We start from the raw sequence: 64,026 nt of genomic DNA on the forward strand, positions 1-64,026 counted from the left end.
CTTTTCAGACATTTAAGAATTCAGAAAATTGACCTCTCAAGTCTTCATTCCTAAAAAACAAAAACAGCCTCCAAGATAGAATGGAACTAACCTAAGAGTACAAGGACGGGAGACACCCCCCCCCCACCAGCCACTTGGGTAGCACGTCGTTTATATCTGAGCTGGGGGTCCGAGGGTAGATGTCTTTAAACAGAGAGAAGGTGGAGTTAGAAATCTGTTAGAAATATGATCAGGGTCGCTGGGGTGGGTCAGTCGGTTGAGCATCCGACTCTCAATTTCAGCTCAGGTCAATATCCCAGGGTTGTGGAATCGAGCCCCACTTTGGGCTCTGCACTGAGTGTGGAGCCTGCTTGGAATTCTCTCTTTCTCTCTCCCTCTGTTCCTCCCCCATTCATATTCTCTGTCTCTAAAAACAATTAAAAATTAAAATAAATTTTAAAAGTTAAAAGAAAGAAATACTGGCAATCTTAGGGAAATCACAAGGACATGCTTCTTGGGTTGGGGGGCAGAGGGGTGCTGGGGGAGGAAATTAGAAATTCTAGGACCAAAAAGAAAAAAGCCATATAAGAAAGTTAGGATCAAATATGAAGCCAACTACAACAGGAAGTGATTCTGCACAATTGATTCATGGATTCTAAGAACAGACTTCTCTACAAGTCCTATCATATCACTTGGCTCTGCAATGAAAAACATTTGTATCATCATAACACTGTTAGGTGGTGTTTATTCATTTTCAATTTCTGTGCTAAACCTATTAGCAAAATGTAAATGTTATCAACCTTGCAACGTACAGAAGGTTGGGGGGGCAGATGGAAGTAAAAAATTGTAAGAATACTAATATCCACAGTTTTGATAGTACCAAGAGATACTATCTAAAGATAACAGAACAAGAAATTAAATTTTAAAGATCATATTGACTTTATAGGAATGATTGCTAGGAGAACTACGAATAAAAAAGATAGCTAGCTAAATCTGGTGGTGGGATTTTAAAAAAGATCACTTCTTACCTTTCAAAGTTGAGCACCAGTAAATACTGCCTATGTAAGATAAATTAAAAAAGTAAAAGTATAAAAATATTATTTAAGTTAAGGAAGCAACAACCAGAATACTTAAAAAGGGAAGTGGTTAAAAAATAGATTATTTGCGGGGAGTAGCATGAGAGGCCGAAGATTGGAATTGAAAGACTTCCGTTTTTCATGGTATGCCTTTCCATATAGCTCTGCTTTTTGCTTTTTGCTTTTTTTTTTCGTATTTGTGCTCTAATTTTGTAATGATTTTTAATGTGTTAAAACATTAGAGCAACCACTGAAAAATAGAATAAGATCTATAATTTCCAAAACCCAATATGGAAAAAATGAGTCAAAGAAACTCAATCAATGCAACACTATGCAGGAGAATGGGGATCAGGGGTGGGGGGCAAAGAACAAGGAATTACAATAAACAGAAAATATAAAATATCATGGGAAGAAAAGGAAGCAAAACTCTTAAAAAGGCAAATTGATCAAAGGCTACAATCGACTGCGTTAAAGAAGAGAAATATATTAATGTAAGAAATACATTTACAAAAGGTTGGGATATATTATGTATGTCATGTTAATAGTAATCAAATTGAGTTGGGAATTCAGGAAGGCCCTTGGGAAAAGAGGGAACAGAAGGTTGTATATTCTTGGGGCTACAGGAGTGAGGTGAGCCAAAATCATAGCTGAGTCGAGCAGTGACTGAATGGGCCAGCCCATGTCTGACCATTCCGAGAGAGAGTGTCGTGGGCTGAATAGTGTGTCCTCCCAAACCAATGTTCAAGTTCTAACCCCTAGGACCTCAGAATGTGGCTGTATTTGGAGATGGAGTCTTTAAAGGGGTGAAGAAGTTAAAATGAGGCCACTAATCCAATGCTGACTGGTGTGTCCTTCTAAGAAAAGGGAAGATGGACCGTGTGAAGACACAGGGAGAAGATGGCCCTCCACAAGACAAGGAGACGGGCCCCAGAAGAAACCAACTCTGCCAGTACCTTGAAGTTTCTGTGGTTTAAGCCCCCCAACCTATGGTAGTTTGTTAGGACAGCCCGAGCAAACTGGCACAGAGGATCTCCTCTTCTTGATAATGATAGTACGATTAGAGATGTCACATGCACATGAAGTGGACAGAATAAACAGGGGTTGTAGGCAGAATTGCACACGGGTCTAGCAGGTTCCACTTTGGCAGGAGGTCTGGGGCATAGTTTGGAAGGTTTTTCGGCCGTTAGCAAAGGATAGGAGTGGCAAATGGACTCGGGGTGTACATTTAAGGGACTGGACGCTCGGGAAATTCTTGACCGCCGCAGCCCTATTTACCTACACTGACATGGGCATGACTTAGGCAGAGAATGTTGGGAAAGCCAGGTTGCCTAATTCTGCCACCTGAAAGCCACTGATCAGTGGCAGGCGACACCACCACAGGTAAAACTCAGGGCTCCGTCTCCTGATGGGTTTGTGAATTGGCTTCCTAGCTCTCTGACAGTTCTCTTGTTTGCTTTTCTTATCCCTTGCTTTTACCGAGAAAATCTGGGCCTGACTTAAAAATTCGGACAATAGAAGGGAGTCAACAAACTACATCAGTAATCTCCAATTAAAAGACAAAGACTCAGAGTAGGGATAGGCTAATCAATGGAACAGAATAGAGTCCAATAGAATCCAGGAAGACTTACATGTATTCAATCCACTCATTTCAACAAAGGTGCCAAGTCAATGCAAAAGAGAGGGCAGAAGTTTTTTTAAACAAATGATGCTGGAAGAACTGAATATCCATATAGGAAAAAAGTACAAAAGAACCTCCACCTCTACCTCACTGCATACACAAAAATGTGCTTGAAATGGACCATGCACTGAAATGCAAAAGACACAAAGCCCTACTTTTTTAATGGACGAAATACTTGAACAGAAACTTCAAGGGCCAATAAGCACATGAAAAAGTGCTCCCTGTCATTAGGGAAATCTAAAAGACAGAGACTCTTTGTTTTTAAGTCCTGTTACCCAGCCCTGGGCCATACACTCCTAAAACAAAAATACATACCTCCTTTAAAAATCTGTGGGAAATAAAAGAGATGTAAAGCAGGCGGTCTCCTTCATCATTAAGAATGCTAATTGGCACAGTTTTATGGAGAGCAATTAGGCAAAATTTAACATCATTTTACATGCAATGACCTGTGACAGAGCGCTTTCAATTGTAGGTATAACCTAAAGAAAACTTACTACCCCCCCACCCCATACCCCCCCACCTCTCCCACTCCCACCTCCCACCTCCTGCCCCCCATGCACAAAGACGCACGTGCAAAAGTGTCTACGGAAGATTTATTTGGAAGAGCGAAAATGTGGAAACTCTCTAAAATGCCCACTAGCATGGGGGCGCGGTTAAGTAACTTATGGTGCACCCAACTCTTCATATGATAGATGAAATCATTAAAATAACAAAGTAGACTTGTATCTACAGACATGGAGAGATCGTCCAAATAGACAGACCTATTTCTAAGTAAAAAAGGAACTCACCAAACAACGCAAATGGCTATTTACATCTTTTTTTTTCATGTTTATTTATTTTTGAGAGACAGGGAGAGAGAAACAGAGCATGAGCAGAGGAGGGGCAGACAGAGACAGAGACACAGAATCCAAACCAGGCTCCAGGCTCTGAGCGGTCAGCACAGACCCCGACGTGGGGCTCAGCCTCATGACCTGAGCTGAAACCAGGGGTGGGGCGCTTCACTGACTGAGCCACCCAGGCACCCCCAAAGTTCGTATTTTAACAACCAGCCCAGTAATGCCAGCATCTGCTTGTGCCAGACCGAGGTCTGAGTAGTTTTGTTGTGGTTGCTGTTACTGCGTGTTTTCTAAAGGTTGTTCTAAGACGGTCTGCCTGTCAGGCAACTGCTTCACTCCAACTATCTCAACCCGAAGACTGCTTCGTCGGTGTTGGGAGGAAAAGAAAGAGGCTGGCAAGCAGCCTGTGACCCACACCAGGCTGCCCCCACCAGCTGTTGTGGGCACGGCAGCCCCCCACGCCCAGCTCCGACGGGGTTTGTCGCGCTGCCGATTTCCGCCATGTTTCCCTCCCGAAGTGGCAGCTCCAGTTGTTTCCCCGGTAATTTCCAAGATGCTAATTGCCACCTGCTGATTTCCTGTAAACACTGTACTTTAGACATGTGATTAATCAGAAAGCTGTGGGCTGTTCTGAAGAAGCGTGTGTGCCTGTGTGTGTGTGCACGCACGCACGTTTCATTACTGTGGTGAATTTAAATCACAGGCAATGTTTGCTCACAAAGCCGCATTGGCGGAACGGCAGGGAAAACAAAATTACAAAATACCATAACTGCAAGTTCACAGACCGTATAAACGACAATTCGAGTCAGCCCGACAACTCACTGAGTCGACTCTGGAACGGAGCAAGCAGCGACAGGGCATCTCCAAAGGAGACTTTGAATCACAGGTGTTTGTGCTCCTCGGAGAAACCGAAACCGAAAACATTTTCCGAGGCTTTTGGTAAAGAACATTCTCGTAAGTTAGTTTCAAGATCAGCCTCGTACCAGTTCCTAGGTCTTCCACCGACTACCCACAAGGTCTGTACAAATTACCTGAACCTCCAAACTGCCATTTCCTCATCCGTCAAATGGAGATAATGGCCAAGTCACCCGAGAGAGCGCGTAAATTACTTATTTTGCATATTAGTCAGAATTGTTTGGGGTGTTAGTGACAGAAATTTAATCCCGAGTGGCTTAAGCAAAGCAAGAGATGTATCGGCTAAAAAAAATTAAGACTAGGGGCTCTGAATTCAGGTGCTAGTGGGTCTGGACGCTCAAATAATGACTTTGGAACTCTATGACACCCTCCCCTCTTCTTTCCTCTGTGCAGACCTCTTTGTCGAGCAGACTCTATTTATGGCAAGCTGGTAGACCAATCAAGAGCTCCACACACAGATCTTCTCTTCCCAGCGACTGCAGAGAACTGGCATGGATAGCATCTCACTTGAAAAACGGCCCGCTAGTCCGTTCCCAGATCACAGTTTGGGCGCGGTCAAGTGCGGACTCACATAGACCCTGCTCAAACTGCAAAGATATGCACAGCACCAGCCACATATATGAAGACACAGCTGGACATCTCGTCTCAAAACCCAAACAAGACAGTGTGAAGGACAGCCAGCCCCACTTGCCAGTGCTTGTAAGAGGAAACACTGGAGTTCTGATGTCAGGATCGGAGTTCCAGGATTGGTACTCAATCTTCCATATAAGCAGATGTACTGAGAAATGAGAGAGAGAAAGAGAAGTTTGCTCAACTCAGAGAGAGCAGTTGGTCAGCCCTTCCTACACATGCTCACATCTGTTGACTCCATTTCAGTACTTGGCCAACAGGGAAAAGTGGGCGGTTCATAGACCCAAACCCAGATACATCTGGCCGAGGTAACCATTCGCCATTTTCTGTTTCCAAGCCTCTCTGCAGGCTTACGGCATTTCCTACAAGAAATTCTTAATATCCCCACCAGTACTGCTGGTCTTGAAAGTATAGGGCCCATCAGTCTACCTAATCACTTAGCATTTTTATCCTGCTCTATCCACTACGGGGGCAAGATGGGATCCTCTGCCCCTTCATTTCCACTGGCCCTCCTCCTCAATTTCTCCCCTGCTCTGAAGAGAGTCCTTTAGTGTGATAATGCATCCATTACCCTAGCAGAGTTGATCAATATTAGCCATAAGGGTTTGAAGTTTTTAGGTACTTTGCTCTGAAACATGTGAGAATTCAGGGCAAATGGGTCTTATCAGGACAGATGAGAGAATCAAGTTCACGAGAAGGCTGGTGGCTCTTGTTGGAAAAGGATGGGGGGATGGAGATCAAGATCAAGGGGGCTTGCTGATGTCTGTGAAAGGACACATAAAACAGAAAGGAAATGTTGGTAGCAGCTTCTGGACTGTAAATCTCTTCCTGACTGGCTATGAGGAGCATCAAAGTCCTGTCTATAATGAACAGAGCTTAGTTGCCTTTCCGGTCCCTGTGGGCTAAAGGAACAGAGTTCGAGGCAGCACAAAGTGATGGTGAAGAGCACAGACTCTGGATTCAGATCCCCTGGATTTGAACCTAGGATCCTACACTCTGTAGATAGGACACCTTGGGCATGTTACTTAACTTCTCTGAGCCTCAGTTTCCTGATTGGTAAATAAGGATAAAATAATGGCATCTACCTCCCAGGATTGGCCTGAGAAGGCAATTAGGTAATATCCATAAACTATTTAAAACTGAACCTGGCTCATAATAAACACTGCATATATATTGGCTTTATACAAACAGCAAGCTGGACTCCCTTCCTTCAGGGAATCCCTTTGTTTACATGTACATGGTTGATTGGGTGATTACCCCAGGACAAGCGTTGTTGAGTCTCTCTACAGATTCACAGATGCAAAGTGGGGGTACCCAAGAGGGGTGCAGCTTGCACCCAAGGAGCTTTGATTTGTTCACAAATTGTTACTTGCTGTCGCTGCACTTGATTCCGATGCAAAGGGTTTTTTCTTCTGTTTGGCAGTGTTGGAATGAGCCTGCATTGGCTTACTCTGAAAATAAGGAAAGGTCTGCAGTGTACTTTTCTTGCCCTAGGCTGAAAAGACTTGGCACAGTCACTTACAAGGGTGAGCTGGGTTGATCACAGAAGGGCTTAAGTGGACATCAGCCTTTGCTAACAACTGGGAAGCAGCATCACAAGCAGGCACTGGGGTCAATAACAGGTGTTCCCGGAACTCCAAAGGCAAAGGCAAGTTAGAACCCAGATATGAGAGATGAGGGTAGAGATTGCACTATAGGCTGACTCAAGCACGGTCTGCCTAAAGCGTGGCTGCAGCTATGGTGCCCACGGTCATCTTGTCCAGGTCACCCTCACATTCTGGCATTCCCAACCTCCCTCTCTTTCACCAGTTACCCACTCAAGTCACTCTGGGCCACTATGTATACTCTATTCCCACTCACCTCTAGAATTCCTTTTCCTTATCAAGTCAATTCCTGCTCACTTCTCAAGCATAAATGAATTTCAGTCTCCTCCTTGAGGTTTGCTTTGACCCCTTCCAAAGCCTCTGAGCTGATACTCATTTCCTGATACAATCATGTGGAATTATCATTGCCTTATGACATCTCTTATACGGGGGCCTGCAGAACAACAAACATCCATTAGTTTTGCCTGGAGAGCATCCTTCATTCCTTCTGCTGGTAGTAACACTTACCCAATTTTTCTTTGGAGGAAAAAAAGCCCTTCCAAACTCTTGGTCCACATGGCTCAAAAGGCTCAGCTCCGGGAGTGCACATGTGACTAGGCCTGATGCATAGAGTATTCCATCCCCTGGTCACAACGATTGGTTCAGGGCTGGGCACATGACCCAAATCAATGCTATGAGTTTCAGCTCCAGGATTTTTGCTGAAACTACTGAGAAAGGGGGAGGGAGGAATCTCTCGTTCAAAAGACCAGCAACCACCATAGGATGGAGACAAACTTCCTAAAACTTAGGCCAATTCAGAAAAAAGAAGAGCCAAAAAAAAAAAAAAGGAGAGACTCAGACGCCTAAGGACACGATAGGATACAGCTACACCTAAACCTCAACATCACCTGGACATTTCAATTATGTGAGACAATAAATTCCCTTCATTCATTCATTCAACAAATATTTACAGAAGGCCTATTGTGTACCTGGCACTGCTCTAAACACTAGAATACAAGGGATACACTTTTTTTTTTTTTTTTACTTAATACAATGTAAGCTAGATTTCTAGCCCTGGTCAATGAAGTCTTCATGTTGCTTAATTCATGAATTGTTATTTAGCATCCTTCATGTGAATGCCTCTTTTTCCCAAGTACACTCATTGAGAATGGAGGCCACACATTATATGTCTCTATATCACCAACTGTGATATGTGCGCAGTAAATAATTAACAAATTATTTGTTAAGTCAATAAAGGCTACATTTATTGGGAACTACCACTCCTGGTATTGATTCAAAGAGCATAGCTCAGAAGAAATGTCTAAGGAGCTTTGCCAGTGAGCTCTGATTAGACCCTGGCAGCCAAAAGATATATGTGCTTCATGAGCACAAACATGGCATGATGATGGAATCAATATTAATCCACAACAAAAGGAATATATCAGAGCACTGACATGATGTCAGACCGTATGCCAGTGCCTATTTCTGCTCCTAGTCCAAATTCTTGGAAATGACCCAAGAAAAGATGCTGTTAAATAATAAATATTCAATATTGACGAAAATCAAGAAAAGGTACACAATGGATCTTCCGAACAGAAGGAGAAGAGCTTACTCCTACATGTGCAGGAGGGGATCGGCTATGAAGGGGAGTGGTTCTGGGAGAAGTCCAAACTCAGAATAGCAAGCAGTGGGTAGTGAATGGTAGAGTAAATGGAGAACTGAGTTTGGAGCAACTGGATGGTCAACTCAGCTACTGACACTCATGCCATGGGGGAGTAGGCAGCAAGCACCTTTTTCTGCAGAATAAAGCAGTGGCTATGGACGCAAAGAAGGAAGGCACAGGATACTGCCACGGCATCTTCCACCTCCTAGGAGAGACAGGAAACGTTCTAACCAGAGGAAAAGCTACCAGCTCACTCTTTCTGGTGGCATACCCACTGCCTTCTAGCAGCTGAATATAACCAAAATCATCATCAAGAGATAGATATGGAATATCTCAAGCACAAGAAATGGGAGGAGCAAGAATCCCCAAATATACTGCAAAATCTAATCCAATGGCCCTTTCTCTCTCCTTCTCTCATCTAATCTCTCAACAATAAAAACAATAAAACAAAAAAAACAATAAAACAATAAAATCTCTCAATAAAAATGGCCACTCCTTTCTTCCTGCAACACATGCTTTCCTTGGCCATCATGACACCACACTGTGGTGGTCTTCCTTTTATTTCTTGTCATTTTTAATTAGTCTTCTGTGTGTTTTCTAGGGCTGCCATCACAAAACACCACAAACTGAGTGGCTTAACAGAAGCTTCTCATTTCAGAGCTCTGGAGGCCAGAAGCCTGAAATCAAGCTGCCAGCAGGGCTGTGCTCCCTCTGAAGGCTCTAGAGAAGGCTCTCTCCTAGCTTCCAGTAATTCTTTGGCTTGTGGTAGTGAAGTACAGTCTTCACATGGACTTTCCTTTTTTTTATAAGGACACCAGTCATATTGAATTAGGTATCCTATTTCAGCATAGCCTCATCTTAACTTATCTGCAATGACCATAATTCCAAATAAGGTCACATTTTGAGGTACTGAGGGTTAAGATTTCAATATATGAATTGGGGGGCACAGAATTCAATTTACAATTCTCCTCCTTTGCTATCTACTTAACAATGAGCATGGACCTTCCTTCTCTTCCCTTTACATTTGTGTTCTCTCCCTATATGTTTTCATCAAATCTGACGGCTTTAAGTAAATGCTGATGACTTCCAGATTTATATTTCCACCTCTGACCTCTCCCTTGAGGCATACCCACTGTCCATTTGAACCTTACATATCTAATAAAGATCTCAAAATTACGGCATCCAAAACAGCATTAATAATATTCACCATTACTCCACTCCAACAAACTGGACTCTATGAGGTCTCCCCACGTCAAAAACTATAGTACCATCAAAGTTGCTCAAATAAAAAACTGAGGATCCCTCCCTTTCCCTTATGCCCCACAACAAGCAAGACAAGTCCTAACAGCTCTGTATTCAAAATATATAGAACACATCCATTTCTCTCCACCTCTATTGTCACAACAAAGCCCAAGCCATTACCAATCTTTTGCCAGAACTAAATCTGTAGGCCCGTATCTTACCATTCTTTACTCTACCTGCCTCCAGTCCACTCTTCAGCATCAGTGTGATTTTGAGAAAGTATACATCTGATCACAATACTCAGTAGCTTTAAATCCTTAAATGCCAACTTTTAGAATCAAGGACATACTGCTTACTATGGCCCACAATGCTCTTTCAACATGGTCTTGCCCCTGCCTGCCTTCATCTTTACTCTGGACCCATCTCTCCTCTTGCTCGTTATGCTGCAGACATGCTGTCTCCTTGGTTTGTAGAACACCTCACACAATTTATCACCTCAAGGCTTTTCTATACACTTGCTAATCCCCTTTTCAGGAAAGCTCTTCCATAGATTCTGCACATATGTGCTTCCTTCTCATCCTTGACACTCCAGCTCAAATATCAATCCTCAGAGAATCTTTTCCCTGATCAGACTTTCTAAAGTAACCCTTGCCCCAGTTACTGTCTGTTCTATCACCCTATTTATCTTCCTTCTAGTATTTACAATAACCGGAAATTATCCTGTTTATTTATATAGGTACTTGTATATTCTTTGCCTCCTTCTCCAAGCTCCGCTAGAATGTAAGGAACCAAGTGTGTCCTTCGCCACTATGTCTTCAGTGTTCAATACTTTACCTGAAACAGAATTAACTTCTATATATGTGTTTAATGGATGGGGAGATGAATAGAAAAATAGGCCTTAGAAACCCTCTTACTCAAATCCCTGTATGCTGAGTATTCTCTTAGCACACTATTTCCAGGAGTCTAGATGAGGAAGAATTCTTTTTCCTAGAGACAGAGAGATGCCCTCACTTTCTTGCAACAATGGGCACACTTTACATTGCCTTCATTGTAAAGTCCAAATTCCTTCCAACCTGTCTGTACAACTTTATCTTCCACCACTTTCTTCCCCTATAGTAAGTTCATGGTACACTTAGCTTCATACCATTACATGAAAATACCACTCATGTTTATGTTACCTCTCTTTGGAATGCCTTTCTTTCTCCTCCTGCCAAACATCCTTCCAGATTCCCTCTATGAAGCTTTTCCTGGTAGCCAGAGAGGCTATTAGCCTGTAGAGTCACAGGCCTTTATACATACCTCTACCATATTTATTCTAACAGGTGACAATCCTAGGACTAATTTTCCCCATTTTACTCTTAATACTTTGAGTAAAAGGATTATGCCTTATACTTATCCCACTAGTGCCTAGCACGGTGCCTCATAGAGATATATGCAGAGAAAAAAATTGTTGACTACTACTATATATGAATATATAGTTAAGAATTTTTCATTATGGTATTTCTCAGTGGAGTGAAAGGCACTGGAACATTTTAACAGTTGTTATTCTGTCAGCTATCTGCCCATCATTAATGAACCAGTGGGAGAGGTGATTTTTAATTTGTAAAAAGGAAAACTATTTCAACTAGTTATGGCTTGGTTAATAAACCATAGCTGAAAATTCTGTGTCCAAAATAGGCACACCAATAGATATACTCAACCTCTTCATGAACACTTTTTGATTTTTAAAGAAATGAATTAAATTTTCAGGGCATAAAAGAAATGAGAAGTAACTAGCATTATTAGGAGATTCTGTAGCTTGGATTTTTTTAACTTAGCATAGGCCATAGATAGCACTTCTTGGAACTATTTCATGTATAGTTAATGTTTACTTTTGTGGTAACACTACATTAATCCCATTGACCAAAAGCAAGGTATAGCAGCTGGTGTGGCTGCTGGCCAAAGGGCTGGTGGATCAGCACCACGGACAGAGGAATAGCACGTGAAAGGTCGCTCTAAGGCAGCTTGTAGGACAGCTGTGATCTCAGAAAGACTGGTGTGAATGTTTCTCTGGGGATCAGTCAAAGACAGTGGCTTATTGTTAAAACTGGAGGGGAGAACATGAGAATTAATTCTACTTTTTTATTTTTGAAAATTTCCATTAAAAATATACATGTGTGTTACTGAGAGGCCACCAAAAAAAAGAAAGAAAAAATTACTCCTAAAGACCTTAGGATCCTACATGTAAGAGATAATGAACAATAAGCCCCAGTACCCTCTGTTCCAAGTGGAGTTTTGAGAAGGCTAGGCTGTAACTTTCCCATGCACATGAGATTTGTCTTGCGGAAGTCGGCGTGATGGAATAGGAAGTTCAGACGTCTGTAGACGATCAGTTTCTTGAGGAGCAAGATGTCTCAGGAGAGCAGTTTCTAAGAAATGAAACCTCTCATGCACTGTCCCTGATAAGAAGCAGCTGGGGGCTGCGGCCTAGGGTTGCAGGGAATGAGGCTGAGTGTAGGAGGTGGTTGTGAGAGTGAGCCCAAGGTCCACACACTGAAGTTCTGGGTGGGCCCAAAGTCAATACACTAAAGTTCTAAGTCAAAACAAAAACAAAAACACTGTTTAAGTGTTCAATGGGCTAGATAAGTAGAGGGAACCGAGATATAACGCCAAGCACATTAGGATGGAAAGGAGCTAAAATATGAAGAGGGTGGAGAGGTACAAAAGGAAGATGCACCTAAATATTTTGTGTGTGGGGGGGGTGCCACTAGGGATTTTTTTTTTCAACTTTTTTTTTTTTATTTATTTTTGAGACAGAGAGAGACAGAGCATGAACGGGGGAGGGGCAGAGAGAGAGGGAGACACAGAATCGGAAACAGGCTCCAGGCTCCGAGCCATCAGCCCAGAGCCCGACGCGGGGCTCGAACTCACGGACCGCGAGATCGTGACCTGGCTGAAGTCGGACGCTTAACCGACTGTGCCACCCAGGCGCCCCCAACTAGGGATTTTTCATGCAGCAGCCATGTCAGAAGAAAATAAGAAGCCAAGAGAGAGGCTGGTGGATAAAATAAGAGAATGAATGTAAGCACACTCATGGTAAGAACCATTCAGAGACTATGGGTGGCAGATAACGTTGAGGGCCTACTATGTGTGAGGCACTGCTCTAAGTCCCCAGAGAACATGATTGAAAAAAAAAAAATCCAGCTTTACTGAGCTAACCTTCTGGTAAGGGAGACAAATAAATGTATTTGCCAGGCGTGTGAATTCCAACTGGCTGTTTCATTTAGGCAGAAAATGTGGCTTCCAGTTTGCTGTAGTCCCCACCATTCCCTATTGTCTTGCACTCTGCCGACTTCACTCTTTTATGTCATCTGCCTGAGCTCTGCAGGCTTGTGCGTTTGTGACCCCTGCTCTCCGACGCCCCTGGGCTGCTTGTGACGCTTGTCTCTCCTGAAACCACCAAATGGCCCAACAAGCATATTAAAGACCCTATTCTTAGCTGAATCCATATCCTGGGTTGCCACTAGTCTGAAGTAACGTTGGGTGGTTAGATCACCTCATGGAGATCTCAATGTTCTCAACTGTCAAGTGGAGGCAATGGTATCTGCTTTATGGGATTGCTGTGAGGACTAGCCATTGCCCCATCAGCTCTCACTCCGTCTTTGGATCTCCTTATCACTACGTCTTCAAAGAAACCTTCCCAGACGCCTGACTAGCGAGGTTAAATCCCTCTAATCTACACAGCACATTCCTCTTCGTGGTCCTGTTGCAGTCACAATCGTACTTTAGCTCGTGGATTACGGGATTAATGCCTGCCCCTCCCAGCAGGCTGAAAGTGCAACAGTGACGAGGGCTGTTTTCCCTCGCCACCTGTCATCACGTGTGGCCCAAAATAGATGCTCAAAAAGTACTAACGAGAAAGAAAGAAAGAAAAGTAAACTGTGCAAAGACAACCCCTTTGCACACATTGGTTGCCCGACAGATTCTCTCGGACCTTCCCTGTGACGTAGACGCTACTCCTAGCTTCTGGGCTGCTAGGATATGTAGGTCGAATTTTAACTAGATTTCCGCTGAAAAATAAGTCACTAAGCTTTCTTTTCTAATAGGCTACCGACCCCTAAACAGGGATTTTTGTTTTGCCCGCTGATGTATGCCAAGTGCCTAAAACACTGCCCGGCACCTCATCAATAAAGGAACAGATGGATGGGCAGGCAGGCAACGCTCCGAGTTTCACAGAAGTTGGGAGGCGTCAACAGCTCCTTCTAGCACCACAGTGGCGGGTGGGGAGGAGGAGCGGGGACTCTGGGCCAGGACGCCCCCCCCGCCCCGTTCACGGTCAGCCACAACAGATTTTCCCAGAGCGTGCGACAGTAGGACCCCCAGACGACAGGGTGTTCCCGCGCCACCCCTGGGGCCCTGATTGGAGCTGTTTAGACGGTCCCGCAGCGGGGCACAGACGGGGCGCCCCCGCAACACCCTTGGGGGACTTGAGAGGGTGCTCCCGTAGCGAGGGACAAAAGGGGCGCCCCCGCGACACGCTTGGGGGCCTGAAGGGGGCTGCCCAGGTGCTCCCGCAGCGGTGGAAAGGGCGCCCCCACGACACTCTTGGGGGCCTGGACAGGTTCGCCCAGACGCTCCTGCAGGAGGGGTTGGCGCCCAAGCCCCCCGGCGAAGGGTATCAGCAGAGCAACCCCAAACGCGTCCCATCCCTCTGCCACAGACCCCTCCGCCAGGCAAAGGAGTCCCCCGTCTCTCTCCCTTTTTCGCCGCAGAACGACCTTTGCACCCCCTCCCCAATAGTGTTCCTTCACCTCAGAGACGTCTCCCCGCCTCCCAGATCCACCGCTGAGGGACACCCCCCTTTTCCAGGCAGTTCCACCGTCTCCTGCAAAATGTCTGCTCGGCCCCCGACTGTGTCCCTCCGCCCCCGGGCAGTTTCTCCGCGCCCCCCTCATTCCTGAAGTCCCTCAGCGGCGAGTCGCTACGCTGCGCGCTCTCGCGAGAGTCCACCACGCAGCCCTCTCCCCCAGCCCCTCGCCCGCGAGGTAGCCTCCCCGGACCCCGCGGCGCGCGGTCGCGGGCGGCGCATGCGTGGCCGCGGCTCCCAGCGCCCCCCGCGCAGTCCGCGGGCGGAGCGGAGCAGGCCGTGCGCGCCGGGCCGACAGCCGCCCCCCGCGAAGCTTCGCTGGGTCCCCGCGGCTTCTCTCCCCTCAGGGGCGGAACCACCTCGCGGCCTTTCCTCGGCGTGCGGAGGTTTCCTGAGGACGGCCGGGACCGATTTGGGCTGGGAAGAGCCCGGCGCTGGCGTCGAACGCCGCCGGCCTCACCGGCTCCCGCAGCGGCCTGGGAGCGCCGCGGGGCTGAGCCTCGAACCCCGATCCCCGGGCCGGGCGGGGCCTGCACATCCGGCCCCACCCACCCGGGGTCTCGCCTCCGCAGAGCCCAGCCCCCTCCCGGCCCGGGCGGCCGCCCCCGCCCACCCTTGCTTCAGTTCCCCAGATTTTCTCCCAATCCCCTGCCCTGGGTCTTGGACACTGCACTAAAGAGATGCACCCCGGAAAACCCCATCTTCTTTGGAGGAGAGGCCGGGTTTGGGACCTTAGGGTACACATTCACCATTTCAAGCGCCTAGGATAGATTTGATTAATGAGCCTGGGGTACCCTGTTCCTGCTGACACTGCCGTTTTTCACGTCCCTACCCTCCCACACTTCCAAAATCATTAAGCAGGGAGCGTTCCGAGGATTGGGTTATTTGCGTCTACTTTGAGCTAGACGTGAGGTTGACCCCGGGGTTAGAGCATGGATGCATCCCTGGACCCTCAGATGGACGCACCCCTGGAGGTTGAGGGATGCTTAATAATGAAGGTAGAAAAGGACCCCGAGTGGGCATCGGAGCCCACTCTGGAAGGATCGGAGAGCTCTGAGTCTGAGACCTTTCGCAAATGCTTCAGGCAATTCTGTTACGAGGATGTGACTGGACCCCATGAAGCTTTCAGTAAACTCTGGGAACTTTGCTGCCGGTGGCTGAAGCCCGAAATGCGTTCCAAGGAGCAGATCCTTGAGCTGCTGGTGATTGAACAGTTTCTCACCATTTTGCCCGAGAAGATTCAGGCGTGGGCTCAGAAACAGTGTCCGGAAAGTGGAGAGGAGGCGGTGGCCCTGGTAATACATTTGGAGAAAGAGACTGGAAGACTAAGACAGCAGGTGAGAGAGGATTTTCCAAATTGTTTTTAGAACGAAGGGGATGGCTAAGGCAGGGGGGCCGGGGTGCCCTGCAGATAGGGCTTATTATGCAGGGATAAATGGTACTGAGAGACGTCTAAAGCGAATCAATTTGAAAGAGGACCAGAATTTCATATTAAACAGAAAAAAAAAAAACCTTGGTTAAAATATTATTTTGCAAAGGAAGCTAAACATTATACATCTAAGTGTTTGTATAAATCTCTGGCATTATCGTTCCCAAAAAAATTATATAAGGGAACACCACGTTATGCTTTGCAGGGTTGGACTTTTGTAGTTTGATCCTAAAGAGGGCTATTTTTGCAACAACAACAACAACCAAAAAAAAGAAAGAAAGAAAGAAAGAGAAAAAAATGAAAGGAAAAAAGAAAGGACGGACTTCATCAGTTATCCCAGGGCTCTCTCTAGTCCTTTAATATTTCAATGTGTGTTTTCCAAAGTGCCCTCAATGCCACCATCCTTGTCACTCTTGTCTAGCTTAACTGCCAGATCTTTGTTTGTCGGTGGCATTTCATGGTCTTCTAGTCATTTTCAAGAGCCTTTTCATTAACCTCATGAAATCCTGCAAGATTTGCAAGACTTGCAGTTTCACCTTGCACGGGATTTGCATTGTATAAAGACCTGCCTATCAGGCTGCTGTGTTGGTCAGGCATAGACACTACATGTGGAAATTAATTTTCTGTTTTCAGTTCACTAGTGAATTTATTTCTGTTCTGATAGCTTTCGCTTCCCTGTGAACCTAATAGATGTGAGAACTCCATATCTATGCTAATAACAAGGAGGCTCTGTATTTTACTCCTGCTAGATTTCCCCCCTCTGTATACTAATAAAGAGCACTCTCCTGCTCCCTTTCGCCTAGACTCCTGGACGGTACTGTTCACCCAATGCCCTTGGAGGCTCCATTGTGAATGGAGTGAAATTTTCGTTCCTTCTCACATCTTTCCTTCTTTGATGTCTTCCTGGGGGAAATTTGGTCCTCTTTGGGCCCTGTTTTCCTCCCTCTTTCCATTATGGCATTGGTTTTATTTCCCAGGTTAGCAGTCCTGTGCACTCAGAGAAGCAGGTACCACTGGGAGCAGCATGGGAGGTAACGGACTTTCAGCCAGAGCAGGTGGAGACCCAACCCAGACTGGTGTCTCTGGAGGAAGCTGGAAGCCTCCGCTCAGGACGGGAGGAGCAGCTGAACTGGAAGAGAGAGCATCGGCCCTTACCCAAGAATGGTGAGAAGGACTCAGAGCATGCCCAGAGCAGAGACCAAATTTATTTTCTAGCCATAACACTGTGACTGGTTCAGACTAGGATCCCCTCAGTACATATTTGAGAATAAATTAAATATTTGGGGAGCAAGACTTCATCAGCTTCAAGAGTTGGGAACACATGCAGCATAAGTAAAAGCCCTCATAGGGATGGACTCTGGGAAAACTTGGCTTTCCCAGACTGGCCTCAAGGTCTTGCAGTGTAACTTAAGAATCTCCTTTCTGTAATCAGCTTGTGTTTTTCAGTCCTGCTGTGTGTATATGTGTATATGTTCTTGGCTGGCTATAAACAACTTTCAAAACTGTTTGGAAAGGGAAACAAGATATTTACTTTTTAAAAATTCCAGGGGCACTTGGGTGGCTCAGTCGGTTAAGCAAGCGTCTGACTTCAGCTCAGGTCATGATATCACAGTCCGTGGGTTCAAGCCCCGCATTGGGCTCTGCTCTGACAGCTCGGAGCCTGGAGCCTGCTTCAGATTCTGTGTCTCCCTCTCTCTCTGCCTCTCCCCTGCTCACATTCTGTCTCTCTTGCTCTCAAAAATAAATAAACATAATTTTTTTTTTAATTACAAGTGAGGCATCCCAGAAGTGGCATATGAGAGAGGTAAACAGTAAGATTTCATAGACAAGGGAACACAGGTTTCATAGCCACCCTGGGCATTAATAAGTCAAGTAGAAGGAAATTAAACACCCTGTCTTTCCCCGTCCACTGTAATCTCACCATCCCTGTAGTCTGGTATCAGGCCGAAAGAGAGGAATGGAAAGATCACTGAACCTACAGTAGGAGGCTTGGGTTTATATCTTCTTGTCTCTGCACCTGTCTCCATCTGTCCTCGGGCAAGTAATACGGAAGGGCACATTAATGCATAGAGGTGAAGCAATTAGGCTTTAGAGGAAGACAACCCGACTCAAAACCTAGCTCTGCCATTCTTTATCTGTGTGGCCTTGGTCAGGTTACTAAGCTTCTCAAACTTTCCATTCTGTCATTTGTAAAAGGAAAATAATAAGGTGGTTAGTGTAGGTTAAATGAGGCAACGTAAATAGACCAGTGCACAGTGGTGCTCAGTAAATGTCAGTTTCCTTTCTCCCGTAACAGCGCAATTATCTTTAAACTTCAAGTCTGTCTGGCTTACACAGTCCCTCACCAAGTGGCAAGATTCACTACTGTGCACCCAACCTCCTTACCTTTCCTGAAATTCACATTGTGATAGAATTCATTGCAAATATTAATATTTTCTGAATTTCAAAGTTCACATGGATTACATGTTCTGAGTTACTACTGCAGCTGATAAGCTACAGTAAATTTATGGTGTTTCTGGGTTTTGACAGCTCAGGGTGATAATTCACAAAGTGGAAAAGTGTGTTCTGGGTTCTGTCGAGGTGCTTACGGGGACAGTGACACTGTGGTCGTGCTTCTCCCCCTGCTCGGGTGCACACTGCCTCTGTAATAGCTCGCTGCAGGGGCGCCTGGGTGGCTCAGTTAGTCAGGAGTCAGACTCTTGATTTCCACTCAGGTCATGATCTCACAGTTCGTGAGTTTGAGCCCTGCATCAGGCTCTGCGTTGACAGTGCAGAGCCTGCTTGGGGGTCTGTGTCTCCCTCTCTCTCTGCCCCTCCGCTGCTCACTCTCTCTCTAAATAAATAAGTAAACTTAAAAAAAAATTTTTTTTAATAGCTCGCTGCAAAACAAACTCTGAACAATATCTTTGCTTTTCCCCCTTTTTTGGTAAAAGTGAAGATCCTTTTTTGGATTTCTTCCGGTTAGCAAAAATAGGTACTGATGTGTGTCTTTTGTAAAAGTAAAGTGGCATGACATGAACTTTTGAAAAGCAAGGGATACCTGTACTGTGTTTCCAAAGAAGCGGTTTAGTTTGCTTCTTTAGAAAGTGGTGGAACAAGCTTTTGAGTTCTCGACCACAGTAAAATCCATTCCGGAAGTTTTCCCTACGTAGTGAGTTGCAGAGTAGAAGTTAGACCACACTTTTGAGGGAGTGTATTGTGTGTTTGCCTGTCCAGGACTGTGTATCTATGTGTGCTAACTTGTTTAGCATATTGAAGCATTGAATGACTTATACTAGAGATTGCAAACTGGTAACTCACATGCCAGGTCAGACTTCTTTTGTTTCACCTGCAATGTGTTTTTGGTTTGGGGTTTTATGCATTTGTTTGCTTTTAGTTCTAAGGTTTAAGATTTTTTTTTAAATTTTTTTTTAACGTTTATTTATTTTTGAGACAGAGAGAGACAGAGCATGAACAGGGGAGGGGCAGAGAGAGAGGGAGACACAGAATCTGAAACAGGCTCCAGGCTCTGAGCTGTCAGCACAGAGCCCGACACGGGGCTCGAACTCAATGGACCATGAGATCATGACCTGAGCCGAAGTCGGACGCTTAACCGACCAAGCCACCCAGGCGCCCCTAAGATTTTTAAAAAATATTTATTTACTTTTGAGAGAGAGAGAGTACGCATGCACCCATGTGTGCAAGCCAGGGAGGGAGAGAGAGGGAGAGGGAGACAGAGGATCCGAAGCAGGGCTCAGACTCACAAACCATGAGATCATGACCTGAGCTGAAGTTGGACGCTTAACCAATTGAGCCTCCCAGGTTTAAGGTTTTTGAGATTTCATAGAAAAGTCCAGATTTCTGGCTTCTCCTGAAAAATATTAGAAGTTCTGACTATCACAGTGAAGCATCAACTGGGACTGGGCATTGGCCACACCTTTTCAGTGGTGTACGTGCTCTCCAGGTCCCCCATTCCTTACCTGGCCCCTTTCATAATCTACTTTGCCTGCTAACTCCCTGAAAGCGTTCGCATCTGTGAGCCCTGCTTTAGGGTACCCTGGTTTCGGGCATTTGTTCTGAACTCACTGATGAAATGATCAATTTCTATTTACTGTTTTTTTTTTTTATTTTATATATGTGTGTGTGTGTGTATACATACATATATATATACGTATATGTGTCTGTATATATGTGTGTGTGTGTGTGTGTGTATATATATATATATATATATATATACACACACATATGTATATGTACGTATACACACACACACGTTCATTTCTTAAAAGGAGAAGCTGCACAAATTAAAGGGCCGGAGCCCAGAACCCTAATTGTTTCTCTCTCTTCTTACAGCTCGGCCTTCTCCCTGGCTTCCTGTCCCTGCTACTGAATGGAACAACATAGGTCAGGAAGGAACAACCACACCACTACCTGTTGTGTCTCAGGTAAATTGTAGATCTTCTCTCTGCCTTCCTAGAGTATCCAGTCACAAGGACTTCCGTGCCTTCACTGCCCTCAAACTTCTACACCCCCTCAAAGAGACTACCCCCCCCACCCCCTACCCCTTACCCCTTTTGCAGAGAAGACCGGACCCAGCCTTCTGAGTAATGAGACTCCTTGCTGGATCATCTGTCTTATGATCCTTTATAACATTTGCTTCATCTGGCACATCATACACACTTGGTTCCCTGATTTTAATTCTCCCTTAGGGCCCTCCCTTCTGTGTTTCCTCCACGACCATTCACCCTTTAAAGACCCACGTGGTTATCTCGGTAGCCATTGCTGTTGTTGTTACAGGGGCCGGTGAAAGATGTCCGCGTGGCGAGAGGCTTTTCCTACAAAAAGAGCGTACATCAGATTCCCGTTCACAGAGACCTGTACCGGGATATTAGGAAAGAGAGTGCTGGGAATATGGTCTCCCTGGGTAAGGATTCTTTCCCTTTGCACATAAAAGATTTGGGGATTTTTTATATCTTTATTTCTACCAATAATACAATAATTAAAATGTCAACACTTAAAGGACCTCCATGCTGTCTAATCATTTCTGTGGCCTGGTTTACCAGACCTAGTCCTCTCTTGTCCATGCTGTCTTAACTCAGTCATTCATTCCTCCCTTCCAGTTTAGAATATATGCATATTCTTCTAACTTAGGGGTGAAGACATTGGCAAGGGGTTATATAGGACTGTCATATTTGTATTACTTAAATATAAGCTTACAGATACCACTAGACTAATAGTACCATAAAGTCACAAGGTCTTTGTAAGATTTGTTTTTGTTTAACTGTAGCAACCCAACACTTTGCACATAGCTGGACACACAGGTGGGTGCCCAGCAAATATTTGTTGGATGGATGGAAATCTTACAGATGAAAGGAAAAAAGTAATTTCAGTACAATTCAACACAATACAATTTCAATACCTTGGTAGTGTGTTGTGAGTTATTTGAATAGCACGAATTTCCAGGCACAAGTAACCACTGAAGTGTCACTTTACAAGCAGACTTCTGAAGGATTATGTCACCTGCATTAGTAGTGGGGACAAGTACAGTTCATTTATACGTAAGCTGAAAGTCGAAGACTGCTTGTTAATAAAATTACAGGCCCGAAATGTGCACTGATCCACACTAGACATGTTATAGATATGTGTTAATAGGGTAGCGGCTATTTAAATTTGTACAATTAATTAAAATTAAATAAAGTTAAAAGTTTTAGTTCCTCAGGGGCAGTAGTCGCAGTTAAGATATTTGATAGCCGTGTTGGAAAGCACAGTTAGAGGTCACTGCTGTCATCACAGAAAGTTCTGTTGGACACACTACCTGTAGACACTGAAGTATAGAGACTATAAAATGGACTATATCAAACCGAATAAAAAAGATAACACCAACAGTTGTTTATAATCAGAACGCAACTAAGTCCTCTGAGAATGACCAACATAGGTTGCCACACCCTGGTGGCAAAGCAGTCTTCCCGTAGCAGCAGGCACCCAGCGTCCTGCCAGGGTTTCACACAGGCCTTTCTTGGCGTGACCTTGGAGCGTGCATCCAGGCCTTGGAGGGTGCCCTGTGAGAGCCCTGAGTAAAGTGCCACTGGCGGGCTGGGGGTCATCCTCTGAGAATTCAGATTTAGCCAGCTGATCCTTGAACAAGATAGTTTGAACTCCATGGGTCCACTTCTATGGGGATTTTTTTTCGATAAATACAGTCCAGTATCTATCCAAAGTACTCACAGTTAACTTAGTTAATGTATTTTCCCTTCCTTAAGATTTTCTTAATAACCTTTTCTTTTCTCTGACTTACTTCATTATGGGAATACAGTATGTAATCTATATAACATACAGAATACATAGTAATAGGCTGTTTATGATATCGGTAAGGCTTCCAGTCAACACTAAGCTATTAGTAGTTAAGTTTTGGGGGAGTCAGAAGCTATACACAAATTTTTCTACTATGGGGCGTTGGTTCCCCCAGCCCCCACTTTGTTCAGGATCAGTGGTGATTATATGTGGAAAGGCCCAGGCCCGGAGACAGCTGCCCCAATCTTTTATCATAGACTGTAAACAGATGACTCATAGGCCGAATCTAGCCTATACACACATTTTGGCCTTGCACAGAGTTTTAATTTAAAATTAGTTTGTAAATCTGGATTTCCTGTGTATCTTGAAAAATCAAATGTCAGGCACCACGAGCCCACCTTCTCACATAGCAACAATCCGCCAGAGCTGAATCAAGGAGCTGGTGCTGAACTGCCACATTTCTCCCTCAGTTGCATTGCCTGCCTGGTCCTTACTGTGGATATTTGAGCTTTCATTATTCCTACACTTCCTATATCAAGTAAAAATAAAGAACTCCATCCCCGGGGTTCTTTCAGAAAGGATTTGCTGTGATGCTCCTTCCCTTGAGAATTCCATGGAGTTTCTGTGTGTATTACCTAGAGGAAGAAAAGTGAATTTTATTACGATACCTATTGGGCATCGGATACTTCACAGGCGATCATCTATTTAATATTCCCAGCACTTCTGTGAACAGAGGCCATCATTCCCTAGGAAGCTGAAGCTCAGAGATTGAGAGAGTTCCCCTGGCCCAAGAGTAAAGCAGGTGATGGAGCCAGGGTTCACGTTTAAGACCCGTTACCCGTTGATCTCCATAGTGCTGTAATGCAACAGATTGTTGGTATGCTTCCCTGGCCTTCTGTCTCTTCCTATTAACCTTGTCAGATGTATCCACAAATTCTTGCCTTCTCACCTGTCCTAGCCCCAGTGTGTGTGTGTGTGTGTGTGTGTGTGTGTAGGCGTGCATGCGTGCACGTGCGGGTTGGGGTGGGGGTATGTGGTGGGCAGATATGAACACGCTTTGTTTTATAAGTAACAAATACTGGTTAGGAGCAGACACTGAAACTAATACAACGTTAGACACTGAGAGGAAATCAAAGGTAATAAACTGTATGTTTCTTAACCTTAAAGACTTTCCCTTAAGAACTAGCTGGAGAAAGAGGTGGTGCATACGTGAGAAATAAAATGATAATGTAAGTTCCTAGATGGTTGTGACAAAGAAGAGAGGGGTCAGAATAACTATATCCTGCACCGTAAGTAGGAGGAATATCTGTACTGCACACTGTCATGGTTGAGGAAGTTTCTAAAAGACAAGGGGGTTGGACAAGACCTTTCAAGGATAGGCGTGAACAGGTGTCCAGGACATCGCGCTATGGCAGCAGATCAGGCTGTGCGGCTACGGCCTCCGTGTTCAGCATGGAATGTATTTCTCTCCCTGTAGGAAGTGCCGTGTCCGTGTCTAACAAGATTGCCCGGTTGGAGCAAAGAAAGGAGCCATGGACCCTAGGTGTACACTCTTCTAACAAAAGGAGTATTCTCCGAAGCAACTACATCAAGGAAAAGCCGGTTCACGCGACTCAGATCCCCGCACGCAGTGCGGGGCGAATGTGGGGCGAGCAGCAGCACTGGGGTTTGGAAGATGAGAAAATAGCAGGCGTGCACTGGAGCTATGAGGAGACGAAGACGTTCCTCGCGATTCTCAAGGAGTCTCGCTTTTATGAAACGCTGCAGGCTTGTCCCCGGAACAGCCAGGTGTACGGGGCCGTGGCCGAGTGGCTGCGCGAGTGCGGCTTCCTCCGGACACCGGAGCAGTGCCGGACCAAGTTCAAAAGTCTCCAGAAGAGCTACCGGAAGGTGAGAAACGGCCACGTGCTGGAACCCTGTGCCTTCTTTGAGGACATGGACGCCCTGTTGAACCCCGCAGCCCATGCTTCAGCCGCTGATAAGCCAAAGGAGATTATCTCTCTCCCCAGACTGAAGAGAGTTGATGTCAATGCTAAAGAACAGACCAGTTTGTTGGAGGAGGAGGAAGCCGCAGAGGCATCCGATGGTGACGAGAGGGGTGTTGCGTTCATCCGGAAGTCTGAGATTCGTGGCGCCCCTGTCTTGTTCCAGAACCTGAGCGGTAAGGACTGTGCTCTTTGCTTTGGGTGTGAAAATGGATGATACGGGCTTGTGGTAGCAGGAGTAGACCAGAGGCAGCCAAACCTGGGGAGCGCTGGCCTGCGCTTCTTGCCCCCCATCGCTGAAAGTACTCTGGGTGGGGTGGGGGGGTTGTTGCTGCAAAGGGCCGTTCTCGGGCTAGAGCGCAGCATGGATTTGCGTATTTGGAGCCTGTGGAAGGAAGATAGGTGGAGTCCAAGGACTGTGAGGAATCCAGCATCTGAGCCTTGTATAAAGCAGCTAGCAGAATTGCAGTATAATAAGTCAAAGATACGGTGTTGCACTGTCTAGGATAAGTAGCATAAGAATGTATAACCGAAAAAACGTGAAAAGTGGAATTGTAGAAAAAGGCAGGAAAGGAAAGAAAAAGGAACACAAAGTAGACGAGTCAAATGCAAAACACAGGAAAATGGTAAATGTAAATCCAAATACGTCATTCGTTACAAACGTAAAAGACTAAGATGATCAGTCGTCTAAAAAGGCAATTAAATATAGCCTACAAGAGATACATGTGAAGACCAGAGGCCTTGAAATTAAAAGATAGAAAAAGATACACCACATACCATGTAAACGGAGGCTGGCGTTGAAATCTGGGGACTGGGAACATGCAGAACTAAAGTGGCAGTTAGTGACTGTGTGACAGTAAGCACATCATGTAAGAACTTGGAGCTTCAGTTTTCTCATCAGTAAACTGCAACTGAGGATTCCAGGGTTGTTAGTGTGAAATGAGATAATAGATAAAAAAAATCGATGACGGCATTCCGCAAATGTTAACTGCGGGGAGGCATTGCCCGGTGTCACTGTTACCAGGAAAGTTTCTCCACTCCGCCTGACGAAAAGATGGTGACTTCTTAGGGTGGAAAGATAAATCCAGGAAGGAGAGGGGGGGGGTGTCCTCATGACCGCATCTGTTCAAGGGAGACAGCTCAGGAAAAGACGGGAAGATACATCGTACACATACAGGTGCTCAGCAATCTGGAAATCCATAGACACGAGGGCGGGCTCAGATTCGGGAAAGCAGTGCCCACCCTGGAGGAGGCCACCTGGTGAGACTGAGGACAGAAGTGACTTCATCTTACAAAACGCACAGAAAGCAGTTTAACAAACTGTGTTCAGACACATCCTGGAAAGGTTTACTCTGCTGTAACAGCACAGCGTCTGCCTATCTTGCAGATCATTTCCTCTCTCCAAGTAGAGGACTCAGGGACATCAAAGACTACTCTGGACACAGTTGTACTCTTCAAGGAAGGCTGGCTAAAAACGTGTCCTGATCTGTTATTCTTAGCCATTTAGAGAAGATAGCTGTATCCTCAGTTGACTGCCATAGCCATGGCAGATTTGGGGGACTGCATTCTTCCTCTGCCAAGGAAACTTTGAGATCAGTTTATCAACTTCAATTTTGAAATCCCATTGGGATTTAGACCTTACAGATTCATTTGGGAATTGATGTCTGTACAGTTTGAGTCTTCCTATCCAGAAACGGAGTGTCTTTCCATTTTTTATAGTTCATTTATGTCTTTCAGTAAATTACCGATTTTTTCTTTTATATAGACCCTCTCCTTTATTTTGCACATCTTATTCCCAGGCATATCATAGTTCCTATTGCCACAGTGAATGGGATTTGCTTTCTTTTACTCCTTATATTTAGAGGCTATAGACTCTTTTTCTTACATCTTTGAACTTTATCCTTCCCTGGCAGGTGTGCACTGGGGCTACGAGGAAACCAAGACTTTTCTTGATATCCTGCGGGAGACTCGGTTCTACGAAGCCCTCCAAGCCTGTCATCGGAAGAGCAAGCTGTACGGGGCTGTGGCTGAACAACTCCGGGAGTGCGGCTTCCTCCGGACGCCGGAGCAGTGCCGGACCAAGTTCAAAAGCCTCCAGAAGAGCTACCGCAAAGTGAAAAACGGTCACGTGCTGGAGTCCTGTGCGTTCTACAAGGAGATGGACGCGCTGATCAACTCTCGGGCCGCTGCCCCTTCCACTGACACTCCAGAGGAAGTCCCATCACCCTCAGGGCAAGAGAGAGAGGAGGTTGAGATGGAGTCCCAGGAACCCACAGGTTGGGAACCTGAGGAGACCTCACAGGAGGCAACGGGAGAAGATTCTGGCAGCGAGAGAACGAGTGAGGAGGAAATCGTACACGAGTCGGAATTCCAGGGGCCCCCGGGTCTACTGCAAAGCCCGAGTGGTAAGGACCATCAGGGGAAAGTGGGATTTACTGAGAAATCAGTAGCTCTGGCATTTTGCTTGTGAGTATTTATTCATTCCACAAATATTTGAGTGCCCTGTGTTACATGAGGAACAGGGGATATAGCAGCGAATAAAACACAGTCTCTTTTCTCACGGTGCTTCTATTCAGGGAAGGAGCTTACATTCTAGGGATTCAGTCTGTGGGGTCTCAGCCTCAGTGTTGGTCTGTACGGGCCCATGTTTCATGTCTTCTGAAAATCCTGTGCGGAAGAAGAACTTGGAATTACACATGACATATGTGGAGAAAAAACTCAGAGCAAGTAGGCCGAAAACACAGACATCTCAGTTCTCTGTGATGTGCGTGAGGAAGAGTCTAGGCAGCGACAAAACGAGAGAGAGACTCTGTTCTGGTTCTCAGCCCCGCAGCCCCACCTGCGTGTTTCCCTGCTGACTGCTGGTACCCTCGTGGGCGTCTACCTCTGCAGTGGCCCAGACCTAAAATTTTCAAAACTAAGTCACCGTCTTTCTTCCCACACCTTGGGTCTTTCCTGTGTCCTCTCACATCCAGCCTGAACACATTAGAGACGTTTCTGATGCTTTCTCCCTCATATACATCGAAGCAGATAACACTTTTTTGTCAACGGTTCTGGAACTTCTGTCCCCTCTTTAGTCAGCACAGCCACTGCCCTGGTTCAGCCTTTTTCTGTCTGCGGCCTAGACTTTTGTAAAAGTCTCCAAACCAGGTTCCCCCATCAGTCTTGTGTTAAGTTCCACAGCCATCCTCAGTCTGAGCTCCTCTTTCTGCGCTTACCTGTTACCATCTTCCTTCCAGCACTCTGTGCTTATTCAAAACAAATGCTAGAGAAGGAACATACATGTGTTTTCTGCTAGTATTTACGTGGGAAATTGTAGTTTGAAGGCTGAAATCATTAAGCGCTACAAAACCCTGGTTTTGATTACTGGAAACAAAGTCCTTTGGTGCCATCCCTTATGAATCTCATTTTTTAAATCGAGCTACAGACCTGTCCATGAATTGTCAGCTTCTGTCAGAGCCAACCGTGAGGCTATGACTTCCTCCAAACACCGGGACGATGTTGGACCCAATGAGGTTGCTTCAGAAGAACTGCAAAATGAAAGAAGATGATGGCATGGTTAGGGCTTTCCCTTAATGGACCAACTGATGGGTGCCCTCCTCTCCCCAACCCATGCCACAGCCACCAAACTTGGGAGGGAGGGATATCTGCAGTTTCAACTCTGTGCTTGAAAGGAGAGGGGTGCGTGCAAGGAGAGGGATGTGTGCAGGGAGAGGCGTGTTGAAACTGGCAAGTAGAAACAAGGCAGCACAGCAAAGTGCTGAGGAACGAGGGTTTGGGGGTAAGACAAACCTGGATGGAATAATATGATGTCTGGAATTTGATTCAAAATAATCTGGGTAGGGGCACCAGGGTGGCTCAGTCAGCTGAGTGTCCGACTCTTGATTTCAGCTCAGGTCATGATCCCAGGGTTGTGGGATTGAGCCCTGCGTTGGGCTCTGCACTGATAGCACAGAGCCTGCTTGGGATTCTCTCTCCCTCTGCCCTTCTTCCCTGCTCGTGCATGCACATGCTCTCCCTCGCTTTCCCTCCCTCTCTTTAAAAAAAATAAAATAATAATAATAATAATAATAATAATAATCTGGGTAGAGGGAGCAGGAAGCAGGTGGGAATAGAGGTGAAATTAGATTGACCAGAAGTAGGTCATTGTCAAAGCCAGGTGAGTGGTTTGTGGAGGTTCATGTTACATACCGTAGTCTCTACTTTGCTACATGTTTGAATTTTCCATAATAAAAAGTTAATACAGAACCACATAGTTAATAAGTGACCAGGATGCAATCTGAACCAGGGCTGTGTGATTCCAAAGCCTGTGTCTTTCCACCACCTCACTCTGTCTGTCGAGCAGACTTCCTGGAAAGCTGGCATCCAGGATGCACCTTGCAGTGTGTATGGGGCATGGGTGAAAGCGTGAGGGAAGGTAATTCCAGTTTGGGGAAGGGGATGGGGAGAAGCAAGGTTTGAGCCCGTGTGGCCCGTGTACGAGACAGCCAGAGAAAAGCAGTGACAAAGACCATTTGGGGAGGAGAAAGAAACGTGATCAGATATTGATGAACTTGGAGGTCCATTGAGGAACCTGGGCACTGGACTCTGCTCTGAACACTAGTGCCACACGGGGTGTGTGAGTGCAGATGTGAAATTTTGAAAGCAGGGTGGGAGGGAGTGGAACTTGGGGAGAAAGCTGAGCTGGTCCCGTGTGACTCAGGACATGGATGGGGAATAACAGTTTGCTTTGGAAAACATTTCTGGAAGCCTCCTTTGTACGAGGTGTTGCTGGCTGTGGGGGGAACAGAGTGCAAATAAGGCGTAATGAATCAGAGAAGGGTAACAGGACTTAAGAGGCCAGAGGACAATACAGGGATCCTAACACAGCCTCGTAGGCCGTGTTGTTTGTGTTAATATGGGACCGCTCGGAAATCTTTCTCGTCTTTCGTTTCTTTCTTCCTTTCCAGATTTTGAAATTGGACGTAGTATCAAGGAGGATGCAACACAGGTAATCTACAAGGACATGGAACAGCATCGGGCACTGATAGAGAAGTCTAAGAGGGTTGTTTCCCAGAACACTGATCCAGGTAAATACCGGAAAAGGGAATGCATCTCAGGAAGACAGTGGGAAAGCCTTCAAGCGGTCAGGCAGGGAAAGCTGATGTCTCAGCCTCGAGATTTAGGGAGAGCCGCAGCGCATCCGAGGCCTTTGGTGGGGAGGAGACCCTACCGGCTTCTCAAATACGGAGACGGCTTGGGGAGGAATGCTCGTCTGATGTGCCGGGTCACCCACCAGAAGGAAAACCCTTACCAGTGCGGTGTCTGCGGGAAGTGCTTCGGCAGGAGCAGAAGCCTAATCAGACACCAAAGAATCCACACGGGAGAAAAGCCGTTCAAGTGTCTTGACTGTGGGAAAAGCTTTAACGACTCCTCCAACTTTGGTGCCCACCAGAGAATCCACACGGGGGAGAAGCCCTACAGGTGCGGAGAGTGTGGAAAGTGCTTCAGTCAGAGCTCCAGCCTCATCATCCACCAGAGGACGCACACGGGAGAGAAGCCTTATCAGTGCGGGGAGTGCGGGAAGAGCTTCACCAACAGCTCCCATTTCAGCGCCCACCGCAGGGTGCACACTGGCGAGAACCCCTACAAATGTGTGGACTGCGAAAAAAGCTTCAATAACTGTACGAGGTTTCGCGAGCACCGGAGGATACACACCGGAGAGAAGCCCTACGGCTGTGCCCAGTGTGGCAAACGTTTCAGTAAGAGCTCTGTCCTCGCCAAGCATCGGGAGGTTCATTCCAGAGAGAAGCTTCTGCCACACCCACCGCCCGCCTGTGCCCTGGAGAGCCCGCCTAAGGGAAAGACTGATGACTTCAGGAAAACGTTTTGACGTTGACGTCTCCTCCTCCTAACGTGCCCCTTTAGTCGTTTCACCCGATCTCATCCTCGGAAGCGATCTTTTCTTAGCTCGGGAGGGTGATTCCCGAGGCCAGCTTGACAATATAAATAAACCAACCAAGGGCCTGCCTCGCGTCCTCACCTCTGCCTCTGACTTGACCTATCCGTTCCTCTCCTTCTGTCCGTCTCAACGTCTCCCTTGGCCAAGTGGGGAGGACATCTGTCAGGGTTCAGAACGGCGGCCCCTTCGGCATGTCAAGGCCTCTGCTGCGGGACTGCCGAGTCCAGCAACATTCAAGGTCCCTCCGCGCTGTGAAAGTTGTTTTCTTTTTTTTTTTTTTTTTAATTTTTTTTCAACGTTTTTTTATTTTATTTTTGGGACAGAGAGAGACAGAGCATGAACGGGGGAGGGGCAGAGAGAGAGGGAGACACAGAATCGGAAACAGGCTCCAGACTCCGAGCCATCAGCCCAGAGCCTGACGCGGGGCTCGAACTCACGGACCGCGAGATCGTGACCTGGCTGAAGTCGGAGAAAGTTGTTTTCGAGCAGACCCGACCTGCCGAAGGTTTCCCGTTGTCCACCGCGTGGGATCCTGGATGCAACTTGATCCCAGATTTCTTTTGGGGGTAGAACTTTCAGAAGTCTGATCAGGATGACATCGCATGCATCTTGGTTTTGAAGGCAGTCATTAAGGAGATTGAACCCCCTTCAGAAGTCTGTTGCAATTGTGCTCTTTTGGTGGCCGGTTGACCCACAGAGCGAGGGTGGAGGTTCTGCCACTGAAACCACGTTACTGTCCCCTCACCCTCCGTGGAGACGAGAAGCAACCCACCACCCACCAGGCTGACCTTTTCTGCACCTGAAGACTGAACCCCTCTGCCCCCGGCTGCGGATTCTCCAGCCGCTACGTAATTATCCGGTTCCTTTTACCATTTCTCGTAAGTCCCACACTTACCTCTTAGTTGTTCTGGGTGCTCTTATCTGACTCTCCTGAACTACTGGGCCCTCTCCAGATTGAACAGGATGCATGCCTGTGGTGTGTGGCATTAACATAAAGTAGAATCTTCATTCAGACACGTTCTGCCCTCCACCTGCTCTGGGTCTTACCTAGAACGCGACTGGCATGTTGGCACATTTTATGCCTCCCAACCCCACGGCTTAGTATGACATTACATAATAATAGTTTTCTAAAACTTTAAGAGGTTAGGGAGGAAGTGAGGTAGAAACCGGAAACATTCTCTAACAGCAGTCAGACCCCTTGGGCCTGCTGTAGATCAGATCCCCACCTCATTCAGAGCACCACCTCCAGGCTGTTTGTTAAATACACCCTCCATCTCTGAGGCTTCTTCCCTGTTCCTAGGGTCGTCAACCTAACTGTAGAGCCCGGAGTAATTTATATACTCTGTAGCTTACTGAGTGAAAAGTGGAAAGATGTGCAGAAACTTCCAATCCAGAACACTGTTGTTTTCCTCGTTTACCTGTTGGTCTGAGAAATCTCTTCAATAACCCCCTCACACTAGCCCAACGGGTATTGAAGGAAAAGTCAAAATGGGGAGGTGGGGGTGGGAAGGGAGGTAATTAATTCATTCCTGGAAGTTACAGGTGAAACCAGGGAACCTGGTCATCCAAGGCTGGTTCCTCCAGGATGAGACCAGTGACATTTATACTCTTAGTACATAGGCAACCTGGGGCGGCTTTGGCTTAGGGAAGGGAAGTCCCGACTTTAGTGGAAGGACAGCCAGAGTCAGGGCTGTGTAGAGATTATACTTTTGATCTTACCTCCTCTCCTGTGTCAGGTGTCCTCTTACTTGGAGACATCTGGAGATCATGTTTTTCCTTTGAGGACGTTTGAATCTTTCCAAGCCTGTTCAGCAGAATACCAAGGAGGGTGGGCGGTGTAGAAAGACGTCGAGTTCGTGGTGCCAGAATAGGGTGTGGCCTGCCGGAAGGCAGGTGACTCAGGTACGCATTGATAGATGTTTCTGATTTACATTGGTTGGAGATGTTACGATTGTTCACACCTCAGTAGGCTGACTTCCTGCGTGTGGTCCGAGTTATAGACTTTTAATGGTGAGTGCAGTGTCTTGTCGGTAGTGTGCCCAGCACAGTAAGACGCGTGCGTGCCTGTGGGCGTGTGCTGATAGTGCGTAGATGCTCTGGAATCCCAGTGCTAGAGAAGATGCACATTGATAGGAATCACCACTTAGCGATGTGTACACAGGACTGATAACTATATTGAAGCATGATTCAGGAAAGTAGATGATTTATTCATACGTATTTATTAAGTACTGCTATGTGTAAGGCCGTCTCCCAGGCACAGTGAGGGGATGCGAAAGTGGAAGAAGACACGGTGCCCATGCTCCAGGAACCTGCAGTCTGACAGAGGAAGTGTCGCGGCAAAAGGTCATTAGTGCCGGTTACCTTCGTGTCACTTGCCGAAGGTCAGTGACTCGACTGTGAGAAAATCACTTTCACCTGCAAAAGAGTTGTTCCGAATTGCCCCAAATTGTGTCTGTACCTGCGCCTCTCAGACGTGCCCGATGGCGGGAAGGGTGCAGGATTCATTCCATCTCGAGCGGAACACGCGGGTCCTGTGGAAGTCTCACACGTCTGGGGTCGCGCAGAGGTGGAACCGGGGTTCCCCTACCCGTATTCCTGATGGTAAATGGGCTGTTTGGACATGGGTTAAACTGACTTCCTGAACTCTGTCTCTGTTCTGAGGAAATAGAAGGTCCCACCCACCATCTTAGGCCAAGACATCTTGCATTCTGTCTTTTTCCAACTGGAGCATGAAAGTCAAAATGAGTAGTGATGTGTCTTTTATATCACATTACATTGCCTTTATGAAGATCCATAGGAAAAGGTTTTCTTCTGGGTCTCAGTACCAGGGAAAGCTCTGATCCTAAGCAGAAAAAAAAAAAATTACAAACACTGTGATTTTTATAACTTCTTCCTTTTCTCTCTCTGTTCCGGCTGCTGGAAAGCTCAACAAAACATACAGGCCACCTCAGCCAACTACCTAAAACCCGTATTTGTTTGACCCTACTGTGTTTCTTTAAAAATTATGCCCAGTCCTATTTTTTTAGAGTAGTTCGAATTAGTAGACATTTTATTCTCTGACATCTTATCCGAGGCACTTTGGAGACTGGCTTGTATGCCTTGCCTACACTTGCTTTGTTATCCCCACAAATACCTCCAGTTCCTACCAGTGACTTTATTACCCGTATGCCCTAATTTATTCATAAACCTTCTTTGAAGAGGGAAACTTCACACATACGCTTAAGCCCCTCAGGGCCACCTGCCCCAGGCGACTGAGCATTAGACCAGAAACCAAAAGGGACACGTTTTAGTCTTGTCGCTATCACTGAGTGTCGTGTGACACATCTCTGCCTCTCTGGCCCGTGTTCCTTATCTGGAGATACGTTGAACTTGATCTGCAAGACTGCTGTGGCTCTAATGTTTACTGCGATGACGGGGCACAGTGTAGATGAGGAAGAGGTCATAAGGCCAGGTGCCCAGCCTGGCCCACCACGGCATGCGACGTGCAGGCCACACGGAACCGCTGCGTGCTTTGGGAAGAGGGGTGCCAGGAGCCTGCGCAGTGCGGAGAAAGGTCAGGTCACTCGTGTCCACCAGCAGGCAGCCCCCGCGGCTCCCCCCCTCGGTAGCCAGTGGCAGGTGGCTGCGGTGACGGAAGCGGTGTGGGAGGTCTGGCGGCCGGGTCGGGCCGGACTGGGCTGTGACGAGTGGGGGCAGTCCCCAAAGCAAGGAGTGCCGGCCGCCCATGCAGCTGTTCGCTCGGCCACCGAGGGCGTTCCACCTGTCAGCGTGCGTCTCTTCGTTGTTCTGTATCCGCGTTTGCTTAGCTGTCTTCTTGAAAACTTGTCTGTGAAATAAATGTCTAAAATAAATGACTCCCGTTGGTTTTTGCCATCATTTGAAGGAGGCGTTCTATTAAGGGAAAAGAGAACTTACAGAGGTAATAAAAGCAGGTCCCAGTGGCTGTGTCAAGAGAGTTTCAGAGTGACTGCAGCTCCCTGCTCTCCCTGCCCTGAGGGGCCGGGGGGCTTGCGAGGCCACCGCTGTTCTCTGTCACGGTCAGAGAAGTCCCAAGGAATGGCTCTGGTTCCAGGGTGGAGTTCGCCCTGGAGGCCCCCATGCACGGCCTCTCCTGGCGGCCTGAACAAGTATGGACGATCTCCCCAAAGACACAGGGCGGCTTTAGATTTACCGTTTTCCCTGGAAGAGTTCCAGCGGCCTCCGTCTGCCCTTCTTGTGGCAACAATTTCAACTCCACGGTCATAGAGTCAGTGTAGACACTTTGCCACTGGGCGAGGACGTGTTTCTAACTAAAGTCGCAGGCACTGCGAGAAGAGTCCTGGGGTTTGGGAGCCATCCACCTGAATGTGAGGTGGACCGCGTGTGCCTCTCCCCGGGCTCTATAAGCCTCTGCCCTGTGCTGGACCGCCGGTGCCCGGTGTCCTCGCGAATTACAACTGCCGAGTCACTGTCTAAGCATCCCTGGAAATTTTCCGTGTTTTCCTTGAGTAAATGGGCACAACCCTTTGGGAGGAAGTGAAGACGAATGCGTCATCCTCTGGCCTCCGTTCCCTCACAGACATCGAGGTCTGTGAACAGACCCAGGTCTGGGAATGACACGAGAGACTTTAGATCTCTAAGGGGAAAAACAATTCTGTAAGGGCTACAAATCTGCAATTTCTAGACACGGTTAAATCAACTAGACTTGAAGGGAGGTGAATGAACGTTTTTGTGTTTAAGGACTAAAAGGAACATAGCTGGGGGCCGGGGAGTGGGAGGAACGGGCTTCCAGCGATGGAATGAGTACGTCACGGGATGAAGGGCCAGGGAACGTTGTCAATGTAATAGCGTTGTATGGTGACAGGTGGCAGTGTGAATACGCTTGTGAGCACAGCATAAGGACGGAGTTGCCCAATCACTGTCGTATACTTGAAACTAACACGTGTCAACTATACTTCAATTAAAAAAAAAAAAAGGTCTACAGCTAGTCACACACACACACACCGCCCAAACTTCATGATGAGTACGAGGACACGAAGGGAAACCGTGGCTTTGGGTTGCACGAGAGGTGGATACCGAAACCCACCTGGACATGGTGGCACTTGAGAATGGAGGAAGGGGGACAAGATCCGAAAGCCCGCAGCCTTAAGGCGTAAGGTGCTTGGATACCTGAGCACAGGGCCCGCGGGTCATGCTAGCGTGTTTGACATGGAAGGTGTGGAAGTGGCAGTAAGGGATCCCTCTTCCAAGAAGCTACCCTGGCCCGGACAAGCGCGACTGGGCACGCACCACGTCCGAGGACCAGCCCCAACAGCAGCACCACGTGGCAGAGAGACACGGGCAGCACCGCAGGCACGGAGACAGACGCCTGGCAGGAGGGTAGGAGACCGGCATTCTGCTCTTCGGGGCTGCCACAACTCCCAGGGTTCTTGGACAGGCTGATGACGGAGAGTTGCAGAAGAGACTCTTAAATAGAACAAACTGAGGGCTGCTGGAGGGGAGGCGGGATGGACATAAAGGAGGGCACTTGCTGGGATGAACGCTGGGTGTTACATGTAAGTGATGAATCACCGGGTTCTGCTCCTGAAACCGTTATTACACTGTATGTTACCTAACTTGGATTTAAATATATAAGTTAAAAAAAAAAAAAAAAAAAAAGGACACCTGGGTGGATCACTTGGTTAAGCATCCGATTTCAGCTCAGGTCATGATCTCACAGTTCGTGGGTTCAAGCCCTGCGTCAGGCTCTGTGCTGACGGCTCAGAGCCTGGAGCCTGCTTCCGATTCTGTGTCTCCCTCTCTCTCTGCCCCTCCCCTGTTCATGCTCTGTCTCTCTCTGTCTCAAAAATAAAACATTTAAAAAAAATTTTTTTAAAGAAAGAAAACTAGACTGTGTGTCCCAAATCCTGGATTCTATTGAGCTCTGCCATTAGATCGCTCTGTGATTTAATCAAATTATTCAGCTGCGCTGGGTTTTGGGGTCAGACAGCCGTGAGTGGTTCCCAACTTCTTCCCCTTTGAGAGGCCCAAAGAAGGTAGGTGAAAAAATAGACATGTGCGAAGGTCATTTAGAAGCTCCTTTCTAGACCTCCACCCCTCACCATGACTCTGGTACCTGCAAAGTCAGAGCCTTTGATTACATCACACCACGTACCACGAGCTGACACGTCTTCCGTTTCGCCTGTACTGGGCATCGTGCGAACGCTCTACAAACGGCAAGTTATACTCCCATGCATTCTGTGGCCCTGCCTCTGCTGTACAGAAAAAGCAGCGGAGAGACGTGAAGTTGCCTTTCTCAAGCTTACGCAGCAAAGACGTGAACAGTCTTAAGATTTAAGCTCGGATCTTGCTCAGAATCCAAACTCGTAGCCACTGCATTTTACCGTCATGGAGTTTCCAGCTCTGACATCCCCCGTTTCCAGTTCCTCCTTGTTCTGAGAAGACGAGAGGTGGGGTGGGGATGATCTGGGTCAAATTTGGATTCTACTCTGGAGGGTCTGAATGACTTTTGAGAGTCATTGGGATCAGCCTGCCTGTGCCATTCTTGTATTTATTTTTGATTTTTATTTATTTGTTTACTTATTTATTTTTGCCTTTGGAGAGGTGATTTATTGCAGTAGATTCCCAGAACATTAGAACTTGGAAAGGACTTGCAGAACTTAATATTACTGTCCTCGTTTAAGAATAAAAAAAGAAAAATTGACAAAATTTAAGAAATTTTCCTTGGTCACAGGTCTAGAAAGTGGAAAAACTAGGTCCTAAATTTAGGGTCTTTTGACCGTAATATAATTTTTTTAAGTTTATTTATTTTGAGAGAGACAGCACGCGAGAGGGGGAGAGGGGCAGAGAGGGAGAGAGAGAGAACCCCAAGCAGGCTCCGTGCTGCCAGCACAGAGCCCTGTGTGGGGCTCCAACTCACAAAGCTCCTGCCTTGAGCTGAAACCAAGAGTCCCGCTCAACCAACAGAGCCACACAGGCTCTCCGTAATTTTTTATTATACTACACTAGTTATAATATGTTTAAATTTTTTAAAATGTATTTATTTTTGAGAGAGAGAGCACAAGTGGGGGAGAGGCAGAGAGAGAGGGAGACACAGAATCCAAAGCAGGCTCCAGGCTCTGAGCTGTCACCAGAGCCCGACACGAGGCCCGAACTCACAAACCGTGAGATCATGACCTGAGCCGCAGTCGGACGTGTGACTGAGCCACCCAGGTGCCCCAGCTGTGCAGAAGCTTTGTATCTTGATGAGGTCCCAATAGTTCATTTTTGCTCTTGTTTCCCTTGCCTCCAGAGACGTGTTGAGTAAGAAGTTGCTGTGGCCAAGATCAGAGAGGTTTTTGCCTGCTTTCTCCTCGAGGATTTTGATGGCTTCCTGTCTTACATTGAGGTCTTTCATCCATGTTGAGTTTATTTTTGTGTCTGGTGAAAGAAAGTGGTCCAGGTTCATTCTTCTGCATGTCGCCGTCCAGTTTTCCCAGCCCCACTTGCTGAAGAGACTGTCTTTATTCCATTGGCTATTCTTTCCTGCTTTGTCAAAGATGAGTTGGCCATCTGTTCGTGGGTCCACCTCTGGGTTCTCTATTCTGTGCCATTGATCTGAGTGGCTGTTCTTGTGCCATAGCCTGTGCCGTACTTGCCACCAAATAATGTGGCGATGCAAAGATGAATTAGCAACAACCTTCCTCTTGAGAGCTTATGGTCCAGAAATTGTCATGAGAGACCAGGACTTGAAATCCAGTTGCAAGTAAGCAGTGAGAAGGTACAGCGCGTGTCTTCCTGCCCCCCTCCTAATGGGGACTAACCGGCAAATAGGAGATAAGGCAGGAGACATATTGTCCCTCATTCAGAAACGTCAAAGTGTGATGGCAAAGATCACGAACCCTACAAACATTCCTGATCTCAGATTTTGGCTCGACCGACGGACTGTGGGACTCTGGGTGACACCATCGCTTGGAAGCCGCATCTGTCCCCATGGAAGATGAGAAGGGGTGAGGGTACCTGCCTGTGTTACTTTCCTGGGGCTGCTGTACAAATTACCCCAAACTGCGTGGCTTAAGACAACAGAAACTTATTCTCCCACAGTTCTGAGGCCACAAGTCTGAAATCAGGGTGTCAGCAGCACCAGGCTCCCCAAGGCTGTGAGGGAGAAACCTTCGTTGCCTCTTGCAGCTCCCGGGACTCCTGGTACTGGCGTGTGATGCAGTAACTCCAGTCTCTGCCCCCATCCTTCTTCCGCGTGCCTTCTTCTCTGTGTCTCTGTGTGTCCTTTTCTGTCTCTTCTAAGGACACTCCCATCGGACTTAGGGCCCCCCCTAACCCAACCTGATCTCACCTTGATTGATCCCTACCTTAATTACACTGCACAGACCTTACTTCCACATATGGTCACCCTCTGAGGTTCCAGGCGGACATGAGTGTGGGGGGACGCTATTCAACCCACTGTGCTGTACCTCATAGGGTTGTGGGGAGCAAATGAGATAAGGCATAGAAAGCATTATGCACAGTGCCAAGCATGGACTAAATGATCAGTGTTAGTTATACACGTGTTCATGCATATGCATGCATGTGTATACGTATGTGTGTATGTACACGTATATGTTTGTATGTACGCATGTATGTGTATGTATATATAACTATTTTGTTATTTACTAGATTTACCAAAGGTTTCTTTCTTTCTTTATTTAAATTTTTTTTGAATGTTTGTTTATTTATTTTGAGAGAGAGCACAAGCAGGGGAGGGGCAGAGAGAGAAGGAGAGAACCTCAAGCAGGCTCCGAGCTGTCAGCACCGAGCCCCACACAGGACTTGATCTCACGAAGTGTGAGATCATGACCTGAGCTGAAACCAAGAGTCAGATACTTAACCAACTGAGCCACCCAAGCATCCTGCAAAGGTTTACTTCATCACATAAACAAATGAAACAGTAACTTTTCACACTTGTCACTCTTTGTAAATGTTCTAATTTGCTTGTTACTGGTTTTATATTATTGCCTGTTTTTTTTTCCTTTTTTTTTTTTTTTTTAGGGTTGTTGTTGTTGTCGTTGTTGTTGTTATTTGCTATTCTCCTTGTCTCCCAAAACTGCTCTGGATGTTTGGGTATGTGGTGTGCCCATTTTCTCACCAGGCAGCCTCAAAGCATATCGGTGATTTTCTCTAAGCATTTTGTTCATTTTTACTCGGGTGAGCATTTTGCTCATCTTGTAGAAGTGGGTGAGTCTTCATTCGTTGTTGAGGATTACTTTTCCCTGGCCCTTCTTCATGGTGTTACAATGACCAACTTCCATCGGTGACCCATAGATTGTAGAGATGATGCGCTCTTTTTGGAAGGTATGAGGTTATGAATGTGTCTCCGTATCTTTTTTCAATCCTTCCTTATTCGTGATAGTCATATCTTCCATCGAGAAACCACTCTCTCTCCAGACCTATGTTATGCCATGTTATTGATCTCCTTGGGAGATCCTTACAGCTCTGGCCGACCCCCATACCCACGCCCATCCCCAGCCAAGCACCTCAAGTGGGCTGATCCATGTCCTAGGTGATACTGGCCACTAAACCAGACCCTGGACCCTACGGCCTCTGATCAGGGATTGACTCTGAGCTCCTGGCAGGGTTCCAGGATGGGTCTGGCCTGGTGGAAGACGGGCTCTAGGACTGCCCACGTCCTCAGTACCTACCCTGATGCGGACCCTAAGCCAGGCTCCGGACAGCTAAGGCCCAGCCCAGACTTTTGCTTCCTCCCCAGCAGCGCCCATGTCCGAAATGAAAGGCAAATGCACCCAAAAGGAAATAGTGGACTATTTATTGCAAAGCTAAAGTGGCAGCTCAGGAAGCAGGGAAACCCCCTGAAGGCCCTTCTGTAACAGCGAAGAAGGAGAAGGAGAGGGGGCCGGGGGCAGTGAACTCCTGCGCACAAACAGCCACCTATTCAGCTCCTGGGACCCTCCCTCCCGAGAAAGACCTCTCCCTCATGCTGGCAACACGCCCCCCAGGCTGAGGTCTCCGCCGAGCACAGTGAAGTTCAGAGAACGTAGAGCATCCTCAGAACTTAGCGGCAGTCTGTCTATCTGGGAAGCCAGGCGCACATGGGGGGAAGCAAGTGAGGGGCTCCTCTGGGCCTCTGCCCAGGCAGGAAATGCAGAAGGTGACCTGTCTGCATTCTGGGTGGGGCCGCAACAATGCCACCAGGGTCATCGTCCCTTAAATATTAGGCGGGTTTTCCCATCTCCAATGATGAACCTACAAAAAAAAAAAAAAAAAAAAAAAAAAAAAAAGGCCCCATGAGGCCCCCGAGCCTCTGGAGGAGAGACCCAGCCCTTCATCAAGTGTCTCCAGGCCCAGAATTCTCCAGAAAGATGCTCTCCTGAGCCCTTCCAGCCTCAATAGCCAAATCCCCTCAGGGAAAGGGAGAAACTCTTTCCTGTTTGCTTTCCAGTAACCTTTCCCTGGAGATGCTCTCTCGGCCATTCCGAAAGCAACAGTGATGCCCTTCATCGCCAACCCGTGGGCTAAGCCGGACTGCAGATGGGCAATGACGGCAAACGCTAGAGACCAGCTCAGCGACCGTGCCCTCCCAGACTGCGGGAGGTAGGTTCAACGTGTACCAAGTCCAGACCCTAGTCCCTGCAGGGCCTGGAGCAGGGAAAACGAACAAACAAAAAACACACCAGGCCCCTGCAGACCTTCAAAGCTCACAAAAGGAGAGCTCAAGGGGAAGCAGTCAAGCAGATACTATCCTTGTGGTGGCATCAACCTTGTTCCCCACCGCACAAGGCCAGGGAGCTCTGCTCACGTTGCATTTCGTGCCAATGGCATCTCCTGGCACGCGTGCTCTTGGGGGCACCAATTTCCACGGTTCTCTCTGTGGATAGGACTCCCCCGCCCCGTGAGGAGCTCCCCTACTCGTGGTCCACGTGGCTGTGCAGGTGAGGCTGACCTCACCCCAACTCCCGACATAGCCAGGAAGAGTGCCTGAGCCCCGTGGCTACAGGGGTGGATGCAGAGGGGGACACGACCCATGCTGCGCCAGTCCAAACCAGTGAACGTGAGACCCCGGGCTTTTGCTAGAGCTGTTGTTTTATCTCTTCTGGGGTTGTTAAGCTGCTGACATAGAAGCCTAGCTTTTCCGGCGAGCATCTCTGCCTCTCCCGGAGAGCCTCTCGGAGCATGAAGCCTGCCCAGAGGATAGCAGACCAAGTCCTAAAGACACTGTTTGAGCACCACCTGAAGCCGGTGCTACGTGTGAACTTCTCATTTATGTGAGTGAGTGAATTCCCCCTTGTGACGTAAACTACGTTGAGATGGATTTCCGTCACTTGGAACCAAAGGTCCTGGAGCCATAATCTTTGTCTCTGGAAAAGACTCCTCCCTCTTCCCTTCTTCAAACCCAAGTGAGATCCCAGCCCTCCAGCCCTGGATGCTCTGGGAACTGACACCAGGTGCCCACGAGAGGGGCCAGTGACCCTGGGTCACGCTCCTACCTGATAAGCACTCCTACGAGGAGGCTCCCCAGGAGCGGGCCCAGCCAGTAGATCCAGTGGAAGTCCCAGTGATTGGCCACCACAGCAGGTCCAAAGGCACGGGCAGGATTCATGCAGGCTCCGGACACAGCACCCCTGCAAACACCCAGCCACATGGTCGCCAGATCCCAGCCAGGCCCCAGCCCGCGTCAAGGTCAAGTTCATTTCCCCAACTAGGCTTAAGTCACACACCACCCAGAAACCCTCTTGAAGCCACCATATTGTGGGGCTCTGGTGGGGCGGGGGGAGGGGGGTGGATCCCAAAGAAGACACAGGCGAAGAGGCTATTGGCACCGGGAGGTGGAAGGCTTCTCTGTCACTCCCCACACGCCCTTCTAGAAGAACAGACAGCAGAGAGAGTGTTCAGTGGTGACAGGAAGAGAAAACGGGTCCAGGTCCTCGTCGACGTTGAAGAAACCAAGGCAAGCAGTCAGCGTCGACCGCATGCACTTCGGAGTGAAGCTGACCTGCATCCGAAACCCAGCCCAGCTCTTTCTAGCTGTGTGCCCTTCGCTTGAGGAGAAAGTGCCTGTCTCATAGGCTCTTGTCAGGAGCCACTGCGAAAATGCACTTAGGAGCCCAAGACTCAAAATATAATTCACGTACAAGCGTTTAATCTAGCTAACCCTTATTAGCCCTTGTTGTGCCACAAGCTTGGGGCCTGGCGTCTCCTACGGGAGGGGGGGGGGCTGTTCTCCAGGGCCACCTCTCTGGTTCTGGGGTCGGTATCCTTGCCGCGTTGCTGAGGGTCTCCCGGGGTCCCCTGCCTGGCAGCCAAAGTCCAAAGGATGAAATCATTGGCTTGTAAAGGAACCAACAGCCGCTAGGGGGCAGCAAAGCACCGCCGCGGCTTTACACGCGCTTTCCGCACGCCCCCGCCCCCCCAAGCTCCCCAGACTCCACCTCCCAAAGGATGACAGCGATGTGGGCGGCAGAGCCGGGACCGCCTAGACTTGGTTCTGTGTCCAAGAGAAAGAAAGGAGGTGGGCATTAGGAAGGGGCTCCCTCGGGGCACGTGGGTGGCTCAGTTGAGCGGCTGACTTTGGTTCAGGTCTGGTTTATAAGTTCGAGCCCCGCATCCCACTCTCTGCTGTCAGCTCAGAGGCTGCTTCAGATCCTCTGTCCCCCCTCTCTCTGCTCCTCTCTCCCTCTCTTTCTCCAATAAATAAACACTAAAAAAAAAAAAAGAAAGAAAAAAAAAAAAAAGGAAGGGGCTTGTCCCCTTTACTAAGAGATTTGGGCTCTTGTCCCAGATCTGTCCTTTAATTTGCCACTGTCCAGTGACCTTAAATAAGTCACGTGTGTTCTCTCTGGGCTCAGTTTCCTCATATATAAAATGGGAGAAACAATCCCTGACCCAAGCTTGTCTCCTTAAACCCCTCCTGCACCCCTGAGGGGCTCACCCTAGATGAGTCAGTGAGTATGGAAGCTCTTTGTGAGGCTGAGGCTAAAACCTGGCTTCCCACTGACTGAACAAACACAGCTCACAGAAATGTTTAACGCTACAAAAAAAGGTAAATTTCCGGGTGCCTGGGTGGCTCTGTCAGTTAAGTGTCTGACTTCAGCTCAGGTCATGATCTCACAGTTGGTGAGTTCGAGCCCCGTGTCGGGCTCTGTGCTGACGGCTCGGAGCCTGGAGCCTGCTTTGGATTCTGTGTCTCCCTCCCCCACTTGCTCTCCATCTCTCTCTCTCTCTCTCTCTCTCTTTCTCAAAAATAAATAAACATTAAAAAAACTTTTTTCAAAAGAAAGGAAAATTTCACATGAGAAGCCAGTTTTCTGACTTCCCTGGAATGATGTTAGAAGGGTCATTTGAGGCCCACGTTCCATCACGGCAATAACTTACTAGAGGGGCAGAGGGGTGCCTCCTTGGGTACCCCAACCCCAAAGGCTGGCCCAGGACCGCTCACCCGGCCAGGATGTCCACGGTGACGGCAAAGCCAATGGAGAATGGAGCCAGAGGGCCCTGCGTCTTCTCGTTGATGGCGCCCATGCAAACAGCCAGTGCCAGCAGGGTCGTCAGGATCAGCTCCACCACCACCGCCCCCCCCACCTGCCCCGGCTCCTGGACCGTCACAAAGGCCGCCCCAGACGCGTTCCAGAACCTGTCTTCAGGACTCACTGCCTGCGGAGAGAAGAGAAGCCACTGGCCTCACTGTGTGGGCAGGGCAGGGGGACGGCGGGCAGCGAGGGGAAGCGCGTGCCCCTCAACCGCTGGGGCAGTGACAGGCTCTGTCCAATCCACAGTCACGCATACCCCAGCTCCAGTTTTCACTGAGAGCCACCGGACTTCTCTGAGCCTCCTCTTGCTCATCTGTAAAACGGGATAACCCAGCAGTGGCTGCAGGGGTCGGGGCCCCAGAGCTCATGTAACTAGACGATCCTCTTTGAAAAAAAGAACACAAAAAAACCTTACTCAACTTGCAAACACATCCGACCAGATGCACCCCACTGCCAGCCCCCTTTAAGGCCCCTTTGAAGGGGTGAGGGAACCCCGAGGCTTGACAGGAAGTCAGCCTCAGGAGTCATCAGGGCACCTGGAAAGGGAAGAGAGCAGAGCAAGCTTCTGGACCCTGGACCTAAATCTGGACCCGGCTGCTTCCCGGCTCGGCTGAACCTGGGCCAGCTACCGACGACTTCTGCGTTTCCTCCTCCGTAAAGTGGAGGTGATGGTAATCGGAGTTTTGAACTCAGGCAGCGAGTGTCCTCTAAGAACCGACTGTGGCTCCTTGTGACGCGGCCGGGAGATTTACCGAGAGAAGCTGTGTGAATCACCCTCGCAGGGAGGGTGTGCTCAGTGACCAGAGCCTCCGCCCTGCACTGCCCAGATTGTGTTGGGCGGGTTTGCGGGTGGCCCGGCTGGAGGGAGAGCCTAGGAACTGCTTTCCATCAGGGATCAGAGCGGGAAGGTCCAGCCCCCACTCTGCAGACAGGGGATAAGGGTCTCAAAGGGGAACACGGGGAGACCAGGGCAGGGAAGACAGCAAAATGGGACTCCAGACCAAAGTCTGCCATGGGCCAGTGCTTAGAGCTACAGGCCGAACCCCAGCCAGGCTAACGGGCGCCCCCTGTTCCCCCAACCCGACCCCAGGCCCCTTAACACGCATGCCTACAAGCCCTACATCCTGCAGGGCCCCTGGTTGTACTGAGACTTAACAGCAACAGGAGGGGGGAAAAAGAAGGGAAGGAGGCAAGGAGGGAGTCCATCCGTGAAGTGATGTGTGGGTCTATAAAAACTTGAGTGGCGGGGAGGAGGCGGTAGCCGTCCTGCCAGGAGAAGATTCCAGACATAAACTGATAGTGGACTCCCATCACACGTCGAGGGACTCGGTTTAAAGGCAGGCAAACTGGAGAACAGGCAGAGAAGTTAGTTCAAGGAGAGTTACCAGAGCCTTCCCACACCCTCAGTTTGTACAATGAACGAATGAGTGAGTGAATGAATTAATGGCAAAACACTAGAAACATTCTCCAAAGCCGTTCCAAAGCCAGAAATGGTCTCAGGGAGAGAAACTTCAAGTCCCAAATTCTGCTTCCTAGTCTGTCCAGGGGAGAGCTATGTCCAGACACTGACAGAACAGGGTGTGTTTAAGGAGAGTCAAAGGCCCCCTTCCCAGGAGAAAAGGACCCACCCAATCCCAATGAAGGAAAATCCTAGAGGAAAAAAGTGGAGCGCCTCCGACTCCCCACTCCCCTCACCCCAGCCCCCGTGGGGATCACCCACCTTGGCCAAGGCGGCCCCGATCAGCCCCCCGCACAGCTGGGAGATCCAGTAGGGAAGGAGCATCACCAGGTTGAGGCCTCCGATCAGCATGGCCGCCAAGGACACCGCAGGGTTGAAGTGCCCACCACTGTCACCCGCAAAAGCAGAAGGAAGTCTTGAGACCAAGGTCTAGGCCAACACTAGAGCGAATGTGTCCCCCCAGGTGGCCCCCCAGAATGGCCCTGCAGCACCAGAGTGAGCCAAGGACCTTGCCCAAGTAGAAAACAGGCACCAGATCCTGCCCGTTTTCCCTGAGGTGCCCACTGGTGGGGTGAGGGATGCGGGGGACAGCCGGGGAGAAGCGGGCAGCCCCATTCCTGCCCTACACCCAGAGCCCACGGTGCCCAGAGGAAGGACCTGGTGGGCGACCATCCCTTAACTCCTTCCGGACTCACTCAGAGCTCTAGCCCTCAAGAGATGTGGCCATCAGTCAGAATGAGACCCCAGACTCCAAATTAGGAGACAGAGAGAGGTATCCTGGCGTCCCTTTACCAGTGCCCGGGCTCTGCAAAAGAGCTCCCGAGTGGCTGAACTCCGCCTTTCCCTAGGCTGGAGGAAAACCCTATTCTAATGGCACCAGTAACGCTGGAGCTGAGCACTTGGTGCCGTTTGATTCCCGTGGGGCTCTCAGCGTGGGCTTCCTCCTGGCTCTGCCACTTACTAACCAAGAAACCGTGGACCAGTCCCGTGGCCTTTCTCGGCCACACCAGGAAAGTGAGGGTAATGATAGCAACTACCCTCAAGGGGTTGTTGAGAGCATTCAATGAGTCCATATCTAGAACGTGCTTAGAGGGGCGCCTGGGTGACTCAGCTGGTTAAGCATCCGACTGCAGCTCAGGTCACGATCTCACGAATCGTGGGTTTGAGCCCTGCATTGGGCTCTGTGCTGATGGTGCAGAGCCTGCTTTGGAGCCTCTGTCCTCTGTCTCTGCCCTTCCCCCACTCAGGCTCTCTCTCCAAAATAAATAAACATGTAAAAAAATCTATCTATATATATATATATATATAAAGGCAGGCAGGAAGAAAGAGAAAGAAAGAAAGAAGGGAGGGAGGAAGGAAGGAAAGGGAAGAAGGAAGAGAGGGAGGAAGGAAGTGTTTAGAACAGTGCCTGGCAATGGGTTAGCATTGTATATGTGTGGGCTTGAGGAAAAAAACTAAAAAATACTCTCTTCTCCCCATCTTACGGGTGGGGAATTTAGGGTTTGGAGAGGGACTTGCCCAAAGCCACAAAGCCCATAGGCTGCAGAGGTAGGATTTGAACCCAGGCAGTCCGAGTCCCCAGCCCACGCTCCTATGTACAATGCTGGGAAACTTGCGTATGTGCCCAGGGTCCCCGCTGATAGCTTTGCTCCCCGCCTCTGCCCGCCCAGGTTAGCCTAGGCCGATCCCTCGGAACTGGTCTCACCTGATATTCCCCAGTGTGGCGATGATGAGGCCCAGGGCCAGCCCGTGGGCCAAGGCCGGCTGCAGCAGCCCAGTGTCCGGCCCGTTCTCAATGACCGACAGGCACCCGATGAAGATGAAGAGGGCAGAGCCCAGCAGTTCGACCAGACAGGGCTGCAGGAACCGCTCATACCAGGATTCACGACACCTGCCTCCCATGCTTGGCTGCTTCCGCTTGCCACCGACAAACTCCGCGTCACGCACAGACACAGCCGCCTGCAGCGGGGAAAAGGGAGAGCGGACACGGGTGGGAGGAAAGCCCTGGAAGGAGCCCCCAGCGCCCCAGCCTTGTCAATTCTCAGCACCCCTTGTAGGGCCAGGGTGCGGAGGCAGAGGCAGAGGCCAGCTGCGGGCTCCCCTCTGCAGACATCAGGGCCCGAGTGACCCGCGCACCTGCTCTTGCCTGAGCTGGCTGGGAGAGTGCACCTGCTGTCGGGCTCTTATCTCAGACCGGGGCTGCTCATTCTACTTCGGGCTCTGCTCATTTTAAAGGGCTGCGGAGCCTCCCCTAGGGTGCCAAGAAAGCAGTAAAGCGCGGTGGGAGGTGGCCCTGGGGCCCAGAAGAGGAAACAGTTTCTTTTTTTTTTAATCTCAACTGGGCAGGGCAGGGGATGGTCAAGGATCGCTAAGCTTTCTGCCAACAAGGGGAGAAGGCACCGGCTGACCTGCACCACCCGGGGAGCGCCCCAGGCCTTCCCCAGCAGGACGTGGAGCCACCATAAGGGTCCCCGCGGCCACCAAAAGGGTCCAAAGGAGACCAGCGTGTGAGCACGAGGAGGGCCCCTCTGGGCTGGGACCGCACGTGGGAGATAATGGCCAGCGCATTTTCGGTGATGTTTCCGTGGATTCCCTCAGACGTCTCCTCCTCGTATCTGGGGCCTCAACAACTCCCCTCACCCTCACTGCCTGATCCAGGACTGAATGCGTGTAGACGGACGACCGTCCACCCACCGACAGCCAGCGGCAGCCACGGTAACACGTGCGTCGCGGGAAAGCCTGCGGGCCTCGGAAACAGGCTGCCTGGATCCCAAGCCCGTTTCTGCCGTGAACTGGCTCTGCGCCGCAGTGTTCTCCGCTGTGAAGCGTGAACGATAGCGATAGAGCCGGCGACATTGGGGCGTTCGTGGTTTGAATGAGTTCATACGACAAAGAGCTTATGACACTGGCAGACACACGATCAGCACAACACCAGTGTCTACTAATGAAGAACAGATATTTACGTGTAACAAGGATTTATTGAGCAATTTCTACAAGCCTTCTACTTGCCGGGCACCGGGCTAAGAACCTTATTTATATGCATTATCTCACTTCAACAGTAAGCCCGCGACGTAGGTACTCCTACTTTTCCACAAGGGGAGGTGGAGACTCAGGAAAGTTACGTTTCCCAGGGTCACATAGGTTTTGTGATTGCAAAACGTGTGGGTTGAGTCACAACGGACAAATGCTGCATGATTCCACTTATAGGAGGTCTCTGGAGTAGTCAGAGCCCTAGAGACAGAAAGGAGACGGTGGTTGCCAGCGGCTGGGGGCGTGGGGGCAGAGGGGAATGGGGAGTTGCTGTTTAATGGGTACAGAGTTTCAGTTTGGGAAGATGAAAACGTCGTAGAGATGGATGGTTACACAACAGTGTTAATGTAATTAATGCCACTGAACTATACACTTAAAAGTGGTTAAAAATGGTAGATTTTATGTTATGTGTATTTTACCACAATTGGAAAAAGAACTTGTGGGTTAAGCCACTACAGTCTAGTATCTTTTTAAGATGGATGGATGGATGGATGGATGGATGGAAAGAGGGAAGGAAGAAAGGAGGGAGGGAAGAAAGGAAGGGAGGGACGGAGGAAGAAAAAAAGAGGAGAGAGATGCATTCCTTTATTCATCCATTCAACAAATATTTAAGTACCTGCCATGAACTAGTTCTAAGAGCTAATTGGAAATGTAGCAGTGAATAAGATGGGCAAAGATTCTTTCAGTGCTCATATCTGTTACCTGAGTATTTTTCTGTGCAGATAGAGATCCATAGAGAAATAACGTCAGGGAGAAGAGAATGTAGTGAAAACGCCTCCCATTTACTACTCCTACTGCATATCTAACACTGTGCTGAGCACACTGCATATATTCACAACAACCCCATGATCTCTTATCCCTATCTTCAGGGCACAAAGATAAACCAAGGCACAAAGAGTTGCGGAACTTGCCCAAGGTTGTGTAGATAAAAAGTATCCACTCCAGGACAGAGCGAATCCATCCAGGGTCTGATGGTTTGCTAAAAGCTCTTTTCAGCTGGAGGCTCAGGAAGGCAGCCCCTCTTTTGAATATCTGCACATCTCGGAAGGTTTAGGGTTGATTATCTTGAGCCCTGTGCTCTCCCTCCTCTGTACCCAGCTCACGCTGTGCAAGATGTCTCACACCCTTCCTCCCGTGTCCCTGCAAATGGCAACACAAGGCAGTTGTCCAACCTTGTGCTTCCCCATCTCCTTCACGCTTTGCCCAAGTCCTGCCAAGAGCTGCTTCCAGAACATGTCTCTCCTGGTTTCACCCAGGCCTCCGCGAGTTCTTGCTTAGTGTCTTGAAAAAAAAAAAAAAATCAAACGTTCAGGATACACCTGCCAGGTTCTAGGCCCTGCACTGGACACCTCACGTGCATTCTCTCGGTTAACATTTACAATCATCTGATACCTTCTCCGCGTCACAGGCAGGAACTCCCAGCTGGGGTCACTATAGCTCCTCATCTGGTCCCCTTGCCTCACCCAACTTTAATCTGTTCCTCTTGTGCTGGGACCCAGCAGGGCACGGTTCAGCACTTGGGTGCAGGTGGGGATCAGGCTTCTTCACCATCGCCTGCTCGCTTCTCCCTCAGCCCCAGTGTTTTCTTTTGGAGAAGTGGGAAGACGGCGTCCCCCATCCTCATAAGGCTGTCGTGCGGATTAAATGAGACAGTGCCAGATTCAGAGCAGGCCCCATCAAGAGCACCTATTGTTGTGGCTTTCGTCAGAGTAGGCTAACCCATGTAAAAAAGAACCCAACATTTAGATGGGTTACCATAATAAAAATCGATTCACTGTTGACACAATAGCAGGCCCTTTATGACATGGTGACTCAGGGATCCAAGCCATTTCCATCTTGGAGACCCATGATCTAGGTCCCCAGATCTTCTGCACCAGCCAGCAGATGGGGGAGAGAGGACGTGGGGGACGTTTTTAGGGGCTAGGCCTAAAATGGCAAATATCCCTTTCCTCCATGTTTGGTTGACCAGAAGTCCGTCATATGGCTTCACCTGACCACAAAGGAGTCTGGGAAATGTAATCTAACCACGTGCCCAGGAGGAAAAAGAAAGGCTTTTGAGCACCAGAAATTTCTGCCACATGATAGATGCTGTTGTTCCCCAGACTATCAACCTCATCACATCCTTCCCTGCGTTAAAACCTTTCAGCCCTTCCTATGGCTTTCAGGGCAAAACCAAACTCCCAGAGCCGGCCACACAGGCTGTGAGTCCTACCCTGACTCACCTCTCGTCACACAAACCCTAAACAGTCCGATGAGCCATGTGCCCACTCCCCTCCCTGCAAGCGCTGTTCCCTCTGTTTGAAGTCCTGTTTTGCCCCCTGGGCCAACCTGCACTGCACGTTTAAATCTCAGATCGGGTGTCTCTCCCGTGACCCCTGGTCAACTAGATGTCACCTCTCCAGACACAGCCTCCCTCACTAGATCCAGGGACTGTCTTGGTAGCTCCAAAAACAGTGGCTCTCCAAAGAAAACCCGAATGTCATTCAGGCACAATATATTTCCACAACTCAAGATTTCTTGTGTGGACTGCCGTCTCCATAAGCAACACACTGGTCCCTCCGCAAACGACTAGGATAACCGGTGGGCTAGTGAGATAGTGTCTCCTTGAGAACTTCTCAGTCTTCCAATCCCAGGTCTGGTTGACATGACGGAGGCCTCTGATTTTTATCTCTCTTTAGATCCTTGTTTAGTTCAAGATGTCTCTGCAGCTGTAGACACCTGTCTGCCATCCACCACCAGGTCCAGATGGAGTATAAAAGCAGTTCTATGTCATCCTGTCACACTGCTCTTCCTTCCTTTCTCACTTTGATAGCTGCACTGTGGGGCAAGAATGTGATGTTGGTGCCATGGCAGCTGTCTTGAGACCAAGAGGTCCAACTTGCCAGAAGGGTGGATCTTTGATGATATCACCAAGCCACCAGACTAACCCCAAGATCAACTGCTTCTGACTTCCTTGTTAAATTAACCTGAGCTTCTCGGATTGTGTACCAGGGCACCCCAGAGAGCCACGCTGAACTCACAGGGGCTTTGGGGGATTATAAAACTTCAAGGGAAATATAGTGATTCTCGATATCTGTCAAACACCATGTGAATTACTAGCTCAAGGTTGTTCAAGGCTGTAATATCAAATGGCCCTACATTCTCTCCAATAACATCATATCTTTGCAAAGCTGGCTTTATGGGAGTTGCCATAATAAAAAGCAAGTACTGCATAAAAATCAATGTGGAAGAGGAAATGTAGGTCAGAGGGTCTCCAACCTGACTCCGAGGTCTGGGAAGTTGTGCAGTCCCCCAAAGGACACACACATCTCGTGGTAATTACCTGTAGAATGTAATAATGGAAGTTATTTAAGGACTCAATTCAACTGAGTTATGTGTAGTCATCTGAAAATGAAATAAAAATATAAATAAAATACTTTTCAATATATGTGTATTTTCTTTTCAAATGGCTAAGTTGTTAGGACATAAATGCTACGTGCTTTTGGACCTATTTGTTTAATGAGAAGAAGCGGTAGGCATTCCTTTTGGCCCAGGAACGCTGTGAACCAAGACAGTTTGGGAGCCTGTGAAATGAACAATATACGTCCTGTTTCAGGAAGTGGGAGTTGAGATTTCTATCGCTTGCAGCAGAGAACGTTTCCGGCTGGTACACACTCTCCCAATTGCCTGGCGACACCAGGCTTTCAATTGAATGATTTCTTCTTGAAACCAGCCAGTATTTGCAATGCAGATGCTTGATAATTCAGGCTGATCCTGAGATGGACAATCACAGAAACTAAAAGCAGAACTCTTTGTCTCTTCTGAAACAGTGGCTTTATTTCTATCTAAATGGCCCTGCCGTTGTTTTCAGCGTACAGTGACCAGGGGCTTAGGGCAACTTAGTGGTTGGAAAAGAGTCTAGCTTTTTTTTTTTTTTCCCCCCACTTTTCTCTCTGCGAAACTGCAGGTTTTGTTTAAACCTAAGCATGTCCTGGGGCGCCTGGGTGGCTCAGTCGGTTGGGCGGCCGACTTCGGCTCAGGTCACGATCTCGCGGTCCGTGAGTTCGAGCCCCGCGTCAGGCTCTGTGCTGATAGCTCGGAGCCTGGAGCCTGCTTCCGATTCTGTGTCTCCCTCTCTCTCTGCCCCTCCCCCGTTCATGCTCTGTCTCTCTCTGTCTCAAAAATAAACATTAAAAATAAATAAATAAATAAATAAATAAATAAATAAATAAACCTAAGCACGTCCTTTCCTTGACTGATGCCTTTTGAGTCACTGGTTACAAGACATCAGTCATGTGGGTTATTTCAGAACCCTTTACAGCCAGAGGAAGGTCATCAGACTCAAGAAGCAGCCTGCTAAGTCTCATCAATAAGGTTCACTGTCACCATCTGTAAATGGTGAACAATTAAAACGGTAGAATGACTACCGTTTACTAAGGACCTACTGTGGGCTGGACACCACAAGCTTATTCCGTATGCGTGATTAGAATGTTCTCCTCTTTTTTTTTTTTTTTTTTTTGCTTTGGCTTTTATCCTTGTGTCTACTATCCAAATTAAATAACTCTCAGAAGAGTAAAACCAAATGGCCAACAAACATGAAAAGACACTCAGTCTCTCTAAAAGCCAGAAAAAGAAAATTCAAATTAAAGCTACAGGACAGAATTTTTTTTTTTTTTTTTTTTTTTAAGTAGGCTCTGTGCCTAGGGCAGAGCCTAGCATGGGGCTTGAACTCACGACGCAGCAATCAAGACCTGAGCTGAGATCAAGAGTCACATGCTTAACCGACTGAGCCACCGGGCCATCCCCAGAACAGACATTGGGTTTTTTTTAAGTGTTTATTATTTTGAGAAAGAGAGACAGAGACAGAGTGCAAGCAGGGGAAGGGCAGAGAAAGAGGGAGACATCGAATCTGAAGCAGGCTCCAGACTCTGAGCTGTCAGCACAGAGCCAGACGTGGGGCTCGAATTCACAACCACGAGATCATGACCTCAGCTGAAGTCGGATGCTTAACCGACTGAGCCACCCAGGCACCCCCTTTTTAAAAACAGCAATACTGATTGCGATGGGGAAATAGGTCAACTCCTGTATTGCTAGTGGAAATGTAAATTGCTACAATATTCTGTAACACAATCTTGCAATAGTTATTAAATATTTAAACTCACAGACCCAGCAAGCCTCATATTTGAAAATCAATCCTACAAAAGATAACCTCCAATAGGTAAGAGTATATACACAGGGACATTGATTTCATCATTGTTTGTTGTAGAAAAATCTGGGAACTACTTGAAAGATCATAATTATGAAAACACTTGAACTAAGTAGGAAATATCTACCCCAGAATGCATGTCTCCCATAGTTCTCTACACCTTCAAGCCTTTGGATGGCCTGTTTCTTTTACCCACACTGCTCTCTAAATCTGGCAAAACCTCTCATCCTTCAAGTCTGAACAAAGATATGAGAATGTTTGTAAAGGTAGCAAGAGAGAAAGTATGGAAAATATAAATCACGTGGGCTGGCTAACAATTAGATGCATGTCACAAAGTGGAAGAAGCCAGACATGAAAAAGCACACGTCCTATATAAAAAGTTCCAAACAAAGCAAAGCCAAGGACAGGGCACGTGGAGATTTCCGGGGCGTTACCACCTTCTGTCTCCCGATCTGGATGCTGGCAAGGGTGAGTTCTGTTTGTGAAAGGTCACTGAGCTGTTACAGTTGTGTGCTTTTCTGTGTGTATATTACATTTCAATAAAAAAAAGTTACAAATAAAACCGGTCTGTGTTTAGGAAGTTACCTTTTGGATAAAACCAGGAGGGAATTTGCAGGCGAATCTCGGGTCCCTGGGAGAGAACACTGAATTCAGTCTCTGTGTCCTGGGCTGCCAGGTTTTATGCCCATAATATAAGAATATGCCATTTTAGAAACTGCCTTTAAAAATCAGAAGGCTTTACTCCACACCCTTTAGTATTCCAGTAATTGAAACTGTTGTCAATAACAACAAAAGTTAGGGGTCGAGTCCGCTCCCAGACCTCCTACTGAGCATTTAACAAACTTGACCTTGCTGCTTCTTCAGGGCAGTCTCATGAGGCAGGTATTGTCCCCATTTTGCAAATGTGGAAATCAAAGTTCAAAGGCCCAGCAACTCAATTAAGGTCAAAGGTAACTGGGCTCAGAATCGGTTTGCTTTCCTCAGGTAAACGATCTCAAAATAGAAACCAGAAGTATCTTTTGGATTTTTTTTTTATCAATTCTTGAGCAGCTTTACTGAGGTTTAGTTGATAGATAATACGTTACACATATTTAAATGTTGATGTTTTGACACCATGAGACCTTTATCACAATCAAGACAGCAAACACAGATGTATCATCCCCCAAAGTTCCCTTGTGACCCTGTTCTTGTCTGCAAACACTAATCTGTTTTCTTTCTTTCTTTCTTTCTTTCTTTCTTTCTTTTTTTTTTATGTTTATTCTGAGAGAGAGAAAGAGAAAGAGAAAGAATGAGCGGGAGAGGGGCAGAGAGAGAGGAAGAGACAGAATCCCAAGCGGGCTCCGCACAGAGCCCGACCCAGGGCTCGAACCCACTAACCGTGAGATCACGACCTGAGCCAAAATCAAGAGTCGGACGCCTAGCCGACTGAGCTACCCAGGCGCCCCACTAATCTGTTTTCTCACACTATGAATAGGTTTGAGTTTTCCAGAATTTTCCATAAGTGAAACCAAGCATCTGGCTTCCTTCCCTGGACGTATGTATTTTAGCATCATCCAGGTTCTAGCACGCACGAGGTCCCCTGCCTCTGGTTGCTGTGGACGTCTCCACGGTGTGATCATGCCCCGGCCTCCTCCCCCACTCGCCCTTGGATGGGCCTTGTTCCAATTTGGGGATGCTGCCCAAAAAGCTGCTGTAAACGTTTTTGTACAAGTCTTTCAGTGACATGTGTTGTCATTTCCCTTGAGTGACTACCTAAGAGAAGGACGGTGGGTGTGAATTTAACTTTTAAAAAACCACCAAGCTGTTTTCCAGGTCCTGCCTGCAGTGTATGAGACTTCCGGGCTCTCCAGATTGTCACCAACAGCGGGTATGACCTGTCTTTTGGAGTTCAGACGTTCTAATTTGCACTAATTTATGACTCATTTTGTTGAACTTTTCTTTTTTTTTTTTCCGCGTGCCTATCTTCTTTGCTAAGATGTCTGTTCGAATCTTTCAAGCCCATATGTTAGCTGTTTGGTTGTTTTCTCACTATTGAGTTTTGGGACTAGCATATATACTCCGGATACAAGTCCTTTTTTCAGTGATATGTTTGGCAATATTTTCTCCTCATCTGAGGCTTGTCTCCCGCACTGACAATTTAATATTTGAACCATTTGTAAGCGTGCGGTTCGGGGGGTATGAAGTGTGCTCATATTACATGCAGCCATCATGACATCCACCTACAGAATGTTTTCATCTTCTCAGACCAAAATTCTTTACCCATCAATGACTTGCCATCCCCCTGCCCCCCCCCCCAGTCCCTCACAAACACCTTCTGTCTCTGAATCTGACGACCTCATATAAGTGGAATCATACAGTATCTGCCCTTTTATGTCTGGCTAATTTCACTTTGCATAATGTCCTCAAGGTATGATAGGAAAAGATAGGTAAATTAGGTAAAAAGAGAGGGAAAGGTTAGGGCCTGAGGTCCCTGGATGGGAAAAAACAGATTTTGGAACAATGCTGGGAGCAGCTAATCACAGCAAACCCCCTCCAGCGTCAGGTCCCTCTTAAGAATGTAACCGATGCCACCTACGCCCCTCAGGTTCCCTCAGGAATCTGACAAAAGACATGACAAAAGATAAGTAGTGGATCATAAAACGTATGACCCACAAGGAATGATATGGCCACAGACCAGTCTGAGCTCTCACACAATGGAGTCGAGCCGGTCAGGACCGCACAGCCCAGCACGTAGAGCTATCCAGCCAGTAAGCGTAGGACCTGAGAAAGAACGAGGGGGAAGGGAAGGGAGGGCTGACCAGGACCTTATAAAACAAGGACCCTCGCCTGTAGTCCGTGGGCATTCACTTTCAGATGCCCCCTCTCTGTAAAGAGAGCTTTCCTGCTAATCTTCCTTTCTGATCGGATGCTCTAATAAACTTTTGTCCACCTCTTCATTGCTTCAAAGTGGCAAGACAACGAATCCCGGGTATTGGGTAAAAAATCCTGCAATGAAGCTGCCACCCAGGTGGGAGCAGGTGTCAGAACTTCCTTCCTTTTAAAGACCGTATAATAGTCCATTGCACGGATATGCCACATTTTGTTTATCCATTCATCCATCGATGGATATTGGGGTCGTTTCCACCTTATGGTTATTGTGAATAATGCTACTAGGAACATGGGTGTAATAATTCTTTCTTGATTGCTAGCAAAAAAAAAAAAAGGAACTTCTTTTCTTAAAATTGCAAATGTCTTTTTCCTCTGTGTCAGTGGTCGGCTTCCCTAATATCTCTGTCTCTCTGTATGTGTCTCTCTCTCATCTGCTCTCTCTCTTGCTCTGTCCCCGTAATGGATACCTGGCATTAGTGTCTACTTAAGACCTAATCCCTCTTTCTTTGGGTGATAGCCTCTTGATTTTCCCAGGGGAAACCACAGGTCTTCCATTGGCTCTCACGGTTCACACAATTTGGGAAGAGCTGACAGCCTTCTGCCACCACTCAGCTCCCCAACCTGTCCTCCCCACCCCTTCAAGGGCAGGACATCCACCTGGGTCGAGCCAGTCAAACATTCAGGCCATCCTGACTGACTTGGGGATGAGCTTATGGTCCAAGTCAGGCCCTGACTTGCAATTCCGGGCATTTTTTCTGGAGATTTTTGGGAACGAGATGTGCTATTCCTCCGGAGTTCCTGGGAAGGGGGTGGCGGTTCGGAGGGGCGGAGGGACCAGGAGTCACCAGCGGCCATCACTGCCACCATGATGGATGAGCCCAAAGAGAACGGAAAACTCACTGAGGAGAAGAAAGCAAACGGAGCACAAGGTGGATGAGCTCGATATTTTGTCCGCCCACCGGGCCCCGAGCCAGCCAGGCTGGATTTTCCCCGGTCAGGTCTTTGTCCTTCTTCAGCCAGTTGGAGCTGGGTTTCTTTCCCTTGCAAAAAAAAAAAAAAAAAAAAGACTCCTACTTACAACACTCTCTTTTCTTCCCCAGCTTTCCTTTGTTTTTTCAGATTTCAGAATTCTGAAATCTGAGCAAGCAAACCTGTCCTTGGTGTGTCAGGACCACAGACAATTGTTGGTGGGTGCGGGGCAGGGCAAGGCCTTAGTCACCCAGAGGCACGCCTGCCTACCCAGAATAGAGATGATTAAGAGATAAGTTCTCGTGAATCAGGGACATGTGCCAGGCACATAAAGAACTGTTACATAAGGCAAAGTGTGAGGGCAAAAGCCACCTTCCGATGAAGTGCCCTGGAATGGATGGCTGCCACCCTGATGACCTGACTTTGGGCCATCTCACAGCCTCTTGGTCATGACGCCAGGAAGTCGGACAGTAAGAGCAGACATCCGTATTCCCGATCATCCTCTCTGGGAATGTAGACACCTCGGGGTAAGTATCCTCCAAGGGAAGGGAAAGGTGGCGGGACCAAGTGGGACCCCAGCCAGCAGCCCAATGCAGAGGGGGCTCAGAGGACAGGGCGAGCTCTGGATGGAGCAACTAGGTCCCGCCCACGCTGGGCCAGGGCTTTCCGGGCTGGGGTGAGAATGGAAGTTGAGTGGCACTGGACCTCAGTGGGTGCAGGACCCCGGGAGCAGTGGGGGAAGGGTGGGCAGGAACAAAGCCGAGGTCAAGGACTCTGCTACATGTACTGTGCCTTGTTAAATAAAAACAAAAAGAAAAACAAAAACAAAAAAAAACAGAAACTGAGGTGTTGGTGTGAGATGGGAAGGGAGTTTACATTAAGACCACAGGCGTGAGGGCACTGGGGTGTCAGCGGCTAACCCTGGCCACAGCAGATTACAGCTTTCCTCCAGTCCTGCCAACAGCAGTGTGAGATTGGTGTTATACTTATTAACCCATTTTACAGATGAGAGAGCGGAGGCCCAGACATGGGAAGGGCCGCACTCAGGACCACAGACTTGTGAACTCTGGAGCTGGAATTTGGATGCAAGGCTGCACCCAAACTGGTGCCTTTTCTATTCTTTAAATTTGGTGAAACGTCATCTTAGGATCATTAACTCTTTAGCATAGAGCAAAACCAAAGGGCCCAAAGCCACCGAGCTGAATGCAAACAGGCTCTTTAGGCGACCCACCCCAAAAGAGCCAGAGGCCCTCACTGACCAGTCACAACCGGGCACAGCGCCTAAGTTCCCAAAAAACAGAAAATTCCATCCGTCCCCAGGCTCCCTCACTCCGCCTTATAACTGCGACCCCTCAACACCCCTCTATAAGGCAGTCTCTCCTTTGCTGTCCTGCCCGCTGCCCCCCTGCAGTATATTCCATAAACTCTGATCTCTTCTGTTCTGCTCTGGGTGAATTCTTTCACCTCCCGCACCACCGACTGCCACCCAATCAGAGCACCCTACATTTGGTGCCCCTGCCCCGTTCCGATCGGGACACCCCACATTTAGGTTTGGTGACCCATTGTGCAAACTTGTTCGTGTCTGTAATCGTGGTCACACATACACGCAAAGTATAGCTGCACAGCAACAGTATAGCTGTATTTCTCAATTCTAAATAATTGTATCTGTCTGCTCAGGGGACATACAAACAACCCTATCCACCTGAATAATAAGACTTTTATCTTTGATACACAAATTACCATCAGGTAAAAAAGCTTCCAGTCAAAGATAAGGCATACCTCATTTTTCAAGGAATTCTTCATTTAAAGCCAGAAGTGAATAACTTGCTAGAATCAAAATACTCAGTTCCTTGATATCTGGTGAGTTTTTTCAATGACATTTTTTAGGCTAAATGCATGGAAATTTATAACAGGGTTCAAAATTGTGGATTAAAAATGTCCAAACAGGGGCGCATGGGTGGTTCAGTCAGTTGGGCGTCTTGACTTCGGCTCAGGTCATGATCTCACCGTTTGTGAGTTCGAGCCTCGCGTCGGGCTCTGTGCTGACAGCTCGGAGCCTGGAGCCTGCTTCGGATTCTGTGTCTCCCTCTCTCTCTGCACCTCCCCTGCTCACATTCTGTCTCTCTCTCTCAAAAATAAATAAACATTAAAAAAAATGTTAGGAAAACTGGCTAGCCTTATTACAAAAAAAAAAAAACACAAACAAATAAGGGTGAATCTTCAAAATAAATTCTGAATAAACCAAAGGTTAAAATGTAAAAGACAGACCATAAAAGCACTAAAACAAAACACAGGCGAATGCTTTTGTAATCATAAAAGGGGAGAGGCTTGGTAATGCATAGCAGACACTTATTACATAGTAAAAGTTTCTAACGACCTGAACCAGATAAAATATAAAACTTACACAATGGAAAGGAAAAATGATTACCAGAAATAAGATAAATGAAAAACTGGGGGGGGGGGGGGGGAATATTGCCCACAAATGATGAAGTGTTACTATCTCTATTATGCAAAGAGTTGTTACAAATCAATGTGAAAAAATCACGGAGATAAATGGGCAAAACGCACAAAGAGGGAATTCATAAATAATAAATTCACAATAATATGCAAAAAGACAGCCATAGTAAGTGTAAGAACATCAGTGAGACATCATTGTTCCCCACTTATTGGACCGAAAAAATCAAAAGTTTGATAATATCCAGTGTTGATAAGTATGTGGTGAAACAGGAGGTCTTGCACATAACTGATGAGACTGTAAACATAAATGAGAATATCTTGATGGTATGTATCACAGAGTAAAATATCATATGTTCTGACCTATCAATTCTATTTCCAGGAATTCACCCTTTGGGGGTAAATACATTAGTGTGAAGGGGTTTACACACAATGTTGCCACAGTATTTATAATAGCAAATTGATATGGAAGGCCACATCAATGTACATTAACATAAGACTACTTACGTAAGTAGTTTTTTAAATGATGACGTGTACCAGCGATTGGCAAACTATGGCCTGTGGGCCAGCTCTGGCTGGCTGCCTGTTATTTTATTGAATAGAAGCTAAGCAGGTTTTTACATTTTAAACGGTTAAATACCTCTGTAATAATACACTCTGGACCCACAAAGTCAAAAATATTAATGATCTGGCCTTTGAAAACAATTTTTCCAGCCTCTGTATGTAGATCTCTATGTAGTGTTGTACAAATTTTGGAATAAAAATGTAATTTATAGGGGCACCTGGGTGGCTCAGTTAGTTAAGCATCCAACTTCAGCTCAGGTGCTCTCTGCTGTCAGTGCAAAGCCTGCTTCAAAAACCATCCCCTTCTCTCTCGGCCCTCTCCCGCTCAGTCTCTCTCTCAAAATAAACATGAAAAAACATGCATATTTATAAAATTACAGCATGTGTCATATGATTCCATTTAGGGAAAAGTAAATATGTATACCGTATATGACTGCATGGAGAGATTCCTGAAATATAGTCCCATATATTAATTATCACTATCTTTGGATGGTAAGAAAGATGTTTTAAATTCTACTGATGGTCACAAAAGAAGACCTAATTATACAGAAAGATGTCATGTTCCATATTGTGATGATACTAGGTCTCTCTGAGTTATAAATTCAATGCCACCCTAAGTAAGACGAGGAGTTTTGGAGAACTTGCTGAAGTGATATTAAAGCCGTTAAAATACCAGGAGTTGCTGTGACACAAACTTTTCATGTCACTGGCTAAACACACCAAATGTGCAGTGGGGTTTTTTGCTGTTTTTGTTCTCACGCCTGAGTGTTCAGCAGGGGACCATCTACACAGTGATTCAGAGACCAGCTGCTTCCGGCCCACGTCCCCACAATTATAAACTTTTGGCTCCCAAGGTTGTCAGAAAAGGAGAATAGAAAAGGTAGAGAAGGAGACCCACTTCTTAGCCCCATCAGGGGCAGCAGGACCCTCATCATTTCCCCTGGCATCCCATTGGTGAGACCTAGTCACATGACCACATCTTAGAGGGAGGGGCATGCTGGGAAATGTAGTCTGAGGCTGGCCAGCAGCTTCATACCCATCATCCCAACACTGTGGAAGGAAGGAAGGAATGTCTGGGGGATAGCTAACTACACCTGCCAATGAATTTCCTAAGGAAAAGTACACGTGAGAATATCCAGGAGAGAAACAGGAGAAGTAGAAGGAACTGGCTCTACCCGGTTCCAAATAACAACAATTAAAATAGATTCAACAGTTTAGGAGTGGAGAGGAAACAAACAGACAAGCCATTGGGACTGAATGAAGAGCCCAGGAACAGCCACAAATATTTTTAGGAATTTAGTTTATGATAAAAGTGAGGTTTCAAATCAGTGGGAGTACAAGGATACTGGGACATTAGGTGACCTTTGGGGAAATAAAAGAAAACTGGATCATTAGCTCTTCCTTACAAAATACAATAATAACCTTGGGGCACCTGAGCGGTTCAGTCAGTTAGGCATCGACTCTTGGTTTCGGGTCAGGTAGTGATATCACAGTTGCAGGGACCGAGCCCCGGGTCAGTCTCTGCGCTGACAACTGCCGAGCCTGCTTGGGGTTCTCTGTCTCCCTCTCTGTCTCTGCCCCTCCCCCACTAGCTCACTCTCTCCCTCTCAAACGAAATCAATAAATGTTTTTTTAAAAATCAAACTAAAATCACCTTCAGATAGAGTAAAAATTTAGATGTGGGGCGCCTGGGTGGCGCAGTCGGTTAAGCGTCCGACTTCAGCCAGGTCACAATCTCGCGGTCCGTGAGTTCGAGCCCCGCATCAGGCTCTGGGCTGATGGCTCAGAGCCTGGAGCCTGTTTCCGATTCTGTGTCTCCCTCTCTCTCTGCCCCTCCCCCGTTCATGCTGTGTCTCTCGCTGTCCCAAAAATAAATAAACGTTGAAAAAAAAAATTTAGATGTAAAAAAATCGAGAAGAATGTAGATTAATTTTTACTATTGAAATGGGGACGACCTGTCTGAGCAGGACATAAAATACATACCATGTACAGAAAAAGACTGACAATTTTGACAAGGTTGCAAAAGCAATCCAAAGGAGAAACCTTTTCAACAAATTATGGTGAAGTAATTGGACATCCATAGGCAACAATAAATAAAATTAAAAAAAAAAAAAAAAAAAGAACTTCAACCAGAGTCTCACATCTCATAAAAAATGAACTCAAAATTTATCATAGACTTAAATGTAAGTTCTAAAACTATAAAACTTCTAGAAAAAAAAACATAAGAGAATACCTTTAGGATCTAGAGCTAGGCAAGACAAAGAATTCTGAGGTTTGATGCCAATTTTAGCTCTTCAAAAAATTTTGTAAGGGGGTGAAATGACAAACTTCAGCCTTAGGGAAAATATTTTTTTTCTTTTAATTTTTTTTAATGTTTATTTATTTTTGAGAGAGGGAGACAGCATGAGCAGGGGAGGGGCCAAGAGAGGGAGACACAGAATCAGAAGCGGGCTCCAGGCTCCGAGCCCGGCATGGAGCTCGAACCCACCAACTGTGAGATCATGATCTGAGCTGATGTCAAAATTGTCACTTAAGTGTTATTATTTCAAAGCTAAGCAATAAAATACAAATACCATAGTGACTTTCATATGTAGTTGACAACTATTTTTAAAAATATACAGACAAGCTGGCACAAAAACAGACACATAGACCAATGGAATAGAATAGAAACCCCAGAACTAGACCCACAAACGTATGGCCAACTCATCTTTGACAAAGCAGGAAAGAACATCCAATGGAAAAAAGACAGCCTCTTTAACAAATGGTGCTGGGAGAACTGGACAGCAACATGCAGAAGGTTGAAACTAGACCACTTTCTCACACCATTCACAAAAATAAACTCAAAATGGATAAAGGACCTGAATGTGAGACAGGAAACCATCAAAACCCTAGAGGAGAAAGCAGGAAAAGACCTCTCTTGACCTCAGCCGTAGCAATCTCTTACTCGACACATCCCCAAAGGCAAGGGAATTAAAAGCAAAAATGAATTATTGGGACCTTATGAAGATAAAAAGCTTCTGCACAGCAAAGGAAACAACCAACAAAACTAAAAGGCAACCAACGGAATGGGAAAAGATATTTGCAAATGACATATCGGACAAAGGGCTAGTATCCAAAATCTATGAAGAGCTCACCAAACTCCACACCCGAAAAACAAATAACCCAGTGAAGAAATGGGCAGAAAACATGAATAGACACTTCTCTAAAGAAGACCTCCGGATGGCCAACAGGCACATGAAAAGATGCTCAACGTCGCTCCTCATCAGGGAAATACAAATCAAAACCACACTCAGATATCACCTCACGCCAGTCAGAGTGGCCAAAATGAACAAATCAGGAGACTATAGATGCTGGAGAGGATGTGGAGAAACGGGAACCCTCTTGCACTGTCGGTGGGCATGCAAATTGGTGCAGCCACTCTGGAAAGCAGTGTGGAGGTTCCTCAGAAAATTAAAAATATACCTACCCTATGACCCAGCAATAGCACTGCTAGGAATTTACCCAAGGGATACAGGAGTACTGATGCATAGGGGCACTTGTACCCCAATGTTTATAGCAGCACTCTCAACAATAGCCAAATGATGGAAAGAGCCTAAATGTCCATCAACTGATGAATGGATAAAGAAATTGTGGTTTATATACACAATGGAGTACTACATGGCAATGAGAAGGAACGAAATATGGCCCTTTGTAGCAACGTGGATGGAACTGGAGAGTGTGATGCTAAGTGAAATAAGCCATACAGAGAAAGACAGATACCATATGGTTTCACTCTTATGTGGATCCTGAGAAACTTAACAGGAACCCATGGGGGAGGGGAAGGAAAAAAAAAAAAAAGACGTTAGAGTGGGAGAGAGCCAAAGCATAAGAAACTCTTAAAAACTGAGAACAAACTGAGGGTTGATGGGGGGTGGGAGGGAGGGGCGGG

At 47.4% G+C, this 64,026-nt stretch overlaps 2 protein-coding genes across 2 annotated transcripts; one reads left to right on the forward strand and one right to left on the reverse strand.

Moving 5' to 3' along the window:
- Positions 1–15,380: 15,380 nt before the first annotated feature.
- On the forward strand, positions 15,381–30,004 carry ZKSCAN2 (zinc finger with KRAB and SCAN domains 2). The gene is made up of 7 exons (XM_047087779.1): positions 15,381–15,785; positions 16,855–17,041; positions 20,210–20,301; positions 20,654–20,780; positions 23,625–24,308; positions 26,046–26,537; positions 29,082–30,004. The coding sequence occupies exons 1-7, from the start codon at positions 15,381–15,383 to the stop codon at positions 30,002–30,004; spliced, it is 2,910 nt and encodes a 969-aa protein (XP_046943735.1).
- Positions 30,005–39,835: 9,831 nt separating this feature from the next.
- On the reverse strand, positions 39,836–57,512 carry AQP8 (aquaporin 8). Its single transcript, XM_047087807.1, has 7 exons — positions 57,503–57,512; positions 57,012–57,151; positions 46,734–46,987; positions 45,290–45,416; positions 43,479–43,693; positions 41,530–41,664; positions 39,836–40,288 (listed from the first exon to the last, which is right to left on the reverse strand). Exons 1-7 carry the CDS (start codon positions 57,510–57,512, stop codon positions 40,240–40,242), a joined length of 930 nt encoding a protein of 309 aa, XP_046943763.1. The 3' UTR covers positions 39,836–40,239.
- Between the last annotated feature and the right edge of the window lie 6,514 nt (positions 57,513–64,026).

Source organism: Lynx rufus, unplaced genomic scaffold (genome assembly GCF_022079265.1).
Source record: "Lynx rufus isolate CCGP_SWC_20201006 ecotype Redwood Valley unplaced genomic scaffold, mLynRuf1.p SCAF_23, whole genome shotgun sequence".
Lineage (NCBI taxonomy): Eukaryota > Metazoa > Chordata > Mammalia > Carnivora > Felidae > Lynx > Lynx rufus.

What these genes read in the sequence shown, in the direction of transcription:
- ZKSCAN2 (XM_047087779.1), top strand. Translation starts at nt 15,381, where the DNA reads ATGGATGCATCCCTGGACCCTCAGATGGACGCACCCCTGGAGGTTGAG. An exon ending in CTTGTTCCAGAACCTGAGCG is followed by an intron (nt 24,309 to 26,045) that starts GTAAGGACTGTG and finishes CTTCCCTGGCAG; the next exon opens with GTGTGCACTGGGGCTACGAG. An exon ending in TCTACTGCAAAGCCCGAGTG is followed by an intron (nt 26,538 to 29,081) that starts GTAAGGACCATC and finishes CTTCCTTTCCAG; the next exon opens with ATTTTGAAATTGGACGTAGT.
- AQP8 (XM_047087807.1), bottom strand. An exon ending in CGTTTGCTTTCTTCTCCTCA is followed by an intron (nt 46,988 to 57,011) that starts GTGAGTTTTCCG and finishes TCCCCGCTGCAG; the next exon opens with GCGGCTGTGTCTGTGCGTGA. An exon ending in ACCGTGGACATCCTGGCCGG is followed by an intron (nt 41,665 to 43,478) that starts GTGAGCGGTCCT and finishes GGGTGTTTGCAG; the next exon opens with GGGTGCTGTGTCCGGAGCCT.